At 37.0% G+C, this 61805-nt stretch overlaps 2 protein-coding genes and 1 pseudogene across 2 annotated transcripts; all 3 read right to left on the reverse strand.

Annotated features, from left to right (window-relative positions):
• Positions 1-6781: 6781 nt before the first annotated feature.
• On the reverse strand, positions 6782-7893 carry LOC129033459 (olfactory receptor 5H6). The gene has a single exon (XM_054482073.1). The coding sequence runs from the start codon at positions 7803-7805 to the stop codon at positions 6876-6878; it is 930 nt and encodes a 309-aa protein (XP_054338048.1). The 5' UTR covers positions 7806-7893; the 3' UTR covers positions 6782-6875.
• A 24283-nt stretch (positions 7894-32176) lies between these two features.
• On the reverse strand, positions 32177-37786 carry LOC129033302 (olfactory receptor 5H14-like). The gene is made up of 2 exons (XM_054481583.1): positions 37722-37786; positions 32177-33124 (listed from the first exon to the last, which is right to left on the reverse strand). Exons 1-2 carry the CDS (start codon positions 37776-37778, stop codon positions 32177-32179), a joined length of 1005 nt encoding a protein of 334 aa, XP_054337558.1. The 5' UTR covers positions 37779-37786.
• Positions 37787-46653: 8867 nt separating this feature from the next.
• On the reverse strand, positions 46654-47617 carry LOC129033305 (olfactory receptor 5H6-like; annotated as a pseudogene).
• Positions 47618-61805: the final 14188 nt, after the last annotated feature.

Genomic DNA, 61805 nt, shown 5'->3' on the forward strand with positions numbered 1-61805 from the left:
GTCACTCCATCCCCAACTCCAAATGTCTCAGAATAGAGATAGAGAGAGACCTTTTGTTTGGGAGAAAGTAAGGGAAGAGAACAAGAGTTTCTGCCTGGTAATCCAGTAAATTATGCCAAATCTTGTTCAAGACCCTCTAGGTGGTACCTTTACAAGACCGCAAGAACCACAGTGTTACTGGGCTTCAGGTGCCCCATAAAACTGATATAGCTTAGATCACAACACTCAAATCTTTTCAAACATCTAGAAAGCCTCCCCAAGAAGAATGGGTACAAAGAAGCCCGGACAATGAAGATAACAATAAATACCTAACTCTTCAATGCCCAGAGACGAAAGAATATCTACTAGCATGAACACTAATAAGGAAAACATGACCTCACCGAATGATCCAAATAAGGCACCAGGGAACCAATCCTGCAGAAATAGAGATATGGAAGCTCTCAGACAGAGAATTGAAAATAACTGTGTTGAGGAAACTCAAAGAAACTCAAAATAACACAAAGAAGGAATTCAGAATGATATCAGTGAAATTTAACAAAGAGATTGAATGAAATAAAAATAATCAGACAAAAAATCTGGAGCTGGAAAATGCAACTGGCATACTGAAGAATGCATTAGAGCCCTTTAATAGCAAAATGGATCGAGCAGAAAAAAGAATTGAAAACAGGCTATTTGAAAATACATTCGGGGGTCAGACTTGATGGCTCATGCTTGTCATCCCGGCAGTTTGGAAGGCCAAGGTGGGTGGATCGCTTGTGGTCAGGAGTTCAAGACCAGTCTGGCCAACATGGTGAAATGCTGTCTCCACTAAAAATACAAAACTAGCCAAGTGTGGTGGAGCATGCATGTGATCCCAGATACTCAGGAGGGCAAGGCAGGAGAATCACTTGAACCTGGAGGGTGGTGGCTGCAGTGAGCTGAGATCATGCCACTGCACTCCAGCCTGGGCAACAGAGCAAGACTCCATCTCAAAAAGAAAAAAAAGTACACAGTCAGAGGAGACAAAAGAAAAAAACAATGAAACACATTGACAGGATCTAGAAAACATCCTCAGAAGGGCAAATCTGTTATTGGCCTAAAAGAGGAGGTAGAGAAAGAGATAGCACTAGGAAGTTTACTCAGAGAGATAATAATAGAGAACTTCCCAAACCTGGAGAAAGATATCAATATTCAAGTATAAGAAGGTTATAGAACAACAAGCAGATTTAACCCAAAGATGACTGCTTCAAGGCATTTAATACTCACTCAAAAATCAAGAATAAAGAAAGGATCCTAAAAGCAGCAAGAGAAAAGAAACAAATAACATACAATGGAGCTCCAATACATCTGGCAGCAAACTTTTCAGTGCAAATCTTACAAACAGGAGAGAGTGGTATGACACATTGAAAGTACTGAAGGAAAAATAACTTTTGCTCTAGAATAGTTTATCTGATGAAAATATCCTTCAAGAGTGAAGGAGAAATAAAGACTTTCCCAGACAAACAAAATATTTCATCAATACCGGGCCCATCCTACAAGAAATGCTAGAGAGAGTACTTCAATCAGAAAGAAAAGAACATTAATGAGCAATAAATAATCACCTGAAGGTACAAAACTTACTGGTAATAGTAAGTACACAGAAAAACACAGAATAGGATAACACTGTAATTATGGCATTTAAACAATTCTAATCCTAAACAGAAAGACTTAACAATGAAACAATCAAAAATAATAACTACATCAACTTTTCAAGACATAGTACAATAAGATATAAACAGAAACAAAATTTTAAAAGGCAGAGAGATGAAGTTAAGGCAGAGTTCTTACTAGCTTTCTTCTTGTTTGTTTGCTTATATGAAGTATTATGCTGTTATCAGCTTAATGTAATGGGTTATAAGCTAGTAGTTGCAAGACATGTTAACCTCAAACCAAAAACATTCAATGGATACACCAAAAATAAGAGGCAAGAGTACAAATCATATCACCAGAGCAAATCACCTACACTAAAGGAAGACAAGAAGGAAGAGAAGACAACAAAACAACCAAAAAACAAATAAGATGGCTGAAGTAGGTCCTTACTTATCAATAATGACATTGAATGTAAATGAACTAAACTCTCCAATCAAGAGACATGAAGTGGCTGAATGGATAAAGAAACAAGACCCGTTGATCTGTTGCCTACAAAACACACATCTTACCTATAAAGACACACATAGACTAAAAACAAATAGACGAACAAAGATACTTCATCCCTCCATAAAAAAACAAAAAAAAGAGCAGAAGTATCTATACTTATATTGGACAAAATAGATTTTAAGACAACACTATACGAAGCGATGAAGAGGTTTATTATATAGTGATAAAAGGGTCAATTCATCAAGAAGATATAACAATTTTAAATATATATGCACCCAACAGAGGAGACCCACATATACAAAGCAAAAAATATTAAAGAAAGAGCTAGGCCCCAATACAATAATAGCTGGGGATTATGATACCCCATTTTCAGCACTATTTTCCAGACAGAACATCATCAAAGAAACATTGAAGTTAATCTGCACTATAGACCAAATGAATCTAATAGATATTTACAGAACATTTCACCTAACAGCTGCAGAATATACATTCTTTCCTCACCACATACATTATTGACAAGAATAGACCATATGTTAGGTTACAAAACATGTTTTAAAATATTCAAAACATTGAAATAATATCAAGTATCTATTCTGAACACTATGGAGTAAAACTAGAACTTAAACATCAGGAGGAATTCTGGAAACTATACAATCACATGGAAAAGAAACAATATGCTCCTGAGTGACCAGTGAGTCAATGCAGAAATTAAAAAGGAAATCACAAAATTTCTTGAAACAAATGATAGTGGAAACACAACATACCAAAACCTGTCTGATATACCAAATGCAGTACTAAGAAGGAAGGTTATCACTATGATTGCCTACATCAAATGAGAGGAAAAACTTCAAATAAACAATTTGATGATGTATCTTAAAGAAAGAACTGGAAAAGCAAGAGCAAACTAACCCAAAATTAATAGAAGAAAAGAAATGATAAAGATTAGAGCAGAAATAAATGAAATTGAAGTGCAAAAAATACAAAAGACTAATGAAACAAAAAGTTGGTTTTTTAAAAAACTTAAACAAAATTTACAAATCTTTAGCCAAACTAAGGAAAAAAGAGAGAGGATTCAAATAAATAAAGTCAGAAATGAAAAAGGAGACATTGCAACTGATATTGCAGAATTTCAAGGGATTATTAGTGCCTACTATGAGCAAATATATATATACACCAATAAATTAGAAAACCTGGAAGAAATGAACAAATTCCTAGACACATACAACTTACCAAAATTGAACCAGGAAGAAATTCAAAATCTGAACAGACCTATAACAAGTAACAATATTGAAGCCATAATACAAAGTCTTCGAGTAAAGAAAAGCCTGAGACCTGATGGCTTCACTGCCAAATTCTACCAAACATTTAAAGAGAACTAATACTAATCCTACTCAAACTATTTCAAAAAATAAAGGAGGAAGGAATACTTCCAAACTCATTTGACAAGGCCAGTATTACCTTCATACCAAAACCAGATATCAAAAAAAAAAAAATTAACAGGAGAATATCTCTGATGACTATTGATACAAACATTCTCAACAAAATACAAGCAAACCAAATTGAAAAATATGTGACAAAGATCATTCATCATGACCAAGTGGGATTTATCCCAGGGATGCAAAGGTGGTTCAACATACACAAATCAATCAATGTGATACATCATATCAACAGAATGAGGACAAAAACAGTATGATTATTTCAATTGATGCTGAAAAAATATTTAATAAAATAAAATATCCCTTTATGATAAAAACCTCATGCAAGTGGGTATAGAAGGAACATACCTCAATATAGTGAAAACCATATACAACAGACCCACAGCTAGTGTCATACTGAATGGGGAATAATTAAAAGGCTTTTCTCTCAGATCTTGAAAATGACAAGGATGCCCGCTTTTGCCACTGTTATGTAATAGTACTGGAAGTCCTAGCTAGAGCAGATGAGAGAAAGAAAGGGTCTCCAAATTGAAAAGGAAGAAATCAAATTATCCTTGTTTTCAGTTGATATGATCTTCTATTCAAAAAACCTGAATACTCCCCTTAAAAAACCATAAGAACTGATAAAAATATTCAGTAGATTTTCAGGATACAAAATCCTAGAAAATAAAGTTACTGAGAATTGAGAATTCTAGTTAATGTATGGTAATTAAAACTGCTAAAGAACATGAGAAACAACCCTGTATGCAAAGTAAGCAAGTAAAGTAAGAAACGTTTTTTATAAGAAAACCCACCAGGTATGAGGATATGTGTTGTTTTTTTTTAAGTGGAGAAATATTGTCTAGTTTGGATGATAGCTAAAAGTTGTTTCAGAATAGATGATGAAAGACAAAAACCAAATGAATGCAGAAAGTTGGAAGTGAAAGAGAATCTTTTGCAGTTAAGTTGCCAGAATTCAAGTTATTATGTGTTTTTAAAATGAATCTTAATATTAAAACTAAACTAATCAAAAATATAATTTCATCTTTTCAATTAAAATCACGAAGTTTTAACAACGTGTTGGTCTGCTCTTACTAGACACTGGTTAAGTTTTCTCTTGGCCCTTTAAGTACTTGGCCTGTGAAACAAAAAGATTTTATGTTTTATCAAGACGATGTTCTGTGATCCATATTATCTTTAGCTGGTATTTGATTACTTAAGAAAACTGAGTTTTCTCAATATTAAAAGAGCTAACTTTTTTGTTTTTTTCACAATAACATAAGTTTTTCTATTTGCCTTTGAAATCTTTGTCATTTTGGTATTCTTTCAATTTGTGACTATATTTAACCAATTATTTAAGTCATTTGATATTTTTAACAAACTTCCCCAAATAAAATTCTAAATTGAGTTCTTTTTGACCTCAATTGACTTTGGGATTTCCCAGATGAGCCCCTAGAATAGCTAAAGATAATTTGTTTTATCTTTTTTAAAGAGAGAGATGTTAAGCTAATAAGGCTTATTTGATATGTGAAATTGAATGAGATGTATTGTCCAATAAAAGCAATGTTTACATTATTTGTTGCAATGTTTACATTCTTAGAAATATATGTGATTAATATACATACTCTAGAATTTTATTATTTTTCTAGAACTCTGATGTTCTAAAATATTGTGATCAGTTATAATTCTAATTATTGTCTCATTACGTTGTATGGAACACAATGACAAAATTTTATGTAAATTGCATTGTAATAAACTCTTAACAAACTCTTAACAAGTCTGTAACCCTGGCCATTTAAACATTTTTTGTAATTCACTGAGAGTTTATTGTTTTCCACTGATGCTGTCATAAAAGTTTTTGGAAGCAGCTGTGATATAAAATCTCAACATATACGTGGAAAGGGTTCTGACAAGTAGAGATTTCTGATAACTATAAAATCACAATATTGAACAAGATTTAAATCACCTTTATTAGTAATTTGTTCAAGTATACCCTTTATAAATAGAATGAACATATTTACCTTTTTTTCTCCTTAGCTGATCTATCCTGAAATCAGAAACTATCACTAAATATTCTTATTTTCATGGCAATGTAGGTATTTGGAAAAGTTTATTAAGAGTCTGCTCTCCTTATGACACAACACATTGGAAAACATTGGTTATGTTTCCAGAACTTTGATTGGAATGTCATATTTGAGAATAAGAATAGAATTAGAAATGACTGGACAGTTTTATAGAACTAGGAATTAACTTCATGGAGCAAATTAAGACCTGCCTTTGTCCATTTAGAGTTCCTATGAAGAAATATTTGAGGCTGGGTAATCTACATAGAAGAGAGAATTATTTGGCTCACAATTCTGCGGGCCGTACAAGAAGCATAGTGCCAACATCAGCTACTGATAGGGGTTTCAGCCTGCTTCAGTCATAGCAGCAGGTTAGTGGAGCTGTCATGTGCAGTGATCACATGGTGAGAGAGGAAGCAAGAGAGAAGTGGGGAGAAGCCAGGCTCTTTTTAAAAACCAGCCAATCAAGGAAACAAAGAATGTGAGAATTCATCCATTACCATGAGAACGGCATCACCATTCACTAGGAATTCCCTCCCTTGACCCACATACCTCCATTGTGTTTCACCTCCCACATTTGTTTCAGACTTCAACATGAGATTTGGATGGGCCCATCAAATCAAACTATAGAAAGTTTCTCAAGAAAAACTGGCCTGATATCTGCTCACAGCTTTCCAGCCTTACTGGCTGAGAGGAAGGTCACTTTCTAGAAGGCCCAGGAAATTGAAAAGCCTTTTTAGGACCTCTTTTGAGTACAGATGAATTTACCTAAATTTATGAATATTGCAGGTTAAGACAAATTGTATGTTCTTAGCATGACATCATAGCCTGGAGAGTTAGCCTGGAGAGGCTATGATGTCTAATTAAAGATTAAAGTCTAATATGAGATTATTTATTAAAGGTCCTAACATGGCCAAATTAAAAAGAGATGGTCAGTCACTATTTTTACTGCACTTATACTCAAGTCCTTATTAGATGACCTAGACTATTTTAGCATTTAATGTATTTATAAAGCCACACTGAATAACATACAACTTTGTAAAATATTTTTATTTGCTTTCTGCTAATATTATTCAATTATGATAAGAACATGATTAAAATTTCTTAAATGCTATTGAATAACATTAGGAATATATTTATTAGTTTAATAGGTACTAAAACCTTAGGTCATTAAAGTGCTAGGACTTTGCATCATCTTTGAATGCTGGCAAGACATAGACACCTCTAACTTGCACAATCTTGGGACAATTTTAGTAAATAGAGAAGAGAGATTGTATGAGATCTAAACACTTCTTTTGAACATTTTTGTGAATGCATCTATTACTTGCTTGTTTCTCAGGCTGTAGATCATGGGATTTAATAAAGGAACTATGACAGTGTAAAATAGAGACTCCATCATATCTTGGTCATCAGCTTGCGGGGATGCAGAGCCCAGATATTTGAAGGCAAGGGGGCCATAGTATAAAGATACAGATAAGAGATGAGCTCCACAGGTGGAGACAGCTTTTTGTATCCCTTTGATAGACTTCTTTTTTAAGATTGTAAAGAGGATAAGTGTATAAGATATGAGAATAGTTCCAATGGTAAAAACTTGAACAGAACCTGCAAAAAGAAAAACCATTAGAAAGTTAATAGAGGAATCAGTACAGGTAATCTTTAGTAATGGGATAATGTCACAGTAAAAGTGTTGTATTGTGTTGGAATTACAGAAGATTAATCTGAATAAAAAAGCTTCATGGATTAAAGCATGAAGGAGGCCACCTACAAATGACAAGACTAATAGCCAGATGCATAGTTCATTGGTCATAATGGCTGGATAAAGTAAAGGTTTGCATATGGCTACAGAGCGATCATACGCCATTGTTGCCAAGAGAAAACATTCTGTGGTTACACCAATTGCAAAGGAAAACAATTGTATCTTGCATTCAGAGAGAGATAGCATCTTATTCTTAGCTAAGAAGTTGATCAGCATCTTCGGAGTCACTGTGGATGATAACAAAGCATCCACAAAGGCTAAACTCCCAAGGAATAAGTACATTGGGATATGAAGGTGAAGGTCTTTCCAGATGAGAACAATTAGACCAAGATTCCCCATGATGGTGATGAGATATATTACCAAGAATGCCAGGAACAGTGGTATTTTACAGTCAGGTTGATGTAAAAATCCTGTGAGAACAAACTCTGTCAGCAATGTCACATTTTCCTCTTCCATCTCCTCACTGCATGTCCTCTGAAAAATAAGCAAATGTAAAGGAACATTTGCAATGGAATTGTGAGTTGAAATTGGGGAAGAGGTGTTGAAATAAACTATGTAATTATCAGAGCCCTCTTAATCTTTTTTGATCAGCACTATAATTGATGAACCCTATATTTGAGGATTTAAATACATGGAAATAATAAAGAACTTTGGTTTGAAAATCGTGTAGGAGTTAACAGATTGAGAGTTAAAAAGATGCATTATCTGAATGTATTAAATTTTTGTGGACTCTACTGAATGTAGTAGGAAAAAATCTGGCACATGGATGTAGGGTGAAGGAAAAAAGATATTTGAAAGACGCGGGTTAAAATAAATTGAATGAATGCAATGTGAAGAATCTCAAATTTTATTCTTCACACAATAAACATGCACCAAATATTTTAGGATGCAAAATGGCATCATAATATATTTTTAAAATTTAGTTCTTGATAGTGTAAAAGTTTGCTGCAGGAAGGAAACTGTGACTCAGGAGTCCTAAATAGAAACTTGATACTAAGGTCAAAGGGATCCCAAATTAGATTACACATGAGAATCATCTGGGAGAGGATTTTTTAAAGAAAAATGCAGATTGTGAGGTTTTAATGTAGAAATTGATGATTTCAGAAATGAGGTCTAGGAATCTGTATTTTGGAAATACCCTCAAGGTGATTGAAATGCATGTGAAGTCTCTAGTCCCAGTTTGAAATGACATTGGAAGACATGGTAGGACAAATGAATAGATTCAAAGGAATTCAAAATATACAGTCTCAAGTATTCTGTGACATATTTGGTTTGAAATATGTGGTCAGTGAAGGAGAGAGAAGTCACTTGGTGACCAGGTAGGTGGACATTAAACATTTAGGATGAGAACTCAAATTGCTGGCAAGTTTTTGGAGTGAGCATCACATCTGAACAACTAGATGAGATTCAATCAGTAATATGGGCCTATTAGAGCTTAACAGAAGTAATTACCTGGAATTACTGTAGTATTTGAAGGCATCATTAGAAATGATGTACGAAGTGGATATAATCTTTTATAAGATGGTCAAGATCTAATCCTCTTTTTTGCCACCCAAGTCTTGGGGGCTTTCTGAGGTTACCTATTGCTATTGCTCTAGAAACCAAAAGGATTAGAAAGTCATTTTCCCATTCTTCTTGCCTGTAGAGAGAAGAAACAGTGACCTAGGACGGCAATGAAACACATTGATCCTACATTTGCAATATGGCTAGAAGAAGAAAAGTAGATCGAAAGTGCATTTTAGTTGTAAATTCAGCCATGGCAGAAATACCATGAATCCACTGAATGCATCCTTCATCTATATCAATAACACATACAGTGTGAGCTGTCAAATTATGGCCAGAAGTGTGTATATGAATACAAAAGTTAATTTTTAAGTGAGTAACCTTAACGGTTTTAGTCCGAGAATGTGAATAATTAAAAACAATGAGTATTTTTATCAGAATAATCTGAAAAAATTCTTAGAATCATTATGATAAACCAGTCTCATTTGTTTCATGTCCTACATCATCACAAATTGTCATATAAGATTATAATAAGGTTAACAAACAAATAAAATACCATTAAAGAAACAATGTTGTCTTATAACTATTTATCCTCTCCATATCATAGTCATGAAACTAAAATATAGAGATAAGCCAGTAATAGTTACCTAATTTCAACCTGGCTATTTTGACAGCTTGTGTACCCAATCTAAAATTATGGTAAGTTAAGTAGCATTTTCAACATTTCTACAAAGTGTAATGAAAATTATAGATACTTTTTCTTTCTTACCCATATTTTGAAAGAAATTTAGGAGATTCTTTAAAACCATTAGGCTTTCTAAGACAGAAAAAATATAATTGCACAGGAATGCTGATAACACACGTAGCAATTCATTGCATATTCATTCTTTTTGGTGGCTTCTTTCCCCTAGCTCAGGAAACTGCTGTTTATATAAATTTGGATTAAACAGAAGCATCATTCAATTGTACAACTCTGTACTTTTGCCAGAAGATGATGGAGTGGAAAACTGAAATTCTCATAAGAGTGCCAAAGGAATCCCCATGGAACAAACTGAAGCTGTTCTAGTGCGCATTTTGCATTTGGATATATGTGAGAAGTCCAGATTGTCCCAAAGGACATTACAAACTTCTGGAAACATAAACATCATTTCATTTGTGGACACTTCTAGTTTTAACAATTGAAATAATATTTTATGCACTATTTACCACCACAGATGACACTTCTGTCATGTTTGTACAAACTTTAGTTTACATGTGAAAATTACTCTTAGTGCTTTGATTAGTATAATCTTGTCTGAGGTAATCAAAACATAATATTAATAAGGCCAAAGTTTCTGATTCCCTTTCAGAAGCCAAAACTAAATACAATCATCTTCCCCATGAAAATTACAGATCAAATTTTAGACATATACTTAGTTCTCCCATTTTATGATAAAATCTGATGGGAAATCTTATTAGACAAAGGCCACGGGATGAGCCAATGAAAAACAAAGACAAGGACTCCAGTAGGAGGTGCCCTAGAACTTTGCTTCTCAAATTATAATAGCTAAGACCTCTCTAAATGCAGATTCTGTTTTAATAATTCTGGTGTGAGTCTCCCAGGAGCCTTATTTCCAAAAAAAAGTAATGTTCATGGACATTTGCCATCCAACAGGCCTTCATCATGGGAGGACCTGGATTATCAGAGAACCTTGATCATTGGAGAAACAATAAATAGCAAATGTGGTGGGTATGCAAAGAGAGAAGCAGGGAAGGACAAGATTTGTTCAGGGAGGCCAGCATGAGTAGGTTTTTGAGGGATCTTTGAGGGTAGTTCAGGGCTTTGTTCTTTACCCCAACTTACAGAAAAATCATTGATGGATTTTTGAAGGATTTTGAAAATGGTAGTAACATGTTCAGAATTTTCTTTAGAGCATTAACAGAGCAATATGTTAATGAGCATTCATTCAGAAAATAAAATCTAATGTACTTATTTATAATATTTATATTCATATTTAAATTTTCTTGACAGTGAAAGGACTCTTTAAAGAAAAAAAAAACTTCCTCTTGGAAAGATAGTAGGATAAGAAGGTCTACTGCTCTCTCTTCCATCCACCTGCACTGCCCTGCAAGGACACCAAGTTCATACCCATCTACTCAGAAAAAAATACCTTCATAAGAACCAAAAGTCAAATGAGCACTCACAATATCTGGTTTTAATGTCGTAGCTCTGAAAAAGACACTGAAATGATAGGAAAAAACAGTCCTGAATCAACAACACCACACCTCTGCCACCCACCAGCAGCAGCATGGTGCTGAAGGACTCACTGGGCCTGTGGGAGGGAGAACATAGCTATTGTGAGGTATTGAACTCAGTGCTGTCCTATTAGAGCAGAAAGGAAAACTAGACCAAACTCAGCTGAGGTTTGCCCACAGAGGGAACATTGAGACCCTCCCTAGCCAGAGGGGAATCACTGATCCCAGTGGTCCAAATGAGAGTTGGCAACCTCACCAACAAGGGCCAAAGTGCTCTCAGTCTCTAAGTAAATTTGAAAGGCAGTCTAGGTCATAAGGACTGCAACTTGTAGGCAAGTCCTAGGGGAGAACTAGGCCCAGAGACAGTGGACTGGCGAGGGCACATATGATATACTGAAACACCAGCTGGAAAAGCCAAGGGAGTGCTGGCATCTCCCCTTTCTAGCTGTCTAGGCTGCATAGCTTGCAGCTCTAAAAGAGATTACTTCCTTCAGCTTGAGGAAAGGAGAGGAAAGAGAGGGGAGGACAGTGTCTTGCATTCGTGGATACCAGCTGAGCCACACCAGTATAAGGCACTGGTCACAGTCAAGAGGCTCCCATTCCAGGTCCTGTCTCCCAGATAACATTTCTAGACATACCCTGGGCCAGAAGAGGACCCACTAACCTAGAAGGAAAAGACCTAGCCTTGGCACATTCATCAACTGCTTACTGAAGAGCCCTTGGGCTCTGAATAACCTGCAGTGATACCCAGGTACTACATCAAGGGACTTGATGAGCCTCTGACACTTGCTGACTTCAGGTGAGACTTAGCACATTATGAGCTGTGTTGGCTATGGGACAAAATTTCTTCTGCTTGAGAAAAGCAGAGAGAAAAGTTAATGGATGTTTGTCTTGCACCTTAGGTATGAACATCACCACAGTTGGGTAGAGCACCAAGCTGGCTCTTGGGGTCCTCAATTCCAGGAGTTGACTCTTCAACAACATTTCTAGACTTTCCCTGGGCTTGAGGGGAGCCCACTGCCTGAAGGGTGAGTCTCAGGCTGGGCAGCTTTACCATAAGCTGTTTTAAGAGTCCTTGGATCTTAAGGGAACATCCAGGGTAGTCTTGCAGTACTCCTTGTGGCCAGGGGTGGCAGTGGCAACAGGTGGAGACTCCTCTGCCTTTGGAAGGGGGAGGGAAAAGAGGTAGAATTGTGTCTTGTTTGAGTGCCAGGTCAGCTGCAAACAATAGAATACCATGTAGACTTCTAAGGATTTTGACTCTAGTCGCTGACTCCCAGATGGCACTTCTGGACCCATCTGAGATTTGAGGGACCTTGCTTCCTGAAGGGATGGACACAGGCTGGGCTGGCTTTGCCACCTGCTTATTGTAGACCCCCAAGGTCTTGAGTGAACATAGGCAGTAGCCAGGGAATGGTTACAGCAGGCCCTGGATGAGACCCAGAGCTGTGCTGGCTTCAAGTCTGAACCAGTGCAGTCATAGTGCTGGTGGCCCCAGGGGTGTCTGTGTCACTTTACACCAACTTTAGGTGGCTCAGAACAGAGAGAGAGAGAGAAAGAGACAGAGAGAGAGAGAGGAGAGAGAGACTGTTTGAGGAAAAATAAGAGAAGAGAGCAATAATTCTCCTGGATCTTGTTCAAGACCATCAAGGTGGTACCTCTATGAGTCTGCAAGAAACGCAGCATTACTAGGCTTCAGGAGTCCCCTAAAGCACATACAGCTTAGATCACCATGCTGAAGTTCTTTCAAATAACTGGAAAGACTTCTGAAGTAAGACATCTACAAATAAGCCTAGACAGTAAACACTACAATAAATACCTAACTCTTCAATGCCCAGACACTGAAGAACAGCTACTAGCATCAACACTATCCAGGAAAACAAAACCTCACCAAATGAACAGATTAGGCACCAATGCTGGAGAAACAGCGATATGGAACTTTTCAGACAGACAATGCAAAATAACTGTGCTGAAGAAACTCAAAGAAATTCAAGATAACACAGAGAAGGAGTTCAGAATACTATCAGAAAAATTTAACAAAGAGATTGAAAGAATTAAAAAGAATGAAGCAGAAATTCTGGAGCTGAAAAATGCAATTAGCATACTAAAGAATGCATCAGAGCCCTTTAATAGCAGAATGGATTGATCAGAAGAAAGAATTAGTGAGCTTGGAAACAGGATATTTGAAAATACACAGTCAGAGGACACAAAAGAAGAAAGAACAAAAAACTGTGAAGCGCACTGATGGGATCTAGAAAACAGCCTCAAAAGGGCAAATCTAAGGGTTATTGGCCTTAAAGAAGAGGTAAAAAGAGAGATGGGGTAGAAAATTTACTCAAAGGGAGAATAATCGAGAATTTTCCAAACCCAAAGAAAGATGTCAATATTCAAGTACAAGAAGGTTATAGAACCTCAAGCAAATTTAACCCAAAGAAGACTGTCTCAAGGTATTTGATAATCAAGCACCCAAAGATCAAGGATAAAGAAAGGATCCTAAAAGCAGCAAGAGAAAATAAACAAATGACATAAAATGGCTCTCCAATACATCTGGCAGCAGACTTTTCAATGAAAACCTTACAGGCCAGAAGATAGTCACATGACATATGAAAGTGCTGAAGGAAAAACGTTTTACCCTACATTAGTCTATCTGGTGAAAATATTTTTCAAACATGAAGGAGAAATAAAAACTTTCTCAGACAAACAAGCTGAGGGATTTCATTAATACTAGACCCATCCTACAAGAAATGCTAAACAGAATATTTCAATCAGAAAGAAAAGGACATTAATAAGCAGTAAATAATCACCTGGAGGTAGAAAACTTACTGATAACAGTAAGTACACAGAAAAAAACACAGAATATTATAGCACTGTAACTGTGGTGTGTAAACTATGCTTATGCTAAGTAGAAAGACTAAACAACAAACCAATAAAAAATAGAAGGTATGAGGATACAAAGGCAGAGGAATGACACAATGGATTTTGGGGACTCGGGGGAAAGGGTGGGAAGGGGATGAGAGATAAAAGGCAACAAATTGTATGCAAGGTATACTGCTCAGGTGATGGGTGCACCAAAATCTCACAAATCTCCAATGAAGAATGTACTCATGTAACCAACAGCACCTGTTCCCCAATAACTGATGGAAATAAAAAAATTTTAAAAACAAATAACCTCAACTTTTCAAGACATAGTCAACAAGATAATATATAAATAGAAACAACAGAGAGTTAAGAAGCAGGAGGGCTAATTTATGGTATTTATTTATTTTTTGTTTATTTGTTTATGCAAATAGTATTGTTATTAGGTTAAAATAATGGGTTATAGATAGAAATAAATGAATTATTTTCAAGACTCATGGTAACCTCAAGCCAAAAAGCACACACCAGATACAGAAAAAATAAAAATCAAGAAACTAAATCATATCACCAGAGAAAATCATTTTCACTAGAAGAAGACAGGAAGGAAAGAAAGAAAAAAGAGAAGAACACAAAACAAGCAGAAAATAAATGACAAAATGGTAGGAGTAAATTCTTACTTATCACTAATAATATTAAATGTATTACAAATGGGCTAAACTCTCCAGTCAAAATATGGAGTGACTGAATAAATAAAGAAACAAGACCAGTTGGTCTGTTGCCTACAGAAAACACACTTCACCTGTAAAGATGTACATAGACTGAAAACAAAGGGAAGAATAATAATATTTTATGCCAATGGAAATCAAAAGAGAGCAGTAGTCACTATACTTACATCAGACAAAATAGATTTCAAGACAAAAACTATAAGAAAAGTGAGTTACTATATAATGATAAAGGAATCAATTCAACCTAAGGATATAACAATTTTAATTATATATGCACTCAACAGTGGAACCCCAGATAGATAAAGCAAATATTACTAGAGCTAAAGAGAGAGATAGGCCCCAATACAGTAATAGCTGATATTACAACTGATACTGCAGAAATTTAAAGCATCATTAGTGCCTACTGTGAGCAACTATATGCCAATAAATTGGAAAACCTGGAAGAAATGAACAAATTCCTGGACAAATTCAATTTACCAAGATTGAACCAGGAAGAAATCCAAAACCTGAACAGACCAATAACAAGTAACAATACTGAAGCTGTAATAAAAAGACATCCAGCAAAGAAAAGCCAGGGACCTGATAGCCTCACTGCTGAATTCTACCAAACATTTTAAGAACTAATACCAATCCTACTCAAACTATTTCAAGAAATAGACAAGGAACCTCATTTGACAAGACCAGAATTATTCTGATACCAAAACCAAACAAATACACATCAGAAAAAGAAAACTACAGGCCAATATCTCTGGTAAATATTGATTAAAAATCCTCAACAAAATATTAGCAAACAATTCAACAATACATGATAAAGATCATTCATTATGACCAAGTAGGACTTATCCCTGGGATGCAGGTATGGTTCAGCATCCATAAATCAATCAACATGATAACATGATACATTATATCAACAGAATGAAGAATAAAAACCATATGATCATTTCAACTGATGCTGAAAAAGCATTTAATAAAATTCAACATCACTTTATAATAAAAACCCCCAAGAAATTGGGTATACAAGGAACATATCACAACATAATAAAAGCCATATGCAACAGCCTCACAGTTAGTATCATACTGAATGGGGAGAAACTGAAAGCCTTTCTGTCAGGCCTCTGAGCCCAAGCTAAGCCATCATATCCCCTGTGACCTGCACTATACATCCAGATGGCCTGAAGTAACTGAAGAATCACAAAAGAAGTGAAAATGGCCTGTTCCTGCCTTAACTGATGACATTACCTTGTGAAATTCCTTCTCCTGGCTCAAAAGCTTCCCCACTGAGAACCTTGTGTCCCCCACCCCTGCCTGCCGGAGAACAACCCCTTTTGACTGTAATTTTCCACTACCTACCCAAATTCTATACAACGGTCCCACCCCTATCTCCCTTCACTGACTCTCTTTTTGGACTTAGCCTGTCTGCTCCCAGGCGATTAAAAAGATTTATTGCTCACACAAAGCCTGTTTGGTGGTCTCTTCACACAGACATGTGTGACACTTTCCTCTCAGATTTGGAACATGACAAGGATGTTTACTGTCACCACTGTTATTCAATATAATACTGGAAGTACACTCATAGAGGGAAAGGTATAAAAGGCATCTAAACTGGAAAGGAAAAAGTGAAATTATCCTGCTTGCAGATGATATAATTATGTATTTGGAAAAAATGAAAAATTCAACAAGAAAATTATTAGAACTGGTAAACAAATTCAGTAAACTTGCAGGATACAAAATCAACATACAAAAATAAGTAGCATTTCTATATAGCAACAGTGAACAATGTGAAAAGAAATACAAAAGTAATCACAGTTACAGTAGCCACATGTAAAATTAAATATTTAGGAATTAACCAGAGAAGTGAAAGATCTCAATACTGACAGCTATAAAACATCGATGAAGGCAATTAAAGAGGACATCAAAACATGGAAAGATATTTTATATTCATGGATTGGAAGAATCAATATTGTTAAAATGTCCACACTGCCAAAAGCAATCTATAGATTCAGTGCATTGCCTGTCAAAATACCAATGACATTCTTCAAAGAAATAGAAGAAACAATTCTAAAATATATATAGAACGACAAAAGAAAACCCAGAATAGCCAAAGCTATCCTAAGCTAAGAGAACAAAACTGGAGGAATCATGTTACCTGACTTTATATATACTACAGAGCTATAGTGTTGTGGGAAGTCAGGGACCCTGAATGGAGGGACTGGCTGGAGCTGTGGCAGAGTAACATAAATTGTGAAGATTTCATTTTAATATGGACACTTATCTGTTCCCAAATAATACTTTTATAATTTCTTATGCCTGTCTTCAATCTCTTAATCCTGTTATCTTCATAAGCTGAGGATATATGTCACCTCAGGACCACTGTGATAATTGTGTTAACTGTACAAATCGATTGTAAAACATGTGTTTGAACAATATGAAACCAGTGCACCTTGAAAAAGAACAGAATAACAGCAATTTTTAGGGAACAAGGGAAGACAACCATAAGGTCTGACTGCCTGTGGGGTCAGGCAAAAAGAGCCATATTTTTATTCTTGCAGAGATCCTATAAACAGACTTGCAAGTAGGCAAGATATCACTAAATTCTTTTCCTAGCAAAGAATATTAATATTAATACCCTGGGAAAGGAACGCATTCCTGGGGGAGTTCTATAAATGGCCGCTCTGGGAATGTCTGTTGTTTAAGATGTTTATCAAGGCAATACATGCACTGCTGAACATAGACCCTTATCAGTAGTTCTGCTTTCGCCCTTTGCCTTGTGATCTTTGTTGGACTATTATCAGTAGTTCTCCTTTTTGCCCTTTGAAGTGTGTGATCTACTCCCTGTTCTTACATCCCTTCCCCTTTTGAAACCCTTAATAAAAAACTTGCTGGTTTGAGGCTCAGATGGGCATCACGGTCCTACTGATATGTGATGTCACCCCTGGTGGCCCAGCTGTAAAATTCCTCTCTTTGTACTTTCCCTTTATTTCTCAACCAGCCAACACTTGCGGAAAATAGAAAGAACCTATGTTGAAATATTGGGGGTGGGTTCCCCTGATGCTATAAAAAAAAAACCCAGCATGGTTGACATAAAAACAGACACACAGACCAATGGAACAGAATAAAGAATCCAGAAACAAATGCACACATCTACAGTGAACTCATTTTTAACAAAAATTCCCAGAACATATACTGGAGAAAGACAGTCTCATCAATACATGGTGCTCGGAAAACTAGATATCCATAAGCAAAAGAATAAAACTAGACCCCTATCTCTCACCATATATAAAAATAAAATCAAAATGGATTTAAGACTTAAATTCAAGACTTCAAACTATGAAACTACTACAAGAAAACATTGGAGAGTATATCCAGAACATTGGGCAGGGCAAAAATTTTTTGAGTAACAACCCAGAAGCACAGCAAACTAAGCAAAAATGGACAAATGACAGCACATCAAGTTAAAAAGCTTCAGCACAGCAATGGATACAATCAACAAAGTGAAGAGACAACCCAGAGAATGGAAGAAAATATTTACAAACTACCCATCTGACAAGGGATTAATAGCCAGAATATATAAGGAGCTCAAACATCTCTATAGGAAAAAAATCTAATAATCTGATTTAAACAATGAGCAAAAGATTTGAATACACATTTCTGAAAAGAAGACAAACGAATGAAAAAACAGGCATTTGAAAGGTGCTCTACATCATATAGATTATTAGATAAATGCAAATTAAAGCTACAATGAGATATCATCTCACCCCAGTTAAAATGGCTTGCCTCCAAAAGACAGGCAATAACAAAATCTGGCAAGGATGTGAAGAAAGGAGAACCCTTGTACACTGTTGTTGGGAATGTATATTAGTATAAACACTATGGAGAACAGTTTAGTGGTTCCTCTAAAAACTGAAAATAGAGCTACCATACGATGCAGTAATTCCACTGCTGGATATATACCCCCCCAAAAAGGAAAGCAGTTTATTGAATAGATATCTGCATGCACTTGTGTGTTGCACCATGGTTCACAACAGCCAAGATTTGGAAGCAACCTAAGTATCCATCAACAAATGAATGGATAAAGAAAATGTGGCATGTATACCCAATGAGTCTCAATTCAACCATAAAAAAGAATGAGACGCTGTCACTTCCAGCAACATGGATGGAACTGGAGATCATTATGTTAAATGAAATAAGCCAAGTAAAGAAAGACAAACATCACACATTCTCACTTATTTGTGGCATCTAAAAACCAAAACAATTGAATTCATGCACATAGAGAGTAGAAGAATGTTAACCAGAGGCTGGAAGGGTATTGGGTATTTCAGGGGGACCTGGGGATGCTTGATGGATACAAATAATGGTTAGAAAGAATAAATAAGAGCTACTATTTGATATCACAAAAAGGTGACTGTGGTAAATAATTTTTAAAAATTATTTATTAAACTTTAAGTTCTGGGATACATGTGCAGAACGTGCAGGTGTGTTACATAGGTGTACATGTGCCATGGTGGTTTGCTGCACCCATCAACCTGTCATCTAGGTTTCAAACTCTGCATGCATTGGGTATTTGTCCTTATGCTCTCCCTCCCTATGGCCCCCACACCCCAACAGGCTCTGATGCTTAACGTTACCCTCCCTGTGTCCATGTGTTCTCATCGTTCAACCCCCATTTATGAGTGAGAACATGCAGTGTTTGATTTTCCGTTCTTGTGTCAGTTTGCTGAGAATGGTTTCCAACTTCATCCATGTCCCTGCAAAGGACATGAACTTGTTGTTTTTTGTGGCTGCATAGTATTCCATGGTATATATGTGCCACATTTTCTTTATCCAGTGTATCATTGATGGGCATTTGGGTTGGTTCCAAGTCTTTGCTATTGTGAATAGCACTTCAATAAACATGCAAATGCATGTATCTGTATAGTAGAATTATTTGTATTCCTTTGGGTATATACCCAGTAATAGGATTTCTGGGTCAAATAGTATTTCTGGCTCTAGATCCTTGAGGAATCACCACACTGTCTTCCACAATGGCTGAACTAATTTACACTGTCACCAACAGTGTAAAAGCATTCCTATTTCTCCACATCCTCTCCAGCATCTGTTGTTTCCTGACTTTTTCATGATCACCATTCTAATTGGGGTGAGATGGTATCTCACTGTGGTTTTGATTTGCATTTCTCTAATGACCAGTGATGATGAGCCTTTTTTCATATGTTTGTTGGCCACATAAATGTCTTCTTTTGAGAAGTTCATATCCTTTGCCCACTTTTTGGTGGGATTGTTTGTTTTTCTCTTGTAAATTTGTTTAAGTTCCTTGTAGGTTCTGGAGATTACACCTTTGTCAGATGTATAGATTGCAAAAGTTTTCTCCTGTTCTCTAGGTTGCCTCTTCATTTGTATGTTTAAAAATAACCAAAAGAGTATAACTGGATAATTTGTAACACAAAAAATCAATGTGTAAAGGGATGTATACTCTATTCTCCATGATGTGATTATTAATACCTAGTATTTGGTAGACAGAAGGTTTACTCTAGTCAAAATAATTTAATTGTACATTTTACAATTACCAAGAAATACACTTAGATTGTTTGTATCACTAAGGATAAATTGTTGATGGGATGGATACCTCATTTTCCATGATGTGATTATAATGTGTTGCATACCTATATCAAAATGTCTCATCTACCCCGTGTATATATATATATATATGAATATATATGTACCCACAAGTATTAGATATATAACCTATATATTATATATATATAGTGACTAGCATGTCAATAAACACACAAATGCATGTGTCTGTATAGTAGAATAAGTATATATATATATATAAAATACTTGAGGGTACTTATATACATATACATATATATAACATACACAAATACATATATACATATATATACACACACACATATATATATGTACCCACAAGTATTAAAAATAAAAATTTTAAACTTTTAAGTTCAGGGGTACATGTGAATGATGTGCAGGTTTTTTACATAGGTAAATGTGTGTCAAGGGGGTTTGCTGTACAGATTATGTCACCAGCCAGGCATTAAGCCCAGATTTCATTAGTTATTTTTTCTGATATTCTCCCTCCTCCCACCCTCCACCCTCCAATAGGTCACAGTGTGTGTTGTTCCCATCTAGGTATCCATATATTCTCATCATTTAGCTCCCACTTATAAGTGAGAACATGTAGTATTTAGTTTTCTGTTTCTCCATTAGTTTGCTAAGGATGATGGCCTCCTGCTCTATCCATGTCCCTGCAAAGGACATGGTATCATTCCTTTCTATGACTATATAGTATTCCATGGTGTATATGTACTGCATTTTCATTATCCAGTCTATTATTGATGAGCATTTAGGTTGATTCCATGTCTTTGCTACTGTGAATAATGCTGCAATGAACATACACGTGTATGTATCCTCATAATAGAACAATTTACATTCCTGGGTATACAGCCAGTAATTGGATTGCTGGGTCAAAAGGTATTTCTGTTCTTATGTCTTTGAGAAATCACCACACTGTCTTCCACAATGGTAGAACTAGTGTACACTCCTATCAACAGTGTATAAGTGTTCCATTTTTCTCCACAACCTCACTAGCATATATTATTCTTTGACTTTTTAATAATAGTCATTCTGACTGGTGTGAGATGGTATGTCATTGTGGTTTTGATTTGCATTTCTCTAATGATCAGTGACGTTGAGCTTTTTTTGATGTTTTTTGGCCACATAAATGTCATCTTTTAGAAGTGTCTGTTCATATCCTTCACCCACATTTTGATAGGCTTGTTTTTTTCCTTGTAAATTTGTTTATGTTCATTATAGATGCTGGATATTAGACCTTTGTCAGATGCACACACTGCAAAAATTTTCTCACATTCTTAGGTTGTTTGTTTACCCCACGTTGATAGTTTCTTTTGCTGTGCAGAAGCTCTTTAGTTTAATTAGATCCTATTGGTCAATTTGCACTTTTGTTGCAATCAGTTTTGGTGTCTTTGTCATGACATCTTTGCCCATGCCTATGTCCTGAATTGTATTGCCTAGGTATTCTTCTAAGGTTTCTATAGTTTTGAGTTTTACATTTAACTCTTTAATTTATCTTGAGTTTATTTTTGTATATGGTGTAAGGAAGAGGTTCAGTTTCAATTTTCTGCATAAGTCTAGCCAGTTCTCTTAACATTGCTTTTTAAATAAAGAATCCTTTACTCATTGCTTGTTTTGTTGAAGACCAGATGGTTGTAGGTGTGTGGTCTTATTTCTAGGTTCTCTATTATTTTCCACTGGTCTATGTGTCTGTTCTTGTACCAGTACCATGCTGTTTTGGTTAATGTAGCCCTGTAGTATAGTTTGAAGTATGGTAGCATGTTGGCTCTATCTTTGTTCTTTCTGCTTGGGATGGCCTTGGCTATTCAGGCTCTTTTTCCAAATGAATTGTTCCATATGAATTCTAAAATAGTTTTTTTTTCTAGTTCTCTGAAGAATCTAATGATAGGAATAGCATTGAATCTATAAATTGCTTTGGGTGGTATGGCCATTTTAATGATATTGGTTCTTCCTATCCATGAGCATGAAATGTCTTTCCATTTGTATGTGTCATCTCTGATTTTTTTGAGAAGGGTTTTGTAGTTCTCCTTGTAGAGATCTTTCTGTTACACACGTCCATATGAGACCACCTGAGCAGGCTCAGTGTGAGCAACAAGGCTGTTTATTCACTTGGGTGCAAATGGGCTGAGTCCAAGAAAGGAGTCAGCAAAGAGTGGTGGGATTATCATTGGTTCTTATAGGTTTGGGATAGGCGGTGGAGTCAGGAGCAATTTTTTGCTGGCAGGGGATGGATGTTACAAACTACATTCTCAAGGGTGGGGAGGATGTTACAAAGCACATTCACAAGGACAAGGAGGGTGTATTGTCAGAAGGGTAGGGAGGATGTTACAAAGTACATTCACAAGGGCAGGGAGGATGTATTGTCACAAGGGCGGGAAGGAATGTTACAATGTACATGCACCGGGCAGGGAATATCACAAAGTACATTATCACAAGGGCAGGGGGAATGTCATGATGGCTTGACCACGGTGCAGCCAGATCAAAGGACCTTACATTCCTGTTTTTTAATGTTAATAATGAAGACATAAAATGAGAAAGAGTAGTGAAAACTTGGGGTGAAAATTTTGGGGGTGGTATGGAGGGGTGATGGGTGATATTTCTCAGGGCTGCTTTGAACAGGGTTAGAGGTGGCACCGGAACCTAAAGTGGGAGAGATTAGACTGAAGTAAGACTTTGGGGTAAGGGGTGATATTGTGGGATTGTTAAAAGCAGCATTTGTCATATAGAGTGATCAGCGATAGCCTTAATGTGGTTTCATAGGAATTGAGAGATTAATTGGAAGACACAGTCCTGAATAAGAGAAGGAGGAGGATAGGTATTAGAGGACTAACGATTGGAAGAAGCCAGGATACCCAGTTAGAGAGTGGCCAGGTGGGTCCAGTGTAATTAGTTGCCTGATTAGCAAGTTTTTGAGCTCTGTCTTTGAGTTTTTTGATGTTATCATATACCAGGCCAGATTGGTTTAAGTAAAAACAACACTCTTCTTTAAGAAATATACAGAGTCCTCCTTTTTCAGCAGTGAGTAAATCGAGGCCTTGGTGGTTCTGAAGTACAACTGTAGCTAAAGAGTCAACCTGAGTTTGGAGGACAGATAAAGTTTGTGATATATCTGTAATGCTAGCAGAGAAGTCATAAGAGAGGCTGCAGAATATTGTGACAGAGGTTGAGACTCCTGCTATTCCAGTTCCAGGTGCAATAGTGGAGGCAGAAAGTCCTAGGCCCACAAGTAAAGGGATTATTGGGATGACTCTTTTTTGTCATGTTGGTGTCATGAGGAGGACAAGCAGTTGTTCATTCCCATCTGCAAGCTGGATTTTGGGGGTAAGGAAGACTAGAGTACATGTGCCCGTCCACTTGGCAGGTAGGCACATGTAGGTAGAAGAGCCACATAAAAAGAAGACATGTTGTGTCAGGCAGAACTGGAAATGTAAAGTAAAAAGGTGACAGGGTGTACTGAAAGAGGAGTCCTGCACCCCAAATTTTAAAGATCCAGCAAGGACAGCAGCTGTTAATGGTTGTAATGGGGATTGATGGTACAAATGCATGGAGGGAGAGGTTCGGTTCTCATGGAATATGAGAAAGCACATAGTGTCTACAAGTAAGCTTTCACTGCTCTTCATGAGTCTGGGTATAAGCAAGCAAGAGGAGGGGCCAGGAGGAGAGACAGACAAGCTGTAGGAGGGTAGCCAAAGATGCAGTGTAGGTGTCTTCCTAAACAGTAGTGACTGCCAATGTTTTTTAGTTTGTCAATAATGATAGAGGGCTTATCAGTCATGCAAAGTTGGAATGCTCCCTTCTGGTAATGTGTAGCTGGGTTCTGGAGATAAAGAGTAAAGGAACATTTGGATGGTGGAAGTTTGCCTAAAGGGATTCCAGCAGGCTGTTGTCAGGAGATGCATAAAGAAGCGGCAACAGGGATAGTTGTTTGTGTGGTTAGGGGTCCAAATATGGGGAGGAGGAGTGGAATTGACATAAGGAGAAAAGTGCCATAAGTAGATGCGGAGAAGTGTGGCAGCTTGTTGGTGCAAAATGTCTGGGGAGTTCTCATCAAAATCTGTCTAGAAAGTAAAGAAGTTCCTCAGGTGGGTAAAGATGAGGGCTATTAAAGGAGGTTTGGAGGTGCAGGGAGACGGGAGATGTAGCCCAGTTGAGCCATAGAACAGAGATGGCTGTGTAACAACAGGAAGAAAGGGAAACGCATAGCCAACAATTCTTTGCTAGAGAAGGATTGGAGGCAGTGAGGAGAGAGTGGGTGAGATTTACAGTATGCTGGAGGTAACTAGGGAGAGGTAGAGAGTGACTGGAGAATGGGGAAAAGGATAAGAGTGAGTAGAAAAGTAAGAAAAAAAAAAAGGACTTCATCAGGATAGAAGAATTGGAGTGTACCTTGCCAATGAAGATCTTCTGTCCACTGCAAGAGAAAGTTAAGGGTGGCGGTTTGAGGTAAAACCAGGAGATATCAGTTATGATGGTTTGGAGGAAAAGTGTAAACCAGCAGTGTAAACAACAGCAGGGCATTTACCAGTAGTTGAGAATGGTGAATAGGAGTATAACTAGACAGAAGATAGTAGGGAAGACAAGTTTATGGGACACAGTCCAAGAAGTGGGGGTGACTATGTAAAGCCCTGTTGCAAAAAGTAGGGTAAGGACAAATAGACCTAACAGAATGAAGATTCTGAACCAACCTCTAAGATTTGTCCAATTTCTGGACAGGTAGGATAGGGGAGTTGTAAGGAGAATTTGTAGGCTTTAAAAGGCCATGCTGTAACAGGCGAATAGTAACAGGCTTTAGTCCTCTTAAAGCCTGTTGTGGGATAGGGTACTGAGGTTGAGCTGGGTAAGGGTGATTAGGTTTTAATGGGATGGTAAGGGGTGCCTGATTGGTCGCCAAGCAGGGAGAAGAGGATCCCATACTTGTGGATTAAGGTAGGGATACACGAGAGGAGAATTCAAAGGAGGCCTTGAATCAGGCAAAAGGGCAGCAATGAGGTGTGGCTGTAGTCCAGGAGTAGTCAGGGAAGCAGAAAATTTAGTTAAAATGTCTCAGCCTAATAAGGGAACTGGGCAGGTGGAGATAACTAAAAAAGAGTGCATAAAAGAATGTTGTCCAAGTTGGCACCAGAGTTGGGGAATTTTAAAGGGTCTAGAAGCCCGGCCATCAATACCCACATCAGTTACGGGGGCAAGGAAAGCAGGCCTTTGAAAAGAAGGTAATGTGGAGTGGGTAGCCCCCATATCGATTAAACGGGGGATGGACTTACCCTCCACTATAAGAGTTACCCGAAGCTCGGCATCCGTGATGGTCCAGGGGCTTCCAAAGTTATCGGGCAGTGTCAGTCTTCAGCCGCTAAGCTGAGGAGATCTGGGAAGGAGTTGGCCAAGGAACATTGGGTTTGAGCTCCAGGAGCTTTAGAAGTGGCGGAAATGTGAGTCAGACAGTCCAACTTCCAGTGGGGGCCCGCACAGACAGGGCATGGCTTAGGAGGAATCCCGTGCTGCGGGCATTCTGAGGCCCAGTGGCCAGGGTTTTGGCGTTTGAAGCAAGGTCCATGAGGAGGTTTTGCAGGAGCCCCTGGGAGCTGTGGCTTAGATGTTCTGAAGGTTTTGTATGCTGGAGATGTGATTGTGGGTTGTCTTACAGTGGAGGCAAGTAGCTGTAACTCAGAGATATGTTGCCGCTTGGTGGCTTCTTCTCTGTTATTGAACACCTTGAAGGCAAAGTTGATTAAATCCTGTTGTAAGGTTTCAGGGCCGGAATCCAACTTTTGGAGTTTTTTTCTAATGTCAGGAGCGAATTGGGTGATAAAATGCATATTAAGGATAAGGTGGCCTTCTGGCCCCTCTGGGTCTAGGGCTGTAAAACATCTAAGGGTAGCTGCTAAGTGGCCATGAATTGGGCTGGGTTTTCATCTTTACCTGGGGTAGTTTCCTTCAGCTTGTCATAATTAACTGCTTTGTATGCTGCCTTTTTGAGCTCCTCAACTAGGCAGGAGACCATGTAATCTAGCCTAGCTATACCTGGGGAGTCCGTCTGGTATTGCCAATGGGGATCCTCTCAGGGAGCTGCCCTGGTGCCCTCTTGGAGGTCTGGTTCATGAAGCCAGCAGGTGTCTGCGTAGGACTGGGCTAGAAAATAAACTCTTTCTTGTTCATATGGGGAGAGGTTAGAGGTCAGGATGACATTTAAGTCACTCCAGGTTAAATTGTAGGACTGAGTTAGATATTGGAATTCCTGTATATATTTAGTGGGGTCTGATGAGAAAGAGCCTAAATGCTGGCTGATATGGGAAAGGTCTGACAGAGAAAAAGGCACATATACCCTGAATATGCCTTCAGCTCCAGTCACCTCTCTAAGAGGAAATTGTTGGGCAGGTTGGGGGGAGCTAGTCGTGGAATGAAACTGTAAGCCAGACTCAGTGTTAGGAGGGGAGGTAATAGAAGGGTTATAGGGTGGTGGAGTGGAGGCTGCAGAAGAATTGGCACCTGATTCAGCTTGGCAAGGACTGGCCGGGGGCGGAAGAGAGAGGTCAGAGGCGTCAGTAGAAAAGGAGGATTCAGAGGACTCTGAGCTTGGGGTGGAGACCGAAGGAGCAAATGGGAGAGAAAGAAGGAAAATCTAGGAGGAGTCACACTGGGACCAGAGACTAGGGAGGGAATGAAGTGTAAAAAATGCCTGGACATAAGATACCTCAGATCATTTGCCCAGTTGTCGACAAAAATTATCCAGGTCTTGTAGGATAGACAAATTGAAAGTGCCATTCTCTGGCCACTTGGAACTATTGTCGAGTTTGTATTGGGGTCAAACAGTATTACAGAAGAAAATAAGACATTTAGGTTTTAAGTCAGGTGTTAGTTGTAGGGGTTTTAGGTTTTTAAGAACACAGGCTAAGGTGGAAGAGGGAGGAATGGATGGTGGAAGGTTGCCCAGAGTGGAGAAGGTAAGTTGAAAGAGGAAGGTAGAGACATGGAGAAATGGAAGTGGGCAGCTACCAGGCTTCCAGTAGGCACCCCTGACTGAGTCCTGGGCTGTAACGTGGGTGAGCAGCCAAAGCAGGCATCCGTGCAATTGACCTGCCACAAAGGGAAAGTGGGTGAATGACCACGGCAGGCGTCACCGCAGTGATCAGACACCAAGGGAAGACTGTCTTCCCATGTCCGTGACTGATGTCGGAGTTTTTGAATGCACGGATAAAGTGTGTCTCCTTTTGTCTCTACCAGGAAGGGAGAGAAACTGAAATTGAAAGGAAAGAGATTGAAGGGAGGCGAGAGAGGTTAGGTAGAGAGCGAAAAACCACTTACCCAATTGCGAAAACCCACTTACTGATTTGAACTTGGTGAGATGGTCCTTGGGCTGGCTGGTCTGATGACCCGAGGTCACAGGTGGATCTCCTCACGGTGGGAGCGTGAGGACAGGGGACTGGTCTCCCGTAGGAGTTCCCCTGTCACGGGTCTTCCACACCAAATGTTATGCATGTCTGTATAAGGGACCACCTGAGCAGGCTTAGTGTGAGCAACAAGGCTATTTATTCACTTGGGTGCAAGTGGGCTGAGTCTGAGAAAGGAATCAGCCAAGGGTGGTGGGATTATCATTGGTTCTTATAGGTTTGTGATAGGCAGTGGAGTCAGGAGCAATTTTTTGCTGGCAGGGGATGGATGTTACAAAATACATTCTCAAGGGCGGGGAGGGTGATACAAAGTACATTCACGTGGGGAGAGGATATATTGTCACCAGGGTTGGGGGGAATGTTACAAAGTACATTCACAAGGGTGGGGGAGGGTGTATTGTCACAAGGGCAGGGAGGAATGTTACAAAGTACATTCACAAAGATGGGGAATATCACAAAGTACATTATCACACAGGTGGGGGAATGTCATGATGGCTTGACCACGGTGTGGCCAGCTCAGAGGAACTTACACTTTCACCTCCCTGGTTAGTTGTATTCCTAGGTATTTTATTCTTTTTGTGGCAATTTTGAATGGGATTGCATTTCTGATTTGGCTCTTGGCTTGACTGCTGTTGGTGTATAGAAATGTTAGTAATTTTTGTAGGTGTATAAATACATATACCTACTATATTCCCAGATATTATAAATAAAAAATTTAAATAAAAATTTAAGTAAAAGGATGTAAGTACAACAAAATGAAAAATAAATACAAAATAAAAATAAAAACAAAAAGTAAATAAAAATTTAAAAGGATGTAAGTACAACAAAATTTATAAAGTTTTTAAACTTTGTTTTATAATTTATTTATAAACTATCTATAATAGTTTTTAAACTATGTTTTATAATGTGCCTGCATAAAAATATCCTCCCAAATCTCTATGGTAATTTATACCCTTAGAGGTTCACAAAGCTAAATTAAATGATCAACATTCATTGAATACCTGGCTGATTTCCAAATAAGACAAAATGTTAAAACATTAATTTCTGAAAATAGGCTTATCTGCTTTGGGCTTCCTATTACATAGGAAATAAAAATATTTGAGGTCACTAGCAAACATATTTCATTGCTACAGTGAGAAATTGTTCTGTGAAGAAACATGCTTCTACAAATTATAAAATGGTGTATCCTTAGTATTCTTTCACAATGACCAGTGCCTATACTTAACTAATTATTTAAATCATTTGATATTTTTAACAAACTTCCCAAAATAAAACTGTAAATTAAATCTTTTTTGACCTCAATTAACCTTGAAATTTCCCAGATGAGCCTCTAGAATGTCGAAAGAGAATTTGCATTATCTATTACAAAAAGAGAGATGTTAAGCTAATGAGGCTTATATAATATGTGAAATTGAGAAGTATTGTCCAATTAAAGCAATCAGGGGAACAAAGAATGTGAGAACTCATCAATTATCATGAGAATGGCATTACCATTCATTAGGAATTCCAGCCCTTGATCCACACACATCTATTCTGTTTCACCTCCAACATTTGACTCAGATTTCAACGTGAGATTTGAATGGATCCATCAAATCAAACTACAGAAAGGTTCTCAAGAAAAACTGGCCTGATATCTGCTCACAGCTTTCCAGCCTTACTGACTGAGAGGAAGGCACTTTCTAGAAGGCCTGGGAAACTGAAAAATCTTTTTAGGACCTCTTTTGAGTATAAGGGAATTCACCTAAATCTATGGATATTGCAGGTCAAGACAGATGGTATGTCCTTGCATGACATCATAGCCTGGAGAGGCTATTAAAGTCTAATATGAGATTATTTATTAAAGGTCCTAACTTGGCCAAATTAAAAAGAGATGATCTGTCATGATTTTTACTGCACTTATGTAAATACTCAGTTGAAGTTTAATGAGAGTAGACTAATTTTGTAAAGAAATTAGTCTTTCTATAATTATGTTTGGTAGAAATGAAGGGAGCTGTAGAGGAAAAAATAATGTTTCAGTAGAAAAGTATAGTGCAACCCTTGTTAAATTCTTGTTCTGTCTGTTGTCATTGAGGTTTTATTATCTACCTATAAATTGCCCTATTCCTGAAGCCCTACAAGCTAGGGCTGGGCAACTGGATGTAAACTATAGAGGACAATCTTCATGAATGTAGCTGACTTGGCTGCTCAGGTAGTTGACCAATGATGTAAACAGAGACATTCAGACTGCAAACTAGAAAAATTATCATATTGCAACTGCCACTTTATTTCATCATCTAAAGATGCTTTGAGCTTAAATTTAAAAGTCTTCTCAAATAACTGCCCTCAGGGCTCAGATACTAAGTTTATAGATTGATCCATTGATCTTTTGTTTTTATTTGGTTTATTTCAGTTGGTTCGTGCATACTTTGGCTATGGAGTATACCCCCATTCTTTTGGGACTATCATTGTGACTATTATCATTGCAATCTTCCTGGTGTGCTGTAGTCTCTCAAGAGTCTTAAATGCGAGTTCATAGCCATCACAATATGCCAGGTTTCCTCACTGTGATTAGAATGACAACAACAAAGAAAAAATAGTAAAAGAAACACTTGTGCAAGAGACCGGACATTATGACATGAGTTCCACGTTGACACAAAGCTAAACCAGCTGTGCTCATCACAGAAAGTGGCCCATGTGCCTAAGTTTTAGTCAATATCCCATAATTGGGAGCCTAACCAAAAGGGAAAAAATAGTTAAAATGGTTAAATAAAAGGATATTGGGCTGAGGTTGGTGCAGCAAAGTGGGTTCCTGACTAAGCAAACAGAAATCCAACTCAGTGTAAATGGTAAAACAAAAATTAACTTAAAACAACCACCAACTCACCTCTAACTATTAACATTCCATTGGAATGATCCAAATCATGCCACTGCTTCACTTCAGCCAATAAAATATTTCTTTTTGCCTTACTTTCTCATTTACCCTATAACAGCCTCTTTTCTTTCCTCTTCAGGAAAGCACTAAAGCACCTGCAGTCTGGTGGTACCAAATAAATTAGTTTCCTCAAATAAACTCTGAATTCCAATGCCACTACTTTAACTATACATGTGTATACGTACATATATTAGATGACTATACATACACATAAAAAATGTATGTTTACACACACAGAGATATAGATACCTAAACCATATATGCATATAATTTGGTAACAATGACAGTCCAACAAAAGAAACTGAAGAGCTATACAAATATTAGAGTTCTGTTAGCAAAAAACCAATCTGATGGTAATGTTAAGGGAATGAATGAGTACTAGAAGAATGGAGAAAATAAGTAACTAGAGATTTGCAAAACAATACATGAGTAGTTTTTAGGTAAAGGCCTCATGGTATCAGTGAGAATGTAAACGAAATTTCAGTGGTGAAAGATGAAGGGCAGAGTGGACTGCTAGATGGATGACTCATGTACTTCAAGAGTATGAGGTTTGAAGAAGGCTAACACGCAAGGACTTTTTGAGGCAGAATGTACAAACTTCCTCATTTTCATGTTCTTTCCCTCCACTCACTAGGCACTATGATGTCAGATCATCTGATCATTATTTGAACTGTGGTAATACAAATTTAAAGTCTCTGGTTGTCAATAAAACATTCCAATAATCTGGCAACATCACTGAATATTAAAAATCCCATAGCTTCATTTTTTTTTTCTGGGAAGATTAAGGCCATTTTGTTCTTATTATGCCATTTATCTTTTCTTCTCGATGCCTACTTCAACTTAGTTCTTCTATTTCATCTTTTAATTTTCTGAATTAAGGGAGTTTTCAGATTATCTACATACAGTCACAGCTGGAAAAGGCATTAGAAACCATTGTAGAAAGTTAGAGGCAACTTACCTCTTCTTACTTTTGCAAGCACACTACATAAAGAGTACCCTTTTAGGCTTTGGCAATATCTTCACTGTTAGCTCCCTTCTCAGTTTTTCTCCTCATTCCATTTCCATTTTTGTTTATTTCTTTACCTGATATGTGAGTTGATTTTCTACAAGAAGTAGAATTCACTCCTTCTCAATGAAGTGGAATAAAAGATCACTTGATGGCTAGCAGAATTCTTGGGATTTACCTATGTTCACCAAAACACAAATCTACCTTCACAACAGAGTTAAATGTGTTGAGTGTCTCGGGTAATATAGTTGTATTAGTATCAAAATCATCATACTCAAGTCCTTATCAGATGACATAGACTATCTTAGCATTTAATGCATTTATAAAGCCACATTGAATAACACACAACACTGTAAAATATTTTTATTTGCTTTCTGCTGACATTATTTGATTATGATATGAACATGACTAAAAATTTTTAAATGCTATTGAATAACATTAGGAGTGTATTTATTAGTTTACTAGATACTAACACCTTAGGTCCTTAAAGTGCTAGGACTTTGCAAAATCTTTGAATGCTGGCAAAACATAGATACCTTTAACTTGAACAATCTTGGGAAAATTTTAGTAAATAGAGAACAGAGATTATATGAGATCTAAACATTTCTTTTGAACATTTTTGTGAATGCATCTATTACTTGTTTGTTTCTCAGGCTGTAGATCATGGGATTTAATAAAGGAACTATGACAGTGTAAAATAGAGACTCCATCATATCTTGGTCATCAGCCTGTGGGGATGCAGAGCCCACATACATGAAGGCGAGGGGGCCATAGTATAAAGATACACATAAGAGATGAGCTCCACAGGTGGAGACAGCTTTTTGTATCCCTTTGACAGACTTATTTTTTAAGATTATAAGGAGGACAAGTGTATAAGATATAAGAATAGTTCCAATGGTAAAAACTTGAACAGAACCTGCGAAAATAAAAACCATTAGAAAGTTAATAGAAGAATCAGTACAGGAAATCTTTAACAATGGGATAATGTCACAGTAAAAGTGTTGTATTATGTTGGAATTACAGAATGTTAATCTGAATAAAAAAACTTCATGGATTAAAGCATGAAGAAGGCCACCTATAAATGACAAGACTAATAGCTGGATGCATAGTCCGTTGGTCATAATGGCTGGATAAAGTAAAGGTTTGCATATGGCTACAGAGCGATCATACGCCATTGTTGCCAAGAGAAAACATTCTGTGGTTACACCAATTGCAAAGGAAAAAAATTGTATCTTGCATTCAGAGAGAGATATCATCTTACTCTTAGCTAAGAAGTTGATCAGCATCTTTGGAGTCACTGTGGATGATAACCAAGTATCCACAAAGGCCAAACTCCCAAGGAATAAGTACATTGGGATATGAAGATGAGGGTCTTTCCAGATGAGAACAATTAGACCAAGATTCCCCATGATGGTGATGAGGTAAATTACCAAGAATGCCAGGAAGAGGGATATTTTCCACTGTGGTTGATATAAAAATCCTGTGAGAACAAACTCTGTCAGCAATGTTGTATTTTCCTCCTCCATGTCCTCACTGCATGTCCTCTAAAAAATGAAACAAATGTAAAGGAACACTTGGAATGGAGTTGTGAGTTGAAATTGGGGAAGAAGTGTTGAAATAAACTATGTAATTATCAGAGCCCTCTTAATTTTTTTATCAGTACTCTAATTGATGCACCCTATATTTGAGCATTTAAATACATGGAAAAATAATACATTTTGGTTTGAAAATTGTGTAGGAAATAACATGTTGAGATTAAAAAAGATGCATTATCCAAATGTACTAATTTTTTGTGGACTCTACTGAATGTAACAGAAAAACCTTCTGTCTGGGGCATGGATGTAGGGTGAAGGAAAAAAGATATTTGAAAGGCCTGTGTTAAAAATGGAATAATGTAATGTGAAGAATCTCAAACTTTATTCTTCACATGATAAACATGCACCAAATATTTTAAAATGGGAAATGGCATATATATATATACATATATATATAAAATATATGTATATATATATATTTTTTTTTTTTGAGATAGAGCTTTGCTCTTGTTGCCCAGGCTGGAGTGCAATGGCATGATCTCAGCTCCTCCCAAAGTGCTGGGATTACAGGCATGAGCCACTGCACCCAGCCCATCATAGTATATTTTAAAAATTTAGTTCTTGATAGTGTAAAAAGTGTGCTGCGGGAAGGAGAAACTGATTCAGGAATCCTAATTAGAAACTTGATACTAAGGTCAAGGGGATCCCAAATTAGATTACACATGATAATCATCTGGGAGAGTTTCTTCATGAAAAATACAGATTTTGAGGTTTTAATGTACAAATTGATTATTTCAAGAATGAGGTCTAGGAATCTGTATTTTACAAATACCCTCAAGGCGATTGATATGCATGTGTAGTGTCTAGTCCCTGTGTGATATGATATTGGAAGAGATGGTAAGACAAATAAATAGATTCAAAAGAATTCAGAATGTAGAGTCTCTAGTTTCTGTGACATATTTGGTATGAAATACATCATCAGTGAAAGAGAGAGAAGTCACTTGGTGACCAGGTAGATGGACATTAAACATTGGGGATTAGAACTCGAATTGCTGACAAGTTTTTGGAGTGAGCATCACATCTGAACAACTAGGTAAGATTCAATCAGTAATATGGTCCTATTCGAACTTAATAGAAATAATTACTTGAAATCATTGTATTATTTGAAAGCATCATTAGGAATGATGTACAAAGTGACTATACGTTCTTTATAAGATGGCCAAGATCTAATCCTCTTTTTTGACACCCATGTCTTGGGGGCTGTCAGAGGTTACCTACTGCTATGGAAGCCAAAAAAACTAGAAACTCATTTTCCCATTCTTCTTGCCTCTAGAGTGAAGAAATAATTATCTAGGATGGCAATGAAACCCACTGATCCTACATTTAGAATATGGATAAAAGAAGAAAAAAAAGACAGGATCAAAAGTGGATTTTAGTTGTAAACTCAGCCATGGCAGCAATACAATGAATCCACTGAATGCATCCTTCATTTGACAGTGTGAGTTATCAAATTACACCCAGAAGTGGGGATAAGAATACAAGAGTTAATTTTTAAGTGACTGACTTTAAGAGTTTTAGCCTAAGAATGTGATTAATGAGAAAGAATGAGTATTTCTATCAGAATAGTCTGAAATAATTCTTAGAATCATTATGCTCAAAACCAGTTTCAATTGTTTAATGTCCTAGTTCACCACAAGTTGTCATATAAAGTCATAATAAGGTTAACAACAAAATAAAATATCATTAAAGGAACAATGTTATCTTACAACTATTTATTCTATCCATATCATAGTCATGAAACTAAAATATAGAGATAAGCCAGTAATAGTTATCTAATTTCAACCTGGCTATTTTGACAGCTTGTATACCCAATCTAAAATTATGGTAAGTTAAATAGCATTTTCAACATTTCTACAAAGCATAATGAAAATTATAGATATTTGTTCTTACCCATATTTTGAAAGAAATTTAGGAGATCCTCTAAAACCATTAGGCTTTCTAAAACAGAAAAAATACAATTGCACGGGAATGCCAATAACACAGGTAGCAATTCATTGCCTATTCATTCTTTTTGGAGGCTTCTTTCCCCAAGCTCAGGAAACTGCTGTTTATATAAATTTGAATTAAACAGAAGAGTCATTCAACTGCACAACTCTGTACTTTTGCCAGAAGACGACTGAATGGAAAACTGAAATTCTCATAAGAGTGCCAAGGGATTCCCTGTGGAACAAACTGAAGTTGTTCTCCTGTGTATTGTGGATTTGGACATATATGAGAAGTCCAGATTGTCCCCAATGGCGTTTAACTTCTGGAATCATAAACACTATTTCATGTAAACACTTCTAGTTTTAACAAATGAAATAATATTTTATGCACTATTTACCACCACAGATGACACTTCTGTCATGTTTGTATAAACTTTAGTTAAATGTGAAATTTACTCTTAGTGCTTTGATTAGTATAAGCTTGTCTAAGGTAATCAAAACATAATTTTAATAAGGCCAAAGTTTCTGATGCCCTTTAGGAGACAAACCCAAATACAGTTGTCTTCCCCATGAAAATTGCAGCTCAAATTTTAGACATATATCTAGTTCTGCCATATTATGCTAAAATCTGCTGGGAAATCTTATCAGACAAAAGTCAATGGATGAGCCAATGAAAAATAAAGACAAGGACTGCAGTGGGAGGTGCCCTAGAATTTTTCTGACATGAGAAGAGACACATAGACCAATGGAACAGAATAAAGAATGAGAAACAAATCCACACATCTACAGTGAAGTCATTTTTAACAAAGGTTCCAAGAACATACATTGGGGAAAGAGTCTCATCGATAAATAGTGCTGAGAAAACTAGATATCCATATGCAAAGGAATAAAACTAGACCCTTATATCTCACCATATCAAAAAATAAAATCAAAATGAATAAAAAGCTTCAATCTAATAGCTCAGACTATGAAACTTCTACAAGAAAACATTGAGGGAAGTCTCCAGGACATTGTTCTGGGCTAAGATTTCTTGAGCAATACCCTACAAAAATAGACAACCAAAGAAGACATGGACAAATGGGATTGCATCGAGTTAAAAAACTTCTGCACAACAAAGGATACAATCAACAAAATGAAGAGACAACCCACAGAATAGGAGAAAATAGTTGTAAACTACCTACCTGACAGTGGATTAATAACCAGAATATATAAGGAACCCCAACCCCTTTATAGGAAAGAATCTAATAATCTGATCAAATAAAGGGTAAAATATTTGAATAGATATTTCTCAAAAGAAGACGTACAAATGGTAAGCAGGTATATGAAAAGGTGGTTAATATCCCTGATCATCAGAGAAATGCAAATCAAAATGGCCTGGCATTTAGTGCCTGCGGTTTTTCCAGGCACACAGTGCAAGCTGTCAGTGGATCTACCATTCTGGCATCTGGAGGACAGTGGCCCTCTTCTTACAGTTCCACTAGGCAGTGCCCCAGTGGGGACTCTGTGTGAGGACTCCAACCTCACATTTCCCCTTCGCACAGCCCTAGTAGAGGTTCTCCATGAGGGCTCTGCCCCTACAGCAGACTTCTTCCTGAACATCCAGGTGTTTCCATGCATCCTCTGAAATCTAGGCAGAGGTTCCCAAATTCTTTCCTTCTGCACACCCACAGGCCACAGGGAAGCCATCAAGGCTTGGGGCTTGCACCCTCTGAAGCAACAACTCAAGCTCTACCTTGACCCTTTTTAGCTACAACTGCAGCTGGAGCACATAGGATGCAGGGTGCCATGTCCAAAGGCTGCAAAGAACAGAGGGGCCCTGGGCCCAGCCCATGAAACCATTTTTCCCTCCTAGGCTTCTTGGCCTGTGATGGGATGAGCTGCCATGAAGATCGCAGAAATGCCCTGCCGACATTTTCTGTACTGTCTTGGCTATTAATATTTGGATCCTTGTTACTTATGCAAATTTCTGCAGCAGGTTTAAATTTCTCCCCAGAAAATGGGTTTTTCTTTTCTGCCACATGGCCAGGCTACACATTTTCCAGACTTTTATGCTCTGCTTCCCTTTTAAAGATAAGTTCCTGTTTCAGAAAATCTCTTTGTTCACACGTATAATCATACACTTTTAGAAACAGTCAGGTAACAAAACATCTTTAATGCTCTGTTGCTTAGAAATTTCTTCTCCCAGGTATCCTAAATCATCTCTCTCAAGTTCAAAGTTCCACAGATCTCTAGGACAAGGGGAAAATGCCACCACTCACTTTGCTAAAGCATAGCAAGAGTGACCTTTACTCCAGTTCCTAATAAGTTTCTCATCTCCATCTGACTATCTCAGCCTGGATTTCATTGTCCACATCACTATCAGCATTTTGGTCAAAACCATTCAACAAGTCTCTAGGAAGTACCAAACTTTCCTTCATCTTACTGTCTTCTTCTGAGTCCTCCAAACTGTTCCAAACTCTGCCTGTTACCCAGTTCCAAAGTTGCTTCCTCATTTTCAGGTATCTTTATAGCAGTGCCCCACTCTTTGGTACTAATTTTTTGTATTAGTTCATTCTCATACTGCTATAAAAAACTACCTGAGACTGGGTACTTTATGAAGAAAAGAGATTTAATTGACTCACAGTTCCATAGGCTGCACAGGAAGCATGGCTAGGAGGCCCCAGGAAACTTACAATCATGGCAGAAAGTGAACGGGAAGCAAGCACGTCTTACCATGGCAGAGAAGTAGAGAGAGTGAGCAAAGAGAGAAGTGCCACACACTTTTAAACTGCTAGGGCTCGTGAGAACTCACTCACTATCACAAGAACACTAAGGGGGAAATCTGCTCCCATGCAATCACCTCCCATCAGGTCCCTTATCTGACACATGAAGATTACAATTTGATATCAGATTTGGGGGAGAACACAGAAACACAGAACACAGAGCCAAACCATATCAATAAATAACACAGGAGTCACTGAAAACTCTTCAGAAGGGTGCACTAAGCAGTATAATATGCATACATAGTTACTGGCTTTACACAAAATTAAATTATATTCCCATCTACTTGTGTAACATAATGCTGGAAATAATGAGGAGGATGAAGAAAGAGATTTAAGGCATTCGGAATGTAGCATCACTAGGATATTGTAAGGCATTCAGAATGTAGCATCACTAGGATGCAAATATTTAGCCCCATATTTGATAGGAAAGTAGTATTCACTGAAGGAAAAAGGAGTCACTATGTGAGTAGATAGTCATCCAAAATAGAGACTGAGAATTCAGATGCATTGACAAGTGTGTAGCGTGAACACGCCTTGAACATCGAGATGAGTTGGTTAGTATTAGTAATATAATATTACTAGAGCAATAGAAATAAAAAAATAATTTGGGTGTCATTAGAGTAGATGAGGGCATAGTTATGAATTATTTATCTATTAGAGAGTATACTGAGAAAAGAGAAGTATAGCAAGAAAAAAAAATGATGGTATAATGACCTAATTTTCTTTGGATATAGTAATAGGATTGCTAGTAATGGTATCGCTGGGTCAAATGGTAGCTCTGTTTCAAGTTCTTTGAAAAATTTACAGACTGCTTTCCACAGTGGCTGAAGTAATTTACATTCCCACCAACAGTATATATGTGTTCCCTTTCTCTGCAGCTTCTCCAACATCTGTCCTTTTTTTTTCTTTTTTTACTTTTTTTTTTTGACTGGTGTGAGATGGTATCTCATTGTGGTTTTGATTTCCATTTTCTCTGATGAGTAGCGATAATGAGCATTTTTTCATATGTTTGTTGACCACTTGTATGACTTCTTTTAAGAAGTATCTGTCATATTTGCTCATTTCTTAATGGAAGTATTTATTTATTTATTCTCATTGATTTAAGTTCCTTATAGATTGTAGATATTAGACCTTTGTTGGATACACAGTTTGCAAATATTTTCTCCCTTTATGTAGGTTGTTTTTTTTCTCTATTGATAGTTTCTTTTGCTGTGCAAAAGTTCTTTAATTAGGTCCCACTTGTCAAGTTTTGTTTTTGTTGCAATTGATTTTGTGGACTTAACCAAAAATTCTTTACCAAGGCCAACATTAAGAGGGGTATTTCCTAGGGTTTCTTCTAGGATATTTATAGTATGAGGTCTTACATTTAAAAACTTAATCCACCTTGAGTAAGTTTTTGTATATGTTGAAAGGTAAGTGTTCAGATTTGTCCTTCTGCTTCAGGCTAGCCAGTTATCCTATTGCCATATTGACTACAGAATCCTCTAACCACTGCATGTTTATGTTGAACTTGAAGGTCAGATGGTCGTAAGTGTGTGACTGTCTTTCTGAGTTTTCTACTCTTTTCCATTGGTCTTTGTGTTGGTTTTGTACAAGTACTATGCTGGCTTAATGGAAATCACTGCATGTAGAAATTAAGAAATTTTTAATGGGTTTAGTGAGAGCAATTTTCCTTAAGTAATAGAATAAACATCATCAAATAAGAAGTGAATGGGAAACAAGTAGCACAATACTGTGGGAATGAGATAGAGTACTCAAAGAAATGTGAACACTTAGCATTTGTCTGCTGCTCGTAGACTAATTTAATATTTTTTCTCCTGTAGAATATTGAAAAGTTCTCAAGAGAAAAGATAGACAGATTGAGAGGAGAGAAGAGGAAGATGTTGAGAGGAGAAAAGGGACAGGAAAAGCAGAAACGGAGATTTGTGTGGGTCAAATAAAACAAGAAGGAGGAAGGATAGATAGGTAGAGAATCATGAAGTCATAGACGGGTAAGTGCAAAAAAGACAAGTCACAAAATAGAAAGAGAGGAAGTATCAGAGATTCATTAAGGCAAAATAGAAGCAAAGACTCAGAAGTTTTGTTTGGATGTGTGCATTGACCCTAGTGTTCATCAACACCAGCTAGAGCTCTGAGAGTCTTTTATAAAAAATTAAAAGTTTATTTTTCCTGTGGAATTCGTGTGTGATAGTCTTGGACTTGAAATTTTACTTACAAATTTCCCACTGTTCATGAAAATATTGAAACTGAAAGTTTAGTTCATATTTAAATTTTGATCTTCCTTTGTTATTAAAGTAATTAAAAGTAAATTTCCCAAGAAACTTTGCTGGTTTTGAGAGTACTTTATTCTCCTTCCAGTTTTTTGTTTTTGTTTTTGTTTTTTTGCAGAAAGAAATCAGCCAAAGACTGAATCCTGATACAAATAATATAAAGAACAAATGGCAGCAATTCCAATTTTAAGTAAATTTTTATATGGAAAACATTTTCTTCCACACAATCCTGAATCACAAAATAATGAACACTTCTCAAAAGTTTTTACTGGAATACTTTTAAATTTGTAAGTGCTGAATAAGTTAGGGAAAGTATGTTTTCTGATATATATATATATGTATTAATATTCATATATAAAATGCTCAATAAAAATGTGTGTATCTCTACATACTGCTGTATATATGTATCTATATATAAAATATTTAAATTATTGTCAGAAGTTATAGAGAAGTTAATGTTTAATTGACAGATCTTAAAATTTTAATCAGAATGTGTGATTACACAGAATGTACATTTATATCAGAATCATCAGAAAGCTTTTTTATATAAAAACCATAATGAAAGGAAAGTTTAAACTGAGTTTTAAACCATATCACATTCTACTTTGGCCAGGGATGGTGGCTCACACCTGTAATCCCAGCACTCTGGGAGGCTGATGCGTGTGGATCACCTGAGGTCAGAAGTTCAAGACCAGCCTGGCCATGGTGAAACCCCATCTCTACTAAAAATACAAAAAATTAGCCAGGAGTGGTGGTGTGCACCTGTAATCCCAGCTACTCAGGAGGCTGAGGCAGGAGAATCGCTTGAACCTGGGAGGTGGAGGTTGCAGTGAGCCGAGATCGTGCCATTGCACTCCAGCCTGGGCAACAAAAGTGAAACTCCGTATAAAAAATAAAAATTCTACTTAACCAGAACCTATCATACAAAGTGATTATAGTTGGGATAACAAGCTAATAAATCATCATTATAAAAACTCATTTATCAAGAATTTTGCTTATCTAGATTTTAGTCATGATAATAAAACATGAAGATTATTTACTCTTTTTTAATTTGTCTATAATTTTCGCATGCTCTATATCAAATCTAAAATTATTATGAATTACATTGCATTTTAAACTTTAAGAAGAATAACAGATATTATAAAATCATTTCTCTTTTACCAATATCATAGGAAATTATGGAGATCCTTTGAAAGAGTTTGGCTTTCTAAAGCAGAGAAAAATACATAATAGTACAGAACTGATAATAACACAGGTAGCAATTCTTTGTACACTGATTCATTTTGGAGACTTCATTTCCAATCTCAGAAAAATGTTTATATAAACTTGGCTCTATGTGGGTTCAACACAAGGGTTCATCAATTGTATATCTCCACTGTGCCGGGACAGGAAGGTGTAGAGAACTGGAGCATCCCTAAGAGCACCTTAGGATTCCCTGTAGGAGAAAGTGAAGATCTGCAACTGGGCATTGTGGATTTAGATGTGTATAAGAAATGCAGGTCCTTTGGGTATATACCATGGAATACTATGCAGCCATAAAAAATGATGAGTTCATGTCCTTTGTAGGGACATGGATGAAATTGGAAATCATCATTCTCAGTAAACTATCGCAAGAACAAAAAACCAAACACCGCATATTCTCACTCATAGGTGGGAATTGAACAATGAGAACACATGGACACAGGAAGGGAAACATCACACTTTGGGGACTGTTGTGGGGTGGGGGGAGGGGGGAGGGATAGCATTGGGAGATATACCTAATGCTAGATGACGAGTTGGTGGGTGCAGCGCACCAGCATGGCACATGTATACGTATGTAACTTACCTGCACGTTGCGCACATGTACCATAGAGCCTAAAGTATAATAATAATAATAATAATAATAATAATAATAATAATAATAATAAAGAAATGCAGGTCATCCTACAGTGTACTATGGACTTCAGAATCATAAATATTAAGTCACTGTAAGCCAATTCTTGCTTTTAACAATTGAAATTAAACTCTATTCCACACGACACTTTTGACATCTTATGCAAACTTCACTTTATAAAATTGGATGCTCTGAATGCTGTGATTAGTATAGTGTGATCTCAGCTAGTCAAAACCTGGTTTTAATAAGGCCAAAGATCTAGATTCCCTTCAGAAGCCAGCCCCAAGTAAAATTGTCCTCCTCATGCAAACTGAACCTCAAATTCCAGACATATATCTTCCAGGTAAACTTATATCTGACGAGAAATAAGGGGTTTTACTAGGAAAAGGTCAGGGGGAAGAAAAAGGTAAAATAAAGACAATCTTGCAGTGTATTGCCGCTTAGTTGGTGCTGTCACTATGTCTTAATATAGCCATTCTATCATCCTATTCAATTAATATATATATATTTTTCCAGAGTCCAGGTGTAAGTCTTTGACTGACAACTCCAACTGCTCCTTCTCTCTATGGAACCGCCCACTGGGATCTTCTTGACTTCTACCCACAGAGAGTCAATTATCAAGACAGAGGAATTATAATAGTGAAAGAGTTTAATAGTCATAGAGCCGGCTAAATGGGAGACTAGAGTTTTATTATTACTCAAACAGCCTCTCCGAAAATTCAGAGGCTAGTGCTTTTTTAAAGACAGTTGTTAGTTTTTAAAGATAGTTGATCGTTTTAAAGATAGGTGTTGGGCAGGGGCAAGGAAATGGAAAATGCTGATTGGTTGGTTTAGGGATGAAGTTATAGGGAGTCAAAGCTGTCCTCTTGAGGTGAGTCCAGACGAGCTGGTCTACAAGTCAAAGTGGTGCCTGCTAGTTCATCAGAATACAGGGTCTAAAAATATACCTTGAACACCAAACTCGGATTTGACAATAGTAATGATATCCATAGGAGTAATTGGGCAGATTAGGAATCCTGTGGCTTCTGGCTGCATGGCTCTTGAGCTACAGTTTCTAATCTTGTGATAATTTGTTAGTTTTTCCAATGTGGTCTGGTCCCCAAGGAAGGAGGGGGTTTGTTTTTAGTAAGGACTGTTATGCTCTTTGTTTCAAAGTCAAACTTAAACTAAATTGCTCTCAAAGTTAGTTTGGCCTACACCCATGAATGAAGAAGGGCAGCTTGGATATTAGAAGCACTACTTATCCTATGTCAGATTCACTATCATGATTTTCCCAGGTGAGATTTTTCTGTCTAAATTTTTGCAAAGTCAGTTTCATCTATATTTCTCTTTATTATCGCCTGCCTGTTAACTCCAAATGTACTAAGCCTCTTGCTTAGTTACCTTTTCACCCCTGAGAATAAAAGGAAACTAGACAAATGCCTCATTAGGTCAATTCCTCAGATCAACCAGGTCTTCCTTCTTTAACCACGTTTACACCTTGGTCAATGTCTGAGCTCCAAGCAATAATGAAAAATGTCCCTGTCCCAAATAAAAGTCCCAGAAATTTCCTGTAGAACTTAGAATCCTTCTTGGATCATATGATCCAGGACTCTCTGAATTTCACCAATTTATTCAAATGGTACTGGAACCTGGTGAAGCCTGTAGCTGAAGCCAAATGCTAGGCAACTAAAACAGATAATAAAGATCCACCCCTTGGCTGGGCGCGGTGGCTCACGCCTGTAATCCCAGCACTTTGGGAGGCCGAGGCGGGCGGATCACGAGGTCAGAAGATCGAGACCATCCTGGCTAACACAGTGAAACCCCGTCTCTATTAAAAATACAAAAAAATTAGCCTGGCATGGTGGCGGGCGCCTGTAGTCCCAGCTACTCGGGAGGCTGAGGCAGGAGAATGGCGTGAGCCCGGGAGGCAGAGCTTGCAGTGAGTCGAGATCGCGCCACCGCACTCCAGCCTGGGCGACAGACAGAGTAAGACTCTGCCTCACAGAAAAAAAAAAAAAGATCCACTCTTCAATCTTCCAGGAAAACACACCAAAAGCTGAGAAAATAACAAATAATCTTCTAGAAGCCATCCCATAATATTTCCTCAATAATTCACTGGTCTGTCATGCAGTCTTGTAAACACAAAAGGAAGAACCATTTCTGTAAGGCAAGATTAGAAGTACTATTTGTAAAACATTCCGGTCAATCCATGTTGAGTACTAAATTCATAGGTTGTCATAACCATTAACCTTTTCTTTTAATTTGGTTTATTTCTGTTGGTTTGGTTCATTGGCACTTTGGCTATTGAGTATACCAGTACCTTGTTATTTTCCTTGTGATAGTCGTCATTGTAATCTTCCTGGTATGCTGTATTTTCTCAGTAGTCTTATAGCCATCAAAGTATGCCAGGTTTTCTCACTATGATTAGAATGGCAAAAAAAGAAAATAAATAAAATAAAATAAATAAATAAAAATAACTGAAAAAGAAGCTGCCTTAAGAGACTAGAAATTGTAACTTATGAGTTCTATGCTGAGACAGAGATAAACCAGAAAAAGTGGCCTGTGTGCTTGAGTTTCTGTCAATAATTCATAACTGAGAGGGAGGCTGACCAAAAGGGAAAAAATAGTTAATATAATTAAGTAAAACTTCCTTAGGCTGAAGTGGCTCCAGCAGTGGGTTCCTAAGCAAACAGAAATGCAATTCAGTGTAAAAGGTAAAACAAAAGTTAAATTTAAACAACCAGAAAATGCCAGCTCACCCCTAACTAGGGACTTTTCACTGGAGTGAAATAATGCTAGTGCTTCACTTTAACCAATAAAATATTTCTTTTTGCATTCCTTCTGCATTCACCTTATAAGAGCCTTCATCTCACATGTTCTCACTCATAGGTGGGAACTGAACAATGAGAACACATGGACACAGGAAGGGAACATCACACTCTGGGGCCTGTCGTGGGGTGGGGGGAGGGGGGAGGGATTGCATTAGGAGATATACCTAATGTTAAATGACGAGTTAATGGGTGCAGCACTCCAGCATGGCACATGTATACATATGTAACAAACCTGCACATTGTGCACATGTACCCTAGAACTTAAAGTATAATTAAAAAAAAGAACCTTCATCTCCTCTCTTGCCCCTTCAAAAAGCCCCAAACCACATGCAGTCTCGTGTTGCAAAATAAATCACCATCTCCTCAAATAACCACTAAATTCTAGTGCCACTACATTCATATTTTAACTATATATGTATCTATGTATATATATTACATGACCCTACATACACATAAAAAATAAACATGTGCATAGATATTGATACCTGAAACATATATGCATATAATCAGGTATCAATGACAATCTAACAAGAGGCACTGAAAGAGATATAACTCATTAGAGTTTTGTTTGCAAAAAACAATCTGACAGCAATGTTGCGGAAGTAAGTGAGTGCTAGAGGATGGAGGAAATAAGTAACTAGAGGTTTCCAAAACAATATGTGAATAGTTGTTAGGGTAAGGGCCTCAGTGGTATCAATAAGAATGTGAAAGGAATTTTGGTGTCTAAACATCTTCATCTTTCGACAGAGTGGAATGGTCGATGAATAACTCATATACTTCAAGAGTATGAAGTGTGAAGAAGGCTAACAATCAAAGACTTTTTGAGGCAGAAAATATCCAAACTCTTTCTCATGTTCATCTTTTTCCCTCTACTCACTGGGCACTGTGATGTCATATCATCTTAACATTATTTGAACTTTGGTGATGTGATTTTAAAGCACCTGGTTGTCAAGAACACATTCCAGTAACCTTGTATTATGACTTATTCTTTAAAAAATCTTAGTAGCTTCATTTTTTTTCTAGGAAGATTAAGACCATTTTCTTCCCATTATGCCACTTATCTTTTCTTCTCTATGCCTACTTCATATTAGTTCTTCTATTTAAGCTTTTAATTTTCTGAATTAGGGAAGAGTTTCAGATTGTCTAAAACATAAACATGCTAGAAAGGAAGTTAGAAGCAAACATAGAAAGTTAGGGGCAGCTTTTCTTTTCCTGCTCATATAAGCACAATGAGTTAACAGCATTCTCTTACACCTGTTAACACCTTTCTCATTTTATTTCCAATTGTGTTTCAATTTCAGTTTATTTCTTTACTTGAAATGTAAGTTGATTTCATACAAGAAGTGGAATTCACCCTTTCCCAAAAGTGAAATGAAAGTCCTTTTGAGGGCTAGCAGAATTATTGGGATTTACTTCTCTTCACACAAACACAAATTTGCCTCCACTATGAGTTAAATGTGATGGGCGTCTCAGGCAATATAGTTGTAATAGTATCAAAAGCATCATACTCAAGTCCTTATCAGATGAACTAGAAATTTTAGCATTTAATACATTGATAAAGATGCATTGATTAACATACAATACTGTAAAATATTTTTATTTGCTTTCTGCTGTCATTATGACATAATTAAAATTTCTTTAATGCTTTTGCATAACATATAGGAATATTGTAATTAGTTAATTAGGTTCTAACATGTTAAGTCATTAGAGTGCTAGGACAGTTATAATTACAAAAAAATTTGAAAGTTGGCAAAAACTTAGGTACCTCTAACTAGCATAATTTTGTAACTATTTTATTGAATAGAGAAGAGAGATAAGTATGAAATGTAAGTATTTTATTTTAACATTTTTGTGAGTGAACCTATTACTTGCTTATTTCTCAGGCTGTAGATAATATGGTTTAACAAAGGCACAATGATAGGGTAAAATAGAGACTCCATCATATCTTGATTATCTGCTTGTGGAGCTGCAGGGCCCACATACATGAAGAGAAGGGGGCCATAACATAAAGAGAGAGGTACGCAATGGGCTCCACAGGTGAAAAGGCTTCCCTTATGCTTTTGTTAGACTTCTTTTTTAAGATTGTAAGGAGAACAAACATATAAGATACAAAAACAATCCCAATGGTTAAAACTTGAATTGAACCTGAGAAAATAAAAAAAATAGAAAATTAATACAAGAATCAGTACATGAAATCTTTAACAATGGGATAATGTCACAGTAAAAATGTTGGATCATGTTGGAGTTACAGAAAGTTAGTCTGAATAAAAAACCTTCATGGATTAAAGCATGAAGTAGGCCACCTAGAAATGACAAGACAAATAGCCGGATGCATAGTTCATTGGTCATAATGACTGGATAAAGTAAAGGTTTGCATATGTCTGCATAGTGATCATATACCATTGTTGCCAAGAGAAAACATTCTGTGGTTACACTGATTGCAAGGGAAAAAAATTGTTTCATGCATTCAGAGAGAGATATCATCTTACTCTTAGCTAAGAAGTTGATCAGCATCTTCGGAGTCACTGTGGATGATAACCAAGTATCCACAAAAGCTAAACTCCCAAAGAATAAGTACATTGAAATATGAAGGTGAGGGTCTTTCCAGATGAGAAAAATCAGACCAAGATTCCCCATGATGGTGATGAGATATATTACCAAGAATGCCAGGAACAGGGGTATTTTCCACTGTCGTTGATATAAAAATGCTGTGAGAACAAATTCTGTCAGTAATGTTGCATTTTCCTCTTCCGTGTCATCACTGCATTTCCTCTAAAATAAAATGCAATAAATGTAAAAGAAAATTTGCGGTGGCATTATGAGTTCAAATGGAAGAAGAGGTGTTGAAATAAACTGTACAATCATCAGAGATTTCCTAAGTTTATTTATCAGTGCTATAGTTGATGAATATACATTTGAGGAATTAAAGAAATAAAAAATGATAAATTTTAATTTAACAATTTTTCAGGAATTAACAGATTTAGATTAAAAAGATGGATTCTCTACATGTGCTAAATTTGTGTGGGCACTATGGAATGTGGCAGAAAAATCCTGTGTCTGGTACATGGATGCAATGTTAATGGAAAAGGATTTTGAAGATTTTGGATTAAAAATAAATAAAATGAATGCCATGTGAAAAATCTTAAACTTCACTCTTCCATAATAGGCATGCACCAAATATTTTAAGTTGGGAAATGGCATCATAACATTTTTTAATTTAGTGATTGATAGTGTAGAAAATGTGCTACAGGAAGGGGAAACTGACTCATGGATATTAACTAAAAACTTGTTACTAAAGTCAAGGTGATCCCAAATCAGATTACACATGAGAATCATCTAGGAGTGTTTTTTCTATGAAAAATACAGATTGCGAGGTTTTAATGTGGAAATTATTTCAGAAACAGAGTCTAGGGATCTGCATTTTGAAAATACCCTCAAAGCGATTCAAAAGCATGTTAAGGGTCTAGTCCATGTGATGTCATTGCAAGAGACAGTAAGACAAAAAATAGATTCAAAAGAATTCAGAATGTAGAGTCCCTAGTATTCTGTGACATATTTGGTGAGAAAAAAAGTGGTTAATGAAGGAGGGAAAAGTCACTTGGTGACTGGGTAGGTGGTCATTAAACATTGAGGATGGGAACTCAGTTGCACTGGCAAGTTTTTGGAGTGAGCATCATGTGACCAATTAGGTGACATCCAATCAGTAATGTGAACCTACTATAGCTTAATAGAAATAATTACTTGGAATCATTGTGGTAGTCAAAGACATAGTTAAAAATGATGTATCCATTGGAGATTAGACAAGTAAAAAAAAGAACGACAAGAAAATAAACTTAAGGAAATTATATTAAGAGAGGTAACAAAGTGGATATGCATCCTTTATAAGATGGCCAAAATCTTATCCTCTTTTTTGCCACCCAAGTCTTGGCGGCTGTCAGAGGTTACCTACTGTTCTAAAAGCCAAAGAACTAGAAACTCATTTTCCCATTCTTCTTGCTTCTAGAGTGAAGAGACATGATCTAGGATAGCCAATGAAACACACCGATTCTACATTTGGAATATGCAGAAAGAGGGAGAAAATAGTACAGGAACAAAGGCAGATTTTCTTTGCAAAGTCAGCCAAGGCAGAAATACTAGGACTCCACCTAACGCATCTTTCATCCACAGCAAAAACATTTACAGTGTGAACTGTCAAATTATTGTCAAAATGGGTATAAGGATACAAGGGTTAATATGTAAGTGACTCACCTTAAAAGTTTTAATCAGAGAATGTAATTAAGTAAAAGAATGGGTATTTGTATCAGAAAAATTGGAAATAATTCTAAGAATCATTATGATCTGAATCTTTAAACCCAGTTCTAATTATTTAATGTACTAGTTCACCAGAAGTTATCTTATAAAATCATTATAAGGTTAACAAAATACTAAAATATCATTAAAATAACAATTTAGTCTTATAACTATTTACCCTATCCATATTATAGTCATGAAACTAAAATATAAAGATAACCCAATATTTGTTGTCTAATTTCAGCCTGGTTATTTAGACAGATTGTGTACCCAATGTAAAATTGTAATGAAATAAATAGCACTTTTAACATTTCTATGAAGCATAATGAAAATTATAGAAATTATTTCTTCCTTACCCATATTTTGAAAGAAATTGTGGACATCCTTTAAAACTATTAGGCTCTCTGGCCAGGTGCAGTGGCTCACGCCTCTAATCCCAGCACTTTGGGAGGCCGAGGCGGGTGGATGACCAGAGGTCAGGAGTTCGAGACCAGCCTGGTCAACATGGTGAAATCCCGTCTCTACTAAAAATACAAAATTAGCTGGGTGTGGTGGTGTGTGCCTGATAATCCCAGCTACTCGGGAGGCTGAGGCAGGAGAATCTTTTGAACCTGGGAGCTAGAGGTTGCAGTGAGCCAAGAGAGCACCATTACACTCCAGCCTGGGTGACAGAGCAAGACTCTAAAAAAAAAATTTTAAAATAAAAAACATTAGGCTTTCTAAAACAGAAATAAAATATAACAACACAGGAACACCAACAACACAGGTAGTAATTCATTGCATATTCATTCTTTTTGGATGTTTCTTTTCCCATTCTCAGGAATATGTTGTTAATATAAATTTGAATTGAACATAGAATCATTCAATTGTACAACTCTGTATTTTTGCCAGAAGATGAAGGAGCAGAAAACCAAAATTCTCATAAGAGTGCCAGAGGACTCCCTAGGGGTAGGACAAATCAGTGCTGTTCTAGTGAGCACTGTGGATTTGGTCATGTATGAGAAGTGCAGGTTGTCTCAAATGGCAGTACAAACTTCTGGAATCATAACCATCATTTCATTGTAGACACTTCCAGTTGTAGCCATTGACATAGTACTTATGCCACTATTTACCACCACAGGTGGCACTTTTGGCATGTTTGTGCAAGTTTTAGTTCACATGTGAAATCTACTCTTAGTGTTTTGATTAGGATGGACTTCCCCAAAGTAATCAAGACATAATTTTAACAAGGTCAAAGTTTCCAGTTCCCTTCAGGAGCCAAACCCAAATACAGTTGTCTTCCCCATGCAAATTATAGCTCAAATTTTAGACATAAATCTCGTTCCCCTATTGTAAGCTAAAGTCTCATGGGAAACCTTATTAGGCATAGCTGAACAGGAGAGCAAATCGAAAAACACAGACACCACACTGTAAGGTGTCCCATATCTGCGCTTCTTAAACCATGATGCCTATGACTTTCCCAGTGATGTTGTCAAAATGTGGATTCTGTTTCAGTAGTTCTGGCGTGAGTCATTCAGGAGCCTTTATTTCTAACAAAGTGAAGTCTGTGGACATTTGCATCCAACAGACCTTCATCATGGGAGGACCTAGATTATCAGAGATACTTGATCATGGAGAAACAATAAATGATAAATGTGACTGGTATGCAAACAGAGAAAGCAAAGAAGGGTCAGATGTGTTCAGTGAGGCCAGCATGGGGAGGCTGTCAACGAACCTTGGAGTGTAGTTCAAGGTTGTGTTATTTACCCCAATTTACAGAAAAAAACTATTGAAGGATTTTGAAAATGATGGTAACATGTTCAGATTTTTCTTTGGAGTACATGTAGAGTAACATTAATGAGTATCCATTAGGAAATAAAATGTAATATACTTATTTGAAATATTCATATTTCATATTTAAATAGCCCATGTAAATTTTTTGGCTGTAAAAGGACTCTTTAAAGAAAAAATGTAACTTAGATCATGGATGGTAAGCTAGTTGGTATGCAAAGGGCATATTTGCTTGGTAGACATGTAAATCAATTATCTGTTCTCATAGAATTTTTCTAGAAAGAGACAAAGAAGTGGGAAAATACTGCATAGATAATACAGGAGTCACTGAAAACTCTTCTGAAGACTGGACTAAGCAGCTTAATATACAGAGATAGATATTGACATGACACAAAATTAAATTAAATTGCCTCATCCTTGTGTAATATAATGTTGGCAATAATGAGGAGAATTCAGAAATAGATGCTGAAGCATTCAGAATGTAGCACCACTGGGACTTAGTCACATATTTGATTGGAAAGTAATTTCAGTGAAGGAAAAAAGGAGTCACTTCGTGAGTAGGTAGTTTGTCATCGAAAATACAGACTGAGGACTCAGATGCATTGACAAGTGTGTAGTGTGAGCATGCTTTGAACATGAAGGTGAGTTGTTTACTATTAGTAATATCATTCTACTAGAGTAATAGAAAAAATAATTTGCAAGTCAGAAGCCATAGTTATGGATGTTTTACCTATTCTAGAGAACAGGAAGAAAGAGAAACAGAGCACACACAAAAACACTTGATGGTATAATGATCTAATTATCTTTTGGTATATATGCAGTAATTGGATTGCTGGGTCAAACGGTAGCTCTTTTTTAACTTCTTTGAGAAATCTATAGACTGCTAATCACAGTGGCTGAACTAATTAATACACCTTCCCACCAACAGTGTATAAACACTCCCTTTTCTCCACAGCCTTTCTGGCATCTGTTGGTTTTTTACTTTTAAAAAAGCCATTCTGACTAGTGTGAGATGGTATATCATTTTGGTTTTGATTTGCATTTCTCTGATGACTACTGATGATGAGCATTTTTTCATTGTTTGTTGACCATTTGTATCTCTTCTTTTAAGAAACATCTGTTCATGTTCCTTGCCCCATTATTAATGGGTTTATCTGTTTTTTCTTGTTGATTTGTTTAAGTTCCTTATAGATAGATTACAAATATTAGCAAATTGTTAGATGCATAGTTTGTGAATAATTTCTGCCATTCTGTTGGTTGTTTGTATACTCTGTTGGTAGTTCCTTTTGTTGTCCAGAAGCTCTTTAGTTTAATTAGGACCCATTTTTCAGTTTTTGTTTTTATTGCAGTTGCTTTTGGGAATATAGCCAAAAAATATTTACCAAATCTAATGTCAAGAAGAATATTTTCTAGGCTTTCTTGTATGATTTTTATAATTTGAGGTCTTACATTTAAATATTAATTTATCTCAAGTTAATTTTTTTTATATGGTGAAAGGTAAGGATCCACTTTTTACTTCTGCATATGTCTAGCCAGTTGTCCCAGGACCGTTTATTGAATAGGGGATCCTTTCTCTATTGCTTGTTGAAGATCAGATGGTTGTAAGTGTATGGATTAATTTCTGAATTTTCTACTCTTTTCCATTGGTCTATGTGTCTGTTTTTGTGCCAGGAACATGCTGTTTTGTTTATAAAGACACATGCACTCATATATTCATTGTCATGCTGTTCAAAATAGCAAGACATGGAATGAAACTTGCCATTCACCAGTGGTTAATTGGATTAAAAAATGGGGTAAATACACACCATAAAATAGTATCCAGCTGTAAAGAAAATAAAATCATGTCCTTGCGACAGCATGGATGCAGCTAGAGGCCATAATCCTAAGCAGGTTTAATCCTAATTCAGGAACAGAAAGCCAAATGACACATGTTCTCACTTATAACTTAGAGATAAACATTGAGCACAAATGGAAATAAACATGGGAATAGTAGGCACTGTGGACTACCAGCGTGGTGAGAGAAGGGTGGAGTAATGGGTTGAAAAACTACCTATTGGGTACTATGGTCACTACCGGCTTGCAATATGCACATGTAACAAACCTGAATATGTAACCTTCATGTCTGAAAAAAATGTTGATTTTGTTTGTAAAAAATGAAAAAAAAAACTTGAGAAAGTTATGTTAAAAGGTTATGAAAGGGATGAATGTCATTCATGAGGTGGATAAAATCTGAAACACTTTTCTACTACATGACTCTTTGTGGCAAAGAATTTCACCTAGATTTTCTGACCAAACCCATCCGAAATTTGGAGATAGATGGAGACAAATGCACAGGAATAAAGAAAAAAATAGTGCAAAGGCAGTTGAGGCAAAAATATCAAGATCCTATCACATGCATCCTGCATCTACAACAATGCCATTGAAAATGTAAGCTGTGTCATTGGAAGCACAGAAGCAGAAACAACCACCCTCATGAAGCTGCTATCAGAATAAGATTTTGGCTGCTGACTGGCTGTTTTGCTTCCTCCTGTTGCTGCCATATTATCCAGCTGACTTCTCCAATTTCACTGTGATTTCTATGGTAAATATCAATTCAATAACTTACTTCCTGTTGCAACCCAAAGCCCTGGGATTTTCAAAAGAGAGACCAGGGAGAGAAGAGAAAAGGATACTGAGCAGAGTGTTGAAGGGAAGAAGTGGGAGGGAACTAAAAAGCTGAGTGTTGTGGACATAAAGAGAGAGGGAAGATGTGAAGTGTGATGCAGTGAAGTACAGGGGAAAATGACAAACTAAATGCTCTAGTAGGACAAGGAGTGAAGGGAAATCACTGTGTATAGAAATTACGTGATTTTTTTGTGTGATTTTTTTTTTTTTTTTTTTTTCCCAGGCACAGTGGCTTACTCCTGTAATTCCAGCACTCTGGGAGGCCGAGGTGGGCAGATCACCTGTAGTCAGGAGTACAAGACCAGCCTGGCCAACATGGTGAAATCTCATCTCTACTAAAAATATTAAAAAAAAAAAAAGAAAAATTAACCAGGCATGGTGGCGGGCAGCTGTGATCCCAGCTACTCAGGAGGCTGGGGAAGGAGAATCTCTTGAACCCGGGAGGCAGAGGTTGCGATGAACTGAGATCATGCCACTGCACTCCAGCCTGGGCAACAGAGCAAGACTCCATCTCAAAAAACATAACAAAACAAAAATTAAATTAAGTGATTTTTAGTGGCTTTAGTGAGAACCGTTTCCCATATGTAATAGAATAATGGTCTGCAAATAAGAAGTGAATGGGAGACAAGCAGCAGTGAGGGAATGTGATAGAATACTCTAAGACATGTGGAGAACAGTTGGCATTTGTCTACTGCTCACAGAGTAATTTAATATTTTTCCACTTGTGGAATATTTAAGAAGAGTTCTCAAAAGTAAAGATAGACAATTGAGAGAAGAGGAGAAGATGATGTCTAGAGGAGATAAAGGATAGGAAAAGGGGAAAGGGAAATTTGTGTGGGTGGGTGAAGTACAACAAGAATGAGGAAGAAAAATAGGCAGAGAATAATGAAGTCATAGGTGGGTAAGTGTAAAAAGACAAGCCACAAAACAGGGAGAGAGGAAGTATCAGAGATGCACTAAGGCAAAATAGAGGGATGGGCTCAGAAGCTTGTGTTGAACCCGTGCATTAACTCTGGTGTTCATGAATACCACAGAGAGCTCTGAGAGTCTTTTCATTTTCTTTAAAAAAATTTCAGTTATTTTCCTATGCAATTTGTGTATGATAAAGAGACTTTGAGTATAATTTTTGCATAAATTTTCCACTGTTCATGAATATATCAGCATTTTCTGAAAGTTTACTCCATATTTATTTATTTTTTTATTTTTTTTACTTTTTTTTAATTATGCTTTAGGTTTTATGGTACATGTGCACAATGTGCAGGTTAGTTACATATGTATACATGTGCCATGCTGGTGCGCTGCACCCACCAACTCGTCATCCAGCATTAGGTATATCTCCCAATGCTCTCCCTCCCCCCTCCCCCCACCCCACAACAGTCCCCGAAGTGTGATGTTCCCCTTCCTGTGTCCATGTGTTCTCATTGTTCAATTCCCACCTATGAGTGACAGCATGTGGTGTTTGGTTTTTTGTTCTTGCGATAGTTTACTGAGAATGATGATTTCCAATTTCATCCATGTCCCTACAAAGGACATGAACTCATCATTCTTTATGGCTGCATAGTATTCCATGGTGTATATGTGCCACATTTTCTTAATCCAGTCTATCATTGTTGGACATTTGGATTGGTTCCAAGTCTTTGCTATTGTGAAAAATGCCACAATAAACATACGTGTGCATGTGTGCATGTGTCTTTATAGCAGCATGATTTATAGTCCTTTGGGTATATACTCAGTAATGGGATGGCTGGGTCAAATGGAATTTCTAGTTCTAGATCCCTGAGGAATCGCCACACTGACTTCCACAAGGGTTGAACTAGTTTACAGTCCCACCAACAGTGTAAAAGTGTTCCTATTTCTCCACATCCTCTCCAGCACCTGTTGTTTCCTGACTTTTTAATGATTGCCATTCTAACTGGTGTGAGATGGTATCTCATTGTGGTTTTGATTTGCATTTCTCTGATGGCCAGTGATGGTGAGCATTTTTTCATGTGTTTTTTGGCTGCATAAATGTCTTCTTTTGAGAAGTGTCTGTTCATGTCCTTTGCCCACTTTTTGATGGGGTTGTTTGTTTTTTTCTTGTAAATTTATTTGAGTTCATTGTAGATTCTGGATATTAGCCCTTTGTCAGATGAGTAGGTTGCGAAAATTTTCTCCCATTTTGTAGGTTGCCTGTTCACTCTGATGGTAGTTTCTTTTGCTGTGCAGAAGCTCTTGAGTTTAATTAGATCCCATTTGTCAATTTTGGCTTTTGTTGCCATTGCTTTTGGTGTTTTAGACATGAAGTCCTTGTCCATGCCTATGTCCTGAAAGATAATGCCTAGATTTTCTTCTAGGATTTTGATGGTTTTAGGTCTAACATTTAAGTCTTTAATCCATCTTGAATTGATTTTTGTATAAGGTGTAAGGAAGGGATCCAGTTTCAGCTTTCTCCATATGGCTAGCCAGTTTTCCCAGCACCATTTATTAAATAGGGAATCCTTTCCCCATTGCTTGTTTTTCTCAGGTTTGTCAAAGATCAGATAGTTGTAGATATGTGGCGCTATTTCTGACGGCTCTGTTCTGTTCCATTGATCTATATCTCTGTTTTGGTACCAGTACCATGCTGTTTTGGTTACTGTAGCCTTGTAGTATAGTTTGAAATCAGGTAGTGTGATGCCTCCAGCTTTGTTCTTTTGGCTTAGGATTGACTTGGCGATGCGGGCTCTTTTTTGGTTCAATATGAACTTTAGTTTTTTCCAATTCTGTGAAGAAAGTCATTGGTAGGTTGATGGGGATGGCATTGAATCTATAAATTACCTTGGGCAGTATGGCCATTTTCACGATGTTGATTCTTCCTACCCATGAGCATGGAATGTTCTTCCATTTGTTTGTATCCTCTTCTACTTCCTTGAGCAGTGGTTTGTAGTTCTCCTTGAAGAGGTCCTTCACATCCCTTGTAAGTTGGATTCCTAGGTATTTTATTCTCTTTGAAGCAATTGTGAATGGGAGTTCACTCATGATTTGGCTCTCTGTTTGTCTGTTATTGGTGTATAAGAATGCTTGTGATTTTTGTACATTGATTTTGTATCCTGAGACTTTGCTGAAGTTGCTTATCAGCTTAAGGAGATTTGGGGCTGAGACAATGGGGTTTTCTAGATATACAATCATGTCATCTGCAAACAGGGACAATTTGACTTCCTCTTTTCCTAATTGAATACCCTTGATTTCCTTCTCCTGCCTAATTGCCCTGGCCAGAACTTCCAACACTATGTTGAATAGGAGTGGTGAGAGAGGGCATCCCTGTCTTGTGCCCGTTTTCAAAGGGAATGCTTCCAGTTTTTGCCCATTCAGTATGATATTGGCTGTGGGTTTGTCATAGATAGCTCTTATTATTTTGAGATACGTCCCATCAATACCTAATTTATTGAGAGTTTTTAGCATGAAGGGTTGTTGAATTTTGTCAAAGGCCTTTTCTGCATCTATTGAGATAATCATGTGGTTTTTGTCTTTGGTTCTGTTTATATGCTGGATTACATTTATTGATTTGCGTATATTGAACCAGCCTTGCATCCCAGGGATGAAGCCCACTTGATCATGGTGGATAAGCTTTTTGATGTGCTGCTGGATTCGGTTTGCCAGTATTTTATTGAGGATTTTTGCATCAATATTCATCAAGGATATTGGTCTAAAATTCTCTTTTTTGGTTGTGTCTCTGCCTAGCTTTGGTATCAGGATGATGCTGGCCTCATAAAATGAGTTAGGGAGGATTCCTTCTTTTTCTATTGATTGGAATAGTTTCAGAAGGAATGGTACCAGTTCCTCCTTGTACCTCTGGTAGAATTCGGCTGTGAACCCATCTGGTCCTGGACTTTTTTTGGTTGGTAAGCTATTGATTATTGCCATAATTTCAGCTCCTGTTATTGGTCTATTCAGAGATTCAAGTTCTTCCTGGTTTAGTCTTGGGAGGGTGTATGTGTCGAGGAATTTATCCATTTCTTCTAGATTTTCTAGTTTATTTGTGTATAGGTGTTTGTAGTATTCTCTGACAGTAGTTTGTATTTCTGTGGGATCTGTGGTGATATCCCCTTTATCATTTTTTATTGCATGTATTTGATTCCTCTCTCTTTTTTTCTTTATTAATCTTGCTAGCGGTCTATCAATTTTGTTGATCCTTTCAAAAAACCAGCTCCTGGATTCATTAATTTTTTGAAGGGTTTTTTGTGTCTCTATTTCCTTCAGTTCTGCTCTGATTTTAGTTATTTCTTGCCTTCTGCTAGCTTTTGAACGTGTTTGCTCTTGCTTTTCTAGTTCTTTTAATTGTGATGTTAGGGTGTCAATTTTGGATCTTTCCTGCTTTCTCTTATGGGCATTTAGTGCTATAAATTTCCCCCTACACACTGCTTTGAATGCATCCCAGAGATTCTGGTATGTTGTGTCTTTGTTCTCGTTGGTTTCAAAGAACATCTTTATTTCTGCCTTCATTTCGTTATGTACCCAGTAGTCATTCAGGAGCAGGTTGTTCAGTTTCCATGTAGTTGAGCGGTTATCAGTGAGATTCTTAATCCTGAGTTCTAGCTTGATTGCACTGTGATCTGAGAGATAGTTTGTTATAATTTCTGTTCTTTTACATTTACTGAGGAGAGCTTTACTTCCAACTATGTGGTCAATTTTGGAATAGGTGTGGTGTGGTGCTGAAAAAAATGTATATTGTGTTGATTTGGGGTGGAGAGTTCTGTAGATGTCTATTAGGTCTGCTTGGTGCAGAGCTGAGGTCAATTCCTGGGTATCCTTGTTGACTTTCTGTCTCGTTGCTCTGTCTAATGTTGACAGTGGGGTGTTAAGGTCTCCTATTATTAATGTGTGGGAGTCTAAGTCTCTTTGTAGGTCACTCAGGACTTGCTTTATGAATCTGGGTGCTCCTGTATTGGGTGCATATATATTTAGGATAGTTAGCTCTTCTTGTTGAATTAATCCCTTTACCGTTATGTAATGGCCTTCTTTGTCTCTTTTGATCTTTGTTGGTTTAAAGTCTGTTTTATCAGAGACTAGGATTGCAACCCCTGCCTTTTTTTGTTTTCCATTTGCTTGGTAGATCTTCCTCCATCCTTTTCTTTTGAGCCTATGTGTGTCTCTGCATGTGAGATGGGTTTCCTGAATACAGCACACTGATGGGTCTTGACTCTTTATCCAATTTGCCAGTCTGTGTCTTTCAATTGGAGCATTTAGTCCATTTACATTTAAAGTTAATATTGTTGTGTGTGAATTTGATCCTGTCATTATGATGTTAGCTGGTTATTTTGCTCGTTAGTTGATGCAATCTCTTCCTAGTCTCTATGGTCTTAACATTTTGGCATGATTTTGCAGCGGCTGATACCGGTTGTGCCTTTCCATGTTTAGTGCTTCCTTCAGGAGCTCTTGTAGGGCAGGCCTGGTGGTGACAAAATCTCTCAGCATTTGCTTGTCTGTAAAGGATTTTATTTCTCCTTCACTTATGAAGCTTAGTTTGGCTGGATATGAAATTCTGGGTTGAAAATTCTTTTCTTTAAGAATGTTGAATATTGGCCCCCACTCTCTTCTGGCTTGTAGGGTTTCTGCCAAGAGATCCGCTGTTAGTCTGATGGGATTCCCTTTGAGGGTAACCCGACCTTTCTCTCTGGCTGCCCTTAACATTTTTTCCTTCATTTCAACTTTGGTGAGTCTGACAATTATGTGTCTTGGAGTTGCTCTTCTCGAGGAGTATCTTTGTGGCGTTCTCTGTATTTCCTGAATCTGAATGTTGGCCTGCCTTGCTAGATTGGGGAAGTTCTCCTGGATAATATCCTGCAGAGTGTTTTCCAACTTGGTTCCATTCTCCCCGTCACTTTCAGGTACACCAATCAGATGTAGATTTGGTCTTTTCACATAGTCCCACATTTCTTGGAGGCTTTGCTCGTTTCTTTTTATTCTTTTTTCTCTAAACTTCCCTTCTCGCTTCATTTCATTCATTTCATCTTCCAGGACTGATACCCTTTCTTCCATTTGATTGCATTGGCTCCTGAGGCTTCTGCATTCTTCACATAGTTCTCGAGCCTTGGTTTTCAGCTCCATCAGCTCCTTTAAGCACTTCTCTGTATTGGTTATTCTAGTTATACATTCTTCTAAATTTTTTCAAAGTTTTCAACTTCTTTGCCTTTGGTTTGAAAATCCTCCTGTAGCTCGGAGTAATTTGATCGTCTGAAGCGTTCTTCTCTCAGCTCGTCAAAGTCATTCTCCGTCCAGGTTTGTTCCATTGCTGGTGAGGAACTGCGTTCCTTTGGAGGAGGAGAGGCGCTCTGCTTTTTAGAGTTTCCAGTTTTTCTGCTCTGTTTTTTCCCCATCTTTGTGGTTTTGTCTACTTTTGGTCTTTGATGATGGTGATGTACAGATGTGTTTTTGGTGTGGATGTCCTTTCTGTTAGTTTTCCTTCTAACAGACAGGACCCTCAGCTGCAGGTCTGTTGGAGTACCCGGCCAGCCGTGTGAGGTGTCAGTCTGCCCCTGCTCAGATGGAAATGCAGAAATCACCAGTCTTCTGCGTCACTCACGCTGGGAGCTGTAGACCGGAGCTGTTCCTATTCAGCCATCTTGGCTCCTCCCACCTTAACTGTTGGCCAAGTTTACTCCATATTTAAATGTTGCTTTATCTTTGCTATTACAGTGATTAAAACTAAATTTCTCAAGAAATGTTGCTGATTTTGGGAACACTTTCTTCTCTGTCAGTTTTTTTCCTTTGATTATTTTTAGCAGAATCAACTAAGACAAAGACTGGATCCTAATAGAAACATTGTAACAAATAAAGGACAATAATTCTACTTGTAAATTTTTATAAGACAATCTCATGCAACCCTTCCATGCAATCTCAAGTTACAAAATAATGAACAACTCTAAAATTCAATTTGTTTCAGGGTGCTTTTAAAATCATAAATGCTAATAAGGTTAGGGAAGTATATTTTCTGCATATTTTCTGATATATATGCATAGATATATATGTACTATAAGTATTGCTAGTATTACCATGTGTATCTAAAATGCTCAATATGAAAAATGGGTATTTTTATGGATTTAATTTTTTATAATGTATGCACTGTATATAAGAAATAATCAATGAAATTATTGAGAGAAGTGGTGAAAGTATAGAGGAAAAAATATTTAATTGACAGATTCTAAAAGTTTTCATTGCAGAATGTGATTACACAGAATGAAACTACATCACAACCACAACCATCAGAAAATTTCTTATATAACAATCACAGTGAAATGAAGATTTAAACCCAGCTTTAAACATTTTAACGTTCTAATTAGTCAGAACTTATAACATCACTACAGTCAGTTTAAAAAGATAATAAATTATTATTTTAAAATTTATTTTAATAGGTGTTTTGATTATCAAGATTTTAGACATAACAATGAGATATCAAGATTCTTCACTCTTTTTGTTCCCAGCAATCTTGGCATGCTGTAAACCAAATACAAAATTATTATATATTAAATAGCATTTTAAAATTTATTTAAAAATAATAATAGATATGATAAAATAATTTTCCTAAGAAATTAAAGAGATCCTTTAAAAGTATTAGGCTTTCTAAAGCAGAGAAAAATAATAGAACAGATCTGATAATAACACAGGCAGCACATCTTTGCACACTGATGCATTTTGGAGGCTTCATTTCCAATCTCAGAAAAATATTGTTTATAAAAATTTGCTTTCAACACAAGTGTTGACCAATATTATATCTCCATTTTCACCAGGAAAGAAAGAAGTAGAGAACTGAAATTCTCATAAGAGCATCTTATGATTCGCTGTAGGACAAAGTGAAGATCTTCAACTGGGCATTGTGGATTTAGATGTGTATGAGAAACACAGGTTATCCTACAGGGTATTGCAGAGTTTAGAAACATATACATTAAGTCACTGTACCCAGCTTGGGTTTTAACATTTGAAATTACACTTTATGCTACTATTATCCACAACACATAACACTTCAGACATTGTATGCAAACTTCAGTTTGTACATAAAATAGAAAGCTCTGAGTGCTGTGATTAGTATAGTCTCATCAGAGCTGGTCAAAACATGATTTTAACAAGGCCAAAGATCTAGATTCCCTTCAGAAGCCAACCCCAAGTAAATTTGTAAAACTGTCCTCCTCATTCAAACTACAGCTCAGACTCCAGACACATATCTAACTTCCAGGTGAGCTGAAATCTGATGAGAAATGTTAATAGGCAAATGTCTGGGGGAGGAAGAAAGAAAAGCAAAGACAATCTT

Source organism: Pongo pygmaeus, chromosome 2 (assembly GCF_028885625.2).
Source record: "Pongo pygmaeus isolate AG05252 chromosome 2, NHGRI_mPonPyg2-v2.0_pri, whole genome shotgun sequence".
Taxonomy (NCBI): Eukaryota; Metazoa; Chordata; class Mammalia; order Primates; family Hominidae; genus Pongo; species Pongo pygmaeus.

Bases quoted from the DNA above. Each gene is read 5' to 3' on its own strand.
- LOC129033302 (XM_054481583.1), bottom strand. From the start codon at position 37,778: ATGATTGTAAGTTTCCTGGGGCCTCCTAGCCATGCTTCCTGTGCAGCC. The intron at 33,125-37,721 runs GTGAGTCAATTA...TTCATTTTTTAG, and splicing joins CCTGTGCAGCCTATGGAACT to AGGACATGCAGTGAGGACAT.
- LOC129033459 (XM_054482073.1), bottom strand. From the start codon at position 7,805: ATGGAAGAGGAAAATGTGACATTGCTGACAGAGTTTGTTCTCACAGGA.